Source organism: Triticum urartu, chromosome 2A, assembly GCF_056163025.1.
Source record: "Triticum urartu cultivar PI428250 chromosome 2A, HENAU_Tu73, whole genome shotgun sequence".
NCBI lineage: Eukaryota > Viridiplantae > Streptophyta > Magnoliopsida > Poales > Poaceae > Triticum > Triticum urartu.
The window spans coordinates 78950497-79022585 of record NC_141874.1 but is presented as its reverse complement, the minus strand read 5'-3'; the positions used below and the strand labels follow the sequence as shown (position 1 = coordinate 79022585).

The 72089-nt window shown below is 45.1% G+C and overlaps 1 pseudogene; it reads left to right on the top strand.

Annotated features, from left to right (window-relative positions):
* Positions 1–51350: 51350 nt before the first annotated feature.
* Positions 51351–58170, top strand: LOC147983896 (uncharacterized; annotated as a pseudogene).
* Positions 58171–72089: the final 13919 nt, after the last annotated feature.

The window sequence follows — 72089 nt, the reverse complement described above, 5'->3', positions numbered from 1 at the left end:
CGCCATTAGTGTCTTCCACACTAATGGCGCATCACCAACCGGTGCGCCATTAGTATATAGTAGTGGCGCACTGCTTCCATGGTGCGCCGTTAGTATCAATCCTATCTATAGCCCTTTTCCTAGTAGTGGTTGAATTCAAATATTTGAATAAGAGATCCTGATGTTTGAAACCCATGCATGCATGAATATAACGGAGATCTGTGCGGTGTGGTTTGGAAACGAGCATGTTGTAATGTATACACATTGAACAAGGTCAGACTGATTGGAATTTGAGATATCGATGACAGACATCATTTGGCCACGTCGCATCCGTGCATGGACACACTATTCTAATTGGAGATGATGGGCGGCTTTCACATCACATATCTATATCAATACCCCTATATATATATTATTTTTTATATTTTTTTATATTGTGTGCGGGTAACTTTAACTTTGAAATATGGTCGTCGGATGAGACGAATCCGATGGTCCAAAGATGGCAAATTTGAGCACTACTGGCTGTTGGATATCATCTAGATTCCACCAGATTTTGCCACATGTATAATCTAGAAGACTCCATGGTTGAAATTAAGCATAATGCACAAACATCAAAACACAAGCACTTCTTATTTGTTCTAGAATCTTCCGTATCAGAATTGCCCAAATTTTTTTCTACATGATTTGCCATTATTTGTTTTTACTTTATGTCTTACGATGCACAATTCCATGAATCTTAAAACATATTAGCTTTCTTATAAAAACTAGATGATTTTTAATGAAATGAACTATAAGAATGAAACGAACATCTACATCATGCATATATGACTCAAAGCAATGCACGTGTAACTTACTCTAATCTAAGTGGTGTTTGTGTGTGTGTTGCGCGTGTTGAGGTGCAAATTGTCTTTTTTGGGTACACGTTAAGCTTGTTCTTCCGAAATTTCAAGTCGCGCCTTGTTATGCCGAAAATTCAAGCTAGCGTCTCTATCTATCATGCTGCGAAACTCCCGCCTCTTCAACCCGTGCCTTGTTAGCCCGAAGTATTTAAGATATATCTTTGTCTCGTTGTGCTCCGACAACTCCCTCCATCTCAACCCGCGCCTTGCTATTCCGAAATTACAACGCGCGCGGAAACTCCCACCTCCTGTGAAATCCCGACACGCGAAATGCCCGTGGTACCCCTGAACCGAAAGAACCGCCTCAAATTTCGGACAAGCGCATCTCTAAGCCATGGGTCCCCACTGCCATCCCATCCGCCCACCCATTCATACACCGAGGCCACGAAAACCCGCGACGAAACCCCAAACCCTGCTCCGTCCTCCACCCAGACGGAGCCTCTTCCCTGATGATGTCGTCCACAGCAACACCTCGACATCCCTCATCCACCATACCGGATGAGGATCCGTCGTCGATCTCATCGTCCCGCCGGTTCAGCCACCCCGTCCTCCACCTCCAAGGAGCTGCCCCAATGTTCCCCTCGTCTTTCGCGCCACCTCCATTCCCACACTGCCGTCTTCACCTGCACCACTAGAAGAGCACCATCATCACCGTTTCCTCGGATGAAGCTGCGGCCTAATCGGCGCCACCAAAGAGGTTGTACACTAATCGCCGCATTTTCTTCTTGATTCGATCTCACGGTGCTGCCGGCGCTCGGTCTCGAGCCGACACGGCGTGGCTCCATCCATGGTGGCGTCGCCGGCCACTTCCTCCATGGCGTCCCTCCCTCAGCGGCAACATCCACATCAGTAGGAGCTACTGCTGCTTTAGCTCTCGCTCGCGCTGCTGCTCTGCTCTTGCTCTCGGTCCCCTGCCTGGTTTGCTCTTGCTCTCGGTCCCCTGCCTGGTTTGCTCTTGCTATTGCTCTTGCTTGCGCTGCTGCTCTTGCTCTTGCTCTTGCTTGCGATGCTGCTCCGATTTAGCTACACTTCAGTCGACTGAATCGACTTTTGGGTCAGTCGATTTTCAGGGGGTGGGGGGGGGGGCTCGCTGGGGTGAAGGAAGAACCAGCCGCAGCGGGGAGGGGGGCTCGCCGGAGAGGTACCCCACTATCTATCTTAGGGTTCAGGATGGGGCCGGTGGTCGCCGGCGGTGGCGGGGCGTTGGCGGGGCGGTGGCGTGGGGATCGCCGGAGAAAAAGCTCGGCACAGGGGGGCCTAGAGAGATGGATGGGGAGGCGGTGGACCGGCGGTGGGGAGTGTTTTCGGGGCGGGCGGGGCGGCGCACCGCCGGCGCGGGCGACGGGGGGCTACTATTTGGCTGGTGGTGGTTGGCGGCTCAGGGGGGTGGAGGTTGAAGATGAACTGCAGGCCCTTGATTTCGTATCCAACGGCTGCAAAATCGACTGACCAGAGATGAAAAAGTCAGTCGACCGACGTGTAGCCTCACCTTGCTAGTGCGTTCAGTTTCGACAAAAAAATTCAGTTTCGACAGCAAAATTCAGTTTTGATAGTTAAGTTCAGTTTCGACAGTTAAGTTCAGTTTCGAAAGTTAAATTCAGTTTTGACAGTTAAGTTCAGAGATGAGCGGCTGATGTATTTTACATCTAGCACTTTGTGGTTATGTATTTTACGTAATGTATTGGAGATGCTATTAGAATTCCACTCAGGTTAATGTTGTTCGATGTCTCTCTTGCCCTGGTCCAGCCTCGGCATCGTACAACTCACCGGAGCTGCTCCAACGACGAAACCCTCCATCACAGCGGAGTAGTACCTCAGGCTCCATCTTCAGACGCCTACGATCTTCTTCCCTTCCTTAGACAGCCAAGTGTAACGCCCCGTGACCGATGTGCCAGGTGTCATGCAGTTATTCGCTGTTGTTGCCTTGTCATTGCTTGCCTGTCATGCATTGCATATCATGTCATCATGTGCATTTCATTTGCGTATGTGTTCGTCTCATGCATCCGAGCATTTTTCCCGTTGTCCGTTTTGCAATCCGGCGCTCCGTTCTCCTCAAGTGGTCATTTCTACCTTTCTTTCAAGTGTGGGGATTAAACATTTCCGGATTGGACCGAGATTTGCCAAGCGGCCTTGGTTTACTACCTGTAGACCGCCTGTCAAGTTTCGTACCATTTGGACTTCGTTTGATACTCCAACGGTTAACCGAGGGACCGAAAAGGCCTCGTGTGTGTTGCAGCCCAACACCCCTCCAATTTGGCCCAAAACCCACCTACACTTGCTCCATCGTCTAGAGCGTTCGAGCACGATCGCGTGGCCGAAATCCGCATCTCATTTGGACTCTCCTAGCTCCCTCTACCTATATATATGTGGCTCTCCCCGAAAATTCCGCGCAGATCAAACCCTACCCTAACTTCCCTCCGCGCCGCCGGACGCGTTCACCGGCCAGCTACCTCCGGCCAATGAGAGCGGGCCACGTCACTACCACCGCCACCTTCAGCCACTCAGCCGCTGCCACCTCATCCAGCGCCCGCGCCCTCTCTCCTCCCCCCGCCGCCGGCCCGCGGGGCCCGAGGCCGGCCCGCGGGGGCCCAGATCCGCCGCCGCCTGGTGCCAGTCACCACCAACCGCCCGCGCCCCTACGCCGGGACCGCCCGCCGCCGCCGCCCTTTGAGCGCCGTGCCGCCTGCCGGCTCCCTGCCGTTGCCAACGAAGCTCGCCGGTGCACCGCGCCCTCGCCGCTGGGTCCGACGCCACTGCGTTTGCTCGCCGCCGCCCTTTGAGCGCCGCTGCTGCCGGCCGGGCCGCCGCCCTCGCCGGTCCCGCACGCCGTGCCTCCTGCCTCGCTGCCTCCGGAGTTCGCCGGAGTTCGCGCCTCGTCTCGCCGGAGTTTCGGTCCGGCCAGATCTGGACCAGATCCACCAAACCCGCCATCCAAACGCCTCCCCATGTCCCGGATCTAGCCATCCCGCACCACTTCGTCCCGGTTTGACTTTTTCCGGAGGTATATTTTGAATAAGTCCCGAGAATCCCAGATCCAAGTGCTCATGTTCATCGCATTGTAACTTTGCATCCGTAGCTCCGATTCATGCATATAGCATATCAAAATGTTGTTAGAAGAGGGATCCGTAGCTCCGAGAGTCCATCATTTCATTCCATTGCATCATTTTCATTTGAGTTCATCTTGATGCCCGAAATGCTGTTAGAAGAGGGCTACTTGAGATAATTGTCAGATCTGCTACTCCGTTTAGCTTTTTGTCATTTTTTGCCATGATTATTGTGTGCATGATGTGCCCTGATGCTCTACATATGTTTTGTTAAGGGTTTTGCCATCTTTGCAGAGGTGCAACCCATGTATTTTTGTGATGTGTGTGGTGACTAGCATAAGCTTGCAAAGTGGTGCACTTGTTAATTCTGTTTTCAGGGACTTAGCAATTCCACTAAGTCCTTGATCTGTTTATCTCATGATGCCATATGTTCTTGTTGTTTCCTAGTGATCCGTGCCTCTTTTGAGGATGATCAGTAAGTATGTTTTGTTAATATTGTAGTGATCTATCCATCCATGTCTTTGTTTGTAATTATTGAGAACCCTAGCTTGAGTCAATCGAGCTCTACCTTTGCTACTTTGCGAATCTGGGCAGATTGTCAACTTGTTTGCAATTTTGCCGATGATGTTGTAGTTGATCCGTGCATGCTATACTATTGTTCTTGCCATTTCTAGCTTGAATTTTGTGCCTTCTTGATGGATGTATGCTTGTCTTGACATGACTTGCACCGTAGTGAGTGCATCGAGCTCGTAAACATGCCTACTTGAGTTATATTTCAGCTTGCTCCAGTTTTCACTAAGTCTGAAAACTGATTATGTTTTTGCTAAGTTCACATGCTTGTAATTGTATTTTCTGATCCCTTTTGGCTCAAGGTCACTAAGGGACTTTTGTTAAGATCTTTGAGTAGCTCCATTCCATGTTTTACTTTGCCATGTTCAGATCTTGTAGCATGTAGTTTTGTTGCTCCGAAGAGGGCTACCTGATCTGAAATTCCAGACAAGTGATAATTTCACTAAGTCTGAGATCTGTTTGTCATATGCATTTTTCCCATGCTTGTTTGAACCTGTTAATGGATGAATTGGCCGTAGCTTAGTGCTAGACTTTTGTTAAGCATCTTGAATGCATCCCTGCCATGTATTTTGTTGTCATGTTTGGGTGATGTAGCATGCTCATCTCATTGCATTTAGATGGCTAGTTGCTGTAAATCGCAGACCGGTGCCATATTTGAATCGCTTATCATTTCCAAACCGTAACTCCGATTCCGGCGTTCTTTATATCGTTTTCAAGGGATTTCATCTCATGTTTCCAGTGGCACACTTGGATTCCCATGTTTAGGCCAGGTTCATGCATTCCTTGTCCAATCATGCATATGCATCGCATACCGCATCCCGCATTTCATACCATGTTCATGTGTTGATTGTTTACTATGTTGTGTGCTTCTTTTCCGGTGTTTGTGTCTTCGGGTTGGTTCTGATAACGTCGTGTTTGTGAGGACCCGTTCATCAACGTCCGTTTGTCTTCTTCATGGACTCGTTCTTCTTCCTTGCAGGATTTCAGGCAAGATGATCATACCCTCGAAATCACTACTATCTTTGCTTTACTAGATGCTCACTCTTTTGCTATGCCTATGCTGCGATACCTACCACTTGCTTATCATGCCACCCATATTGTTGAACCAAGCCTCTAACACACCTTGTCCTAGCAAACCGTTGATTGGCTATGTTACCGCTTTGCTCAGCCCCTCTTATAGCGTTGTTAGTTGCAGGTGAAGATTGAAGTTTGTTCCTTGTTGGAACACGGAGATGTTGTTCCTTGTAGGAACACGTTTACTCGTTGGGATATCACAATATATCTTATTTAATTAATGCATCTATATACTTGGTAAAGGGTGGAAGGCTCGGCCCTATGCCTGGTGTTTTGTTCCACTCTTGCCGCCCTAGTTTCCGTCATATCGGTGTTATGTTCCCGGATTTTGCGTTCCTTACGCGGTTGGGCTATAATGGGAACCCCTTGACAGTTCTCCTTAAGTAAAGCTCTTCCAGCAATGCCCAACATTGGTATTACCATTTGCCACCTAGCCTTTTCTTTCCCTTGGGTCGGCCAGCCCAAGGGTCATCTTATTTTACCCCCCGGGCCAGAGCTCCTCTGAGTGTTGGTCCACCTGTCAGCTACCGGTGGCCACCAGGGGCAACTCTGGGCTGGCCTACCCGTACCTAAGACAATCTGAGTGTGCCCTGAGAAAGAGATATGTGCAGCTCCTATCGGGATTTGTCGGCACATTCGGGCGGTGTTGCTGGTTTAGTTTTACCCTGTCGAAATGTCTTGTTGTACCGGGATACCGAGTCTGATCGGAATGTCTCGGGTGGAGGTCTATTCCTTCGTTGACCGTGATAGCTTGTGATGGGCTAAGTTGGGACACCCCTGCAGGGATTTGAACTTTCGAAAGCCGTGCCCGCGGTTATGGGCAGATGGGAATTTGTTAACGTCCGGTTGTAGAAAACCTAAAGTCGACCTTAATGAAAATGAATCAACCGCGTGTGTAACCGTGATGGTCTCTTTCCGGCGGAGTCCGGGAAGCGAACACGGTTGTTGGAGTTATGCTTGACGTAGGTCGCTATAGGATCACTTCGTGATCATACTTTTATTGACTGTGCTTTGCCTTCTCTTCTCACTCTCTTTTGCGTATGTTAGTCACCATATATGCTAGTCGCTTACTGCAGATCCACCTCATACCTTTATCTTACCCATAAGCTTAAATAGTCTTGATCGCGAGGGTGCGAGATTGCTGAGTCCCTGTGGCTCACAGATACTTCCAAAACCAGCTTGCAAGTGCCGTTGAGTCCATGCAGATGATGCAACCAAGTTCAGGAGCAGCTCGATGAAGATCTTGTCCATTGTGTTGTCTTCTTTCTAGTTGATCAGTAGTGGAGCCCAGTTGGGGTCGATCGGGGACCTTTGTCGCATTTGGGGTTCATCTTTTATTTTGGTTCCATAGTCGGACCTTGATTGTATTTGGATGATGTAATGCTTTATTCATGTAATTGTGTGAAGTGGCGATTGTAAGCCAACTATGTATCTCCTTCCCCTATCTTATTACATGGGTTGTGTGAAGATTACCTCACTTGCGACATTGCTTTTAATGCGGTTATGCCTCTAAGTCGTGCTTCGACACATGGGAGATATAGCCGCATCGAGGGCGTAACAAGTTGGTATCAGAGCCTTCCGCGACCTAAGGAGCCCCATTGCTTGATCATTTTTAGCGGCCGAGTTGTGTCTAGAAAAATGTTTTGAGTCTTTTAGGAATTATATATCGGAGAGTTTAGGAATTCTTTTTACTTCCCAGTCTCCTCATCGCTCTGGTAAGGCATCCTGACGTAGAGTTTTGACTCTTCTCTTCTCAAATTTCACTAAAAAAAATTTAGGATCACGCGGGTATCTTGGAATCGTTCCGATGGTTTTATGAGGAGAACATTGTCTTGGTGCCTCCTGTCAGGGATTTTGTGGAAGTGTCCCGAGGAGTTGAGCTCTGAGGTGTTGTCATCATAATTTTATCATTGCAGTTCTGGAATACCTGAGTTTAGTACGCCGACATCGAAAATCTCTTTTATGCAGTTCGTTGGTGAGGTAACCCCGACGCCACCCAGTACTGGGGCGGGAGTTCAGGAGTATCGCCATAACTCGTATACGGATGCTTTTCAAAGGTTGAGGTAGATGATTTCTGAAGGTTTCTTGGTTATGAGTTGAAAGATGGATACAGCTGGATGTAGGATTTGCTAGTTTGGGTGAGATATTATGCTTCCCCTGTATCCCCAACACCTGATTGCATAACCGGAAAGGTTTGGGAGTTCCATAGGTGGGAATTCAAGTAGCTCTTACGACATCTTTCCGACAGATGTATGATATGAAATTGGGGTTCGACGTCTAGTGGTCCGCCTATTCACGGTCAATTTTACAGTGGTCTCGTTGTGTCTTAAAGAGTCCTTGGCTATGCCGACTCGGGGATGCTTCGTATATCATGTGCACTGCCTTGCACATGATGGTGCTGTACGATCGAGCCCGTGTAGGCCCCACCACGAAAACTTTGGACGAAATCTCTATCATAGGTTTGTTCTGGCTTATTCTGCAAGCCAATCCTTTGTTTTGTTTTTGAGTTGTGGTATTCGAGTTGCTTCGAAGTCAAATGTTGATTCCATACCTTCCCCAAATGGTGTTCTCATACTCCATTATGAATACCAATCCTTCTTGATCATCACGATTGTTTTTGTCAATCCTTTTAATCGGTGTGCTTCTCTTCAAGTGGATCCGATCACTTCAACATTCGCAAGATCAACTCAAGTCTTCTCAATGGTGTCGTTTTCTTCCATCCCAAGTTGCCTTTGTTTTTCCCACCCTCCCTCCCTTGTTTCTTCGAGGACTCAGATGTTTTAATCAAGTATCCATTTTATTATGGAAGTCTCTCCATTCTTCTCATGAAGATTCTAACGGAGCTTCAAGTTCGTCACTTTTCACTCGTTTTCTTCTCCGGTGGATTCTATTCAAGCTCTCAGTGTTTGATCATATTCTTTTCTTTTTTTCAAATGTCTTCTCTTGCCGATGCACCTCTCAATCATTAACTTTTCGTTATTCATTTGTTCTGCAGTGCTAAAGATATCTCGAAGATTCGTGTTTTCCACTCTGCATTCGTTCAAGATCTTTCCAGGTTGTTATCTCATTCAAGTCATTTAATTCAACTGGTGCAACCTCTCTTTTAAATCGTTCAACGGTGTTTCTTTTGAGTGGGCCCTAACCCACAGGTCTATTCCCAGGATCTTACCTGACTCTTCTTATTTCCCGGAGATATCCTAAATTCCTTTTAAAGTTTTACGCAAGAGTGAATTATCATCAGTCAAATGTCCTTCTCCAAGATCTTTCAAATTCATTTCATCGTTGATTCAACTTTTATATTCTTCTTTATTCCGGTGCCTCAACAATTCATGGTGGTGTTTCCCGTCGTAATTCTCAGATTTTGGAGACCGAAGAAGATTTTCTCTCAATCTTGCTCCATTCTCTTCAAGATTCGTGATGCTATCTTGTTGCCATCCTCTCGTAATTGTTTTGATCGTGAGAATTATTTTCACCTATCCAGAGCATTTCAAGATGCTTTTCAGTTTGCTTCTCCGGAGTCCATCATCTCAGAGTTTATTCATTCTCAGCTTTCAGCTATCATTCTCAAATTTTACCGGTGCATCAAGCGATCTCTAATCAGCTCATGATCTCTTCGCTCTCATGTATCTAAATTCTCTCAAGCGTATTCATTCATTTGCTTAATTCTTCCCGGTGTTTCTTTAGGTTTTATTCGTTTTTTTTCAATTCTTACGGTGGTTCTCCAAAGATTTCTTTTCCTTCATTATCATATCAATTTATTCGTTGTTTCAATCCTTTCGGTGGTTCGTGGAAGACTTTCTCAAGTTTGCGCTGTATCTATCTTAATCCTTTCTACGAGAATAAGTAATATGTCAAATCCGTTGATTGTCATCAATTTAATTGGCGAAGGATAAGCATAATGTAATTCTTATTCTTGTTTCATCGAGTAAATTCAATTCCTTATTCCAGAGCCTCATCAAAATTCTCGGTCGAACTTGTTTCATCTTTTCTTTTCTGGAGTTCCAAGATTTTCCGCATTATCTCGTCGCGAAGCTCCATCTATAGCATTGCAAGGCTTCACCTTGTGTTTTCAACTACCCTTACTTTCTGTTTGATCATTCTTTTGTTTTACCAGAGTTCTTCATGAAGGTTTTACATGATGGTTCATCAAGGATTTTATCCCTTCTCGAAGTTTTCTCGAGATTCTTTTCCGAGGAGCTCAAGCTTTCTTCATATTGTAATCCGGAGTGCAATTCTTTCTTCCGTATCTTTGGAGGTGGTATTATGTCATTTTGATAATTTGAGTTCATGCTTCATGATTCACACTTTGTTTAGAATGAGGTATTTTAAATCCATCTATCTCTTCATTGGAGTTATCTTGGGGTATATTGCACCTAAAGCCTTCCCTAAGGATTGTTGCTTTAATGGTGCTTATAAAGGACCCAAGTTCTTCATTTATCCTCCCGGTGATATAAGTTTCTCGTCTCCTTGTTCGTATCAATCCAATTCTGCTTCCCGTGAGTGGCAGGTTGTCACCTCATAATTTGAGATGTATTCCATAAGACCATATCAAGCTTATTCCTTTCGTTGTTGGTGTTCCAACAACTCCACTCGACCCGTTTCCTAAGGATGCCTTCTCTAGCTCTTTTGTGGCATAAGATGGCATTTTCTTCTCCATTCTTTTCCAATTATCTATATTCTATTCTTTCGTTACGGAGGCATTGTGATGTTGCTTTCTTCAACCATCATCTTGTTTCATCAAAGATCAAGTTCTTCTTATGATTGTCCATTTAACCGGAGTATCGTGCCCTCTTTTCAAGTTCTCTCATCTTATCAAATTTTGCTTCTCTTTTCTACCGGAGTGCTGTCCGAATTTGTTCTTCCTTGTTCCTCTTTCTTAATGGAGTGCTTTCAACTTTGTTCATCTCTGTTGTTTTTTCTTTCTTTCAAGTTGTTCAACCTTTCAAGGTTCTTTGGTTTCACTCATTTGTCAAAGAAGCAATTTGTTTTACCTCTTATCTTATCTCTTCCGTTGTCCCTTCGGTGCCATTCTAGATCTCGGGACGAGATCCTCTCGTAGTGGTGGAGTGTTGTAACGCCCCGTGACCGATGTGCCAGGTGTCGTGCAGTTATTCGCTGTTGTTGCCTTGTCATTGCTTGCCTGTCATGCATTGCATATCATGTCATCATGTGCATTTCATTTGCGTACATGTTCGTCTCATGCATCCGAGCATTTTTCCCGTTGTCCGTTTTGCAATCCGGCGCTCCGTTCTCCTCCGGTGGTCATTTCTACCTTTCTTTCATGTGTGGGGATTAAACATTTCCGGATTGGACCGAGATTTGCCAAGCGGCCTTGGTTTACTACCGGTAGACCGCCTGTCAAGTTTCGTACCATTTGGACTTCGTTTGATACTCCAACGGTTAACCGAGGGACCGAAAAGGCCTCATGTGTGTTGCAGCCCAACACCCCTCAAATTTGGCCCAAAACCCACCTAAACTTGCTCCACCATCTAGAGCGTTCGATCACGATCGCGTGGCCGAAAACCGCATCTCATTTGGACTCTCCTAGCTCCCTCTACCTATATATATATGGCTCTCCCCGAAAATTCCGCGCACATCAAACCCTACCCTAACTTCCCTCCGCGCAGCCGGACATGTCCGTCCGCGCCGAACGCGTTCACCGGCCAGCTACCTCCGGCAAATGAGAGCGGGCCACGTCACCGCCGCCACAACCTTCAGCCACTCAGCCGCCGCCACCTCATCCAGCGCCCGCGCCCTCTCTCCTCCCGCCGCCGCCGGCCCGCGGGGCCCGAGGCCGGCCCGCGCGGGCCCAGATCCGCCGCCGCCTGGCGCCAGTCGCCAACAACCACCCGCGCCCCCGTGCCGGGACCGCCCGCCGCCGCCGCCCTTTGAGTGCCGCGTCGCCTGCCGGCTCCCCGTCGTCGCCAACGAAGCTCGCCGGTCCCCCCGCGCCCTCGCCGCTCGGTCCGACGCCGCCGCGTTTGCTCGCCGCCGCCCTTTGAGCGCCGCTGCCACCGGCCGGGCCACCGCCCTCGCCGGTCCCGCACGCCGTGCCTCCTGCCTCGCCGCCTCCGGCGACCGGAGCATCGCCGGAGTTCGCGCCTCGTCTCGCCGGATTTTTGGTCCGGCCAGATCTGGACCAGATCCACCAACCCCGCCATCCAAATGCCTCCCCATGTCCCGGATCTAGCCATCCCGCACCACTTCGTCCCGGTTTGACTTTTTCCGAAGGTATATTTTTCACTAAGTCCTGAGAATCCCAGATCCAAGTGCTCATGTTCATCGCATTGTAACTTTGCATCCGTATCTCCGATTCATGCATATAGCATATCAAAATGTTCATCTCAGAGAGTACATCATTTCATTCCATTGCATCATTTTCATTTGAGTTCATCTTGATGCCCGAAATGCTGTTAGAAGAGGGATACTTGAGATAATTGTCAGATCTGCTACTCCGTTTAGCTTTTTGTCATTTTTTGCCATGATTATTGTGTGCATGATGTGCCCTGATGCTCTACATATGTTTTGTTAAGGGTTTTTCCATCTTTCCAGAGGTGCAATCCATGTATTTTTGTGATGTGTGTGGTGACTAGCACAAGCTTGCAAAGTGGTGCACTTGTTAATTCTGTTTTCAGGGACTTAGCAATTCCACTAAGTCCTTGATCTGTTTATCTAATGATGCCATATGTTCTTGTTGTTTCCTAGTGATCCGTGCCTCTTTTGAGGATGATCAGTAAGGATGTTTTGTGAGGGCCCGTTCATCAACGTCCGTTTGTCTTCTTCTTGACTCGTTCTTCTTCCTTGCGGGATTTCAGGCAAGATGATCATACCCTCGAAATCACTACTATCTTTGCTTTGCTAGATGCTCGCTCTTTTGCTATGCCTATGCTGCGATACCTACCACTTTCTTATCATGCCACCCATATTGTTGAACCAAGCCTCTAACACACCTTGTCCTAGCAAACCGTTGATTGGCTATGTTACCACTTTGCTCAGCCCCTCTTATAGCGTTGTTAGTTGCAGGTGAAGATTGAAGTTTGTTCCTTGTTGGAAGATGGAGATGTTGTTCCTTGTTGGAACACATTTACTCGTTGGGATATCACAATATATCTTATTTAATTAATGCATCTATATAGTTGGTAAAGGGTGGAAGGCTCGGCCCTATGCCTGGTGTTTTGTTCCACTCTTGCCGCCCTAGTTTCCGTCATATCGGTGTTATGTTCCCGGATTTTGCGTTCCTTACGCGGTTGGGCTATAATGGGAACCCCTTGACAGTTCGCCTTAAGTAAAGCTCTTCCAGCAATGCCCAACATTGGTATTACCATTTGCCACCTAGCCTTTTCTTTCCCTTGGGTCGGCCAGCCCAAGGGTCATCTTATTTTACCCTCCCCCCCCCCGGGCCAGTGCTCCTCTGAGTGTTGGTCCACCTTTCAGCTACCGGTGGCCACCAGGGGCAACTCTGGGCTGGCCTACCTGTACCTAAGACAATCTGAGTGTGCCCTGAGACAGAGATATGTGCAGCTCCTATCGGGATTTGTCGGCACATTCGGGCGGTGTTGCTGGTTTAGTTTGACCCTGTCGAAATGTCTTGTTTTACCGGGATACCGAGTCTAATCGGAATGTCTCGGGTGGAGGTCTATTCCTTCGTTGACCGTGAGAGCTTGTGATGGGCTAAGTTGGGACACCCCTGCAGCGATTTGAACTTTCAAAAGCCGTGCCCCCGGTTATGGGCAAATGGGAATTTGTTAACGTCCGGTTGTAGAAAACCTAAAGTCGACCTTAATTAAAATGAATCAACCGCGTGTGTAACCGTGATGATCTCTTTCCGGCGGAGTCTGGGAAGCGAACACGGTTGTTGGAGTTATGCTTGACGTAGGTCGCTATAGGATCACTTCGTGATCATACTTTTATCGACCGTGCTTTGCCTTCTCTTCTCGCTCTCTTTTGCGTATGTTAGCCACCATATATTCTAGATGCTTGCTGCAGCTCCACCTCATACCATTACCTTACCCATAAGCTTAAATAGTCTTGATCGCGAGGGTGCGAGATTGCTGAGTCCCTGTGGCTCACAGATACTTCCAAAACTAGCTTGCAGGTGCCGATGAGTCCGTGCAGATGACGCAACCAAGTTCAGGAGGAGCTCGATGAAGATCTTGTCCTTTGTGTTGTCTTCTTTCTAGTTGATCAGTAGTGGAGCCCAGTTGGGGTCGATCGGGGACCTTTGTCGCATTTGGGGTTCTTCTTTTATTTTGGTTCCGTAGTCGGACCTTGATTGTATTTGGATGATGTAATGCTTTATTCATGTAATTGTGTGAAGTGGCGATTGTAAGCCAACTATGTATCTCCTTCCCCTATCTCATTACATGGGTTGTGTGAATATTACCTCACTTGCAACATTGCTTTCAATGCGTTTATGCCTCTAAGTCGTGCTTCGACACGTGGGAGATATAGCCGCATCGAGGGCGTAACACCAAGTCAGCCGGAGTATCCTCACCGGCCAACCCAATCACGCTGAGATCGACATGGCTTCGCCAAAGAGGTTGTACACTTGTTGCATCTATTTTTTACTCTACATGTTATATATATTGTCCACTGAGCACTCGTAGTAACGGGAAATACGATTATTTTATCCTACTATATGACAAGCAGTGAGGTACCAAGCAACTTAGCTATCCGTGATGGACTCTCTTGAACGCCATCATTATTTATCTCTGCGCGTTTGAGCTGTGCATTTGTCGATGGGCCTGAGAGTTGAGCTAGCATGGCAGTGGCCTGGGTCCAAAGTAACAGACGTAGCACAAAAACATTTTTTTAGTGTAGGATTTTCCTTGCTCAAGCCTGCCTACTAGAATCGCCAGTGCTTGCAAGGAAAAGTGAATGAAAAACATCGGAATTGGAAAGTTTCCTATGGTACTTTTCATGAATTTGGTGCAAAGGAATGGAGCAAAGGAAAACTGTAGGATTTGTTCCTTTAGTGTCTCCTTGAAAGAAAAACCGTAGGAATTCTAATTTCCACTTCTCCTCCTTTTCATATTCCTATTCATAAAGCACAAGACTAAGAGATAGTAGCATAATAGCATTATAACCGTACATTTTCTTATGGTTTGAGTTAATCTCACCATGCTTTTTTGCATCTTCTGATCTTCCAATTGTTGTGAATCAAACACCCAGATTGGCAGAAATCCTGTGTTTTTAAATTCTTTGTTTTGCACATGCATTCCTATCCTATTCCTGTCTATTTCCTATCCCTGCATTGTTAGAATCCTCAAATTCAAACAAGCCCTTACTCAATTACTTATGTTACAGATATGTGTCAAAGAAAACCTTGTGTGGTTTGTCCTGCTCCTGTGGCGCTGTGTTCCACCCCAGCTTAGCTGCTCCAACGACAGAAGGGTTCACCACAGCAGGGATCCGCTCTCCAGACTGTCTTTCGCCACCTTAGATCTTCTTCCCTGCTGCCGGCAGCCACGGCAACTGCATTACCATCATTAACTGAGCAGATGACCTTAAGGACTACACGGGTCCGCAAGAGAGGTCGCACTCTTCCGTGTCTGCTTACGTTATGCGTCGCTTAATATGATGACATGCTACATTATCATCGTGTTCACCTATTAGAATTCGAGTCAGGTCCAAACTAATGCTGAAACTTGAGTTTTTAAATGGTTGTGGGGTACATATTGGGGTAGCAATCAGTACTTTCTGTCTACTATTTGGTTAATCTCCGGTGTCTACTATGAGTTTCATGTTGGGTGCAAACAAACATTAAAGGAGCCATTATCTGTATTTTTTTAACTAAAGCTACTATATGCCTGCTATCATTGGTTTTGGGTCTATCCATAGTTTGCTACCATCACTCTGGATTTGTGCATGCACTCCTTACATAATCTCACTATGTTTTATTCCTATGCATGCCAGTTATTGTACACAATGGAACTGATCATGTAGATAAAAAGAGACGAGCCTTGCATGTCAATAAAATTTCATGCAGACGTCGTTCCATGGTGGGCACAAAGGCAGCCCCCCTCCACCCTTTTCGGATCATAATCAAGAGGAAGATAACTGTTCCGAGGGGGGTTCAGAAGGAGAAGACCACTCCTATTTACGCCATGAGGTCTTCGCTCTAACTTGGCATGCTGATGTTGGTAATATCATGCATATAGTGCCTTGCATTGCTTACTGTATACATTAAAGATTTCATCTGCTTACTTTAGACATGCTTTGTGTCAATGCCATCTGTTTAGTTTCTTTATCATATATGTGAATCGTGCAATGCCATCTTGTCTAGCCAGGCATCATATATGTGAATTTTGCAATGCCACTCTGGTTAGCCAATCATCTTATATGTGAATTATATCATGCCATCATTTTTTATTACGTGTTAAATTTGTTAACAATTTTAGTACATTCAATTATTCTTCCTGTGCATCAGCCATTCAGCACGGTCATGGAAAAATCTGGAGTGGAAACAAGGTCTTCAGAGTAGACAATGCTATCTGACGAAGCGCATGTCTTGCTGGTTACCGATAGCTCCTCAGAGGAGGATTCAGAGACAGATGACCAGTCATATTTCTGCCCGAGGTGCATGCCCTAACTTGGCAGGGTTATGTTGCTCATATCGTGTGTATGGTATCTTGCATTGCTATGTCATTTGCTTAGTTTAGACATGTTTTGTGTGAATGCCACCTATTTAGTGTCTAATTATCATATATGTGAATTATGCAATTCCATCTTGTTGCAAGACATTATATATGTGAATTATGCAATGTTATCTTGTTACAAGGCACTCTGTATGTGAATTATGCAATGCCATGTTGTTTAGGCAAGCGTCATATATCTGAATTATATCATGCCGCCCTTTTTTTGTATTTCTCATTGCTTTTGTCGACAATGTTTGTATATTCAACTGCTCTTCCTGTGCATCAGCCATTTGAATTGGTGATGGAGAAATCTGGAGTGAAAACAAGGTCTTCAGAGCAGACAATGCTACCTACTGAAGCAGATATCTTGCTGGTTACAGATAGCTCTTCAGAGGAGGATTGAGAGGCATATGCCCAGTCCTATTACCCCCCTGAGGTGTATTCTCAAACTTGGCAGGGTTATATTACTCATATAATGCATATGTTGTATTGCAATGCTTAGTTTTTACATCATATACACAATATTGAATGCCATCTCCTTAGTTGACACATCATATATGCGATTGCCCTCTGCTCACTTCCTTAGTATATAAATCATATATTTGAATTATGTCATGCCATGATGTTTACATAGACAGCATGTATCTGAATTATGGCATGCCAAGCCATTTTCTAAAGATATAATATAGTTATATCATCTCATCTTGTTTACATAGTCATCATATTTTAAATTATGTCATTCTATCCGTGAATTATATCAAGCCATCATGTTTCCATCGACGGCATGTTTGTGATTTATGGCATGCCAACCACTTTAATAGACACATCGTATAGTTATATCATGTCATCCTGTTTACATAGTCATCATATTTTGAAGTATGTCATTCTATCCTGTTTAGTTAGCCATCATACATGTGAAATTGTGTCATGCTCTCCTGTTTAATTAGCCATCATATATGTGAAATTATGTCCTGCTATTCTGTTTGCTTACACAACATAAATGTGAATTATTCCATGCCTTGTTTTCTTCCCTACTATCCATTGCACCTGTCTATCTTACAATGTCTGTACATTCAATTACTTTTCTAGTTTATCATCCATTTCAATTGGAGGGAGTGATGGCAGTATCTGTGGGAGTAAAAACACGGTCTTCAGAAAAGATCGTGCTACCTGTCGATGCAGATAGAACCACGGTTGTACTTGCCCAAGAACCAGCCCCACCACACATAACCCACACTCATGCAGATTGTACCCCTACCTAGTTGGACAGAGAACCAGCTATCGGCTTCTAACCCCAACCCCAGTAGGTAGACACCCAGTTCTCGTTGACACAGCACCGTCTCCACCACAGAGCGCCCAACCACGAGCAGTTAGTAAGGCAACTGCAGTGCCCAAATCACGAGGAACACCACTCCGAACCCGAAGTCAACGCTTAAAGAAGAAGAAGAATTGTTCTTAGGTCAGGTTCCGTAGCTATGGTTCATACTAATTTGCTCTTGCATCATTGTATTTACTGATACCAACTAATTTCAAATTTGAAGGATGCAATTGAAACTCCAATGGCGCAACAGGTATGTTTTAAACATGTTTCTTCAACATGTTTGGTTGTTTGCTATTGTAACTTGCTCTATGTTGATTTCAGTTTCAATTGAATAAACAGTTATGTTCTCATGCCATGCACATTACAAGTGTTCTTATTGCTGTGTAGTTTCCCACACTTATATTCTGTCTATGTTGCTTTGTCTTAAATAGATATGATTCGAACTGTATCTATCTTGATTTGGCAACATAAACTAGAATGATATAGACCATACAGTGACCATACTACATAGATATATGTTTGTTTCATGCTATTATCATGTCCACCTTACTACTGAACTGGTTTACCAAAATGAGTTTCATATACTACATTGTAAACCTGAGATGTGTTTGTTTGTTTCTCTTTTAGAACGCGGATAAAATATTGGAGAAGAATACCCTGTTACGCAATGGTAAAGGAAGTAATGTAGATAAGGTTCAAGATAGTGAGACATCCCTGTTGGTCTCCAAGAAAGCTGATAAAAACTATATTGAAGACACCGAGACAACCCCAAAGTCCTGTCTTGATGTAGTGTTCGAGTTACTGGCTACCACTGCTGGCACCAGCTCTTCGAACTCGTTGCCTGAATCAGTTTGGCTTCTTGAGTCTCAACTTCAAGTTGAAAGACATCGATCAGATGTTATGCGATAGGAAGCCGAAGGACTGAGGAAGTCGCTGCAGAATTCAGATGCATACTTTCTGGTGCAACAGCAAGCGCTGGAGGACTTAAGCGCCAAACAAGAGAAAGTTAATAAGCTTGCTAAGCATCTTAGCAGCATTATGGGTACCCAGGATATTGTTTCTTGAGCTCTTCTGAAGTGGTTTCAGTTCTGGACTTGTTTTGCTGCGGCGTTTATATGCTGCTGTGTTCCTTATATTTGCACTGGTGGCGAACTTTGTTGCCCAGTGGATGTAATATGTAATAGCCGTGATAGCCTAGTGTAACTTGCTTGCTTATTTATTTCCTTGTTGTCTTGTTCATTTGTTTGCTTGTAGTCAGTGAAGTTCTTTTTTTTGCGGTTTGCTAGTGGCTGCAATAACCTATTTTTTAAAACTAGGCCACAATAACCATGGGCTAATATTTACTGTAGTCACACTAGGCCTTCTACGGGCCGTAGAATCAGTGGGCCTTCTACGGGCCGTAGAAACAGTGGGCCTTCTACGGGCTGTAGAAACAATGGGCCTTCTATGGGCCGTAGAAACAATGGGCCTTCTATGGGCCGTATCATCAATGGGCCTTATATAGGCCGTATGATCGATTGGCCAAACATGGGCCAAACAGCCCGCATTCTGGCCGTAAACGGGCTAGAGTTGGAATCGTCCGTTCATGGGCCGACGATAACGGGCCATCGTTAATAGGCCGTATTTGATGACACTATGAAAACGGCCCACTGTATTAACGGACCACAAACGGGCCGACTTTAACCACGAGCTAAATTTAGCCCACAAGCAGAAAATGACAGTAACGGGCCGTAAGTAAAAGAATGCTGGAAAATAGCCGAAGAATAAATGGGCTCTGAGAAGGCCAAAAGATAACATGGGCTGGAAACAGCCCAACGGAATAACGGGCCGTTAATGTGTATAAAGTGATACACTGTTCTTTACGGGCCAGTTTCACCACGGGTCGTTAATGGGTGTAAAGTGATACACTGTTCATTACGGGCCAGTTTCACCACGAGCCGTTAATAGGCGAAGAGTTACATAGGGCCTCATATGGGCCGAAAGACGTCATGGGCCATACATGGGCCAGAAGTGAAAATGGGCTGTTATCATATTGGATGGCCCAGATGACGCTACTGGGCCTAATTCGAATAGGGCGTAACGGGCCTTGGGTTAGCGGGCTGTAAACGGGCTATATGCGAACCGGCCGTTAACAGGCTTTCCATGGGCCGGCCCACCACCTTTTGACCAAGTCAAATGGGCCGGCCTTTTCACAGGAATGGGCCTCTGTTGGGTCGTGCCACGTGTCGACGTATCATAGGCGCCTTTTGTCCAATGAGTGGATGACATCTGTCCCAGCGATGAGCCGACACGTGTTTCCTCCAGCCAATGATGATTTTACACGTGGAAAATCCCCATTGGTCGGGGCTGTTAACGGGTTATCGGATCCAAAACCCAACCCGATAGCTTAATGGCGTTCCGTTACAGTGGATGCCACGTGTCAGTCACCCTTGACGAAAGCACTTCTATGACGCGCGATTTATCGTCATGGAAGTGGACACTTCCGTGATGATAATTTTGGTAATGTCATGGAACACTTCTACGACAGCACAGGTATGACTATCTTGATTCTGTCATAAATTTGTCATGGATGTACATGCATGACAGAAAACGTGACCTACTATGACAAACACGTATCATCACGGAAGTGTATTTTTTTGTAGTGAGCTCCCTCATATGAAATTGCAATGACGACTATCGGTCTTGTTAACAATTTCCTAGGACAATTTCACACACCGATCCACCATTATTCCACACTCACTATTTATAATATTTAGTAATATATTCTAACTTTATGATAACAACACCTACTTTCATATGTTAGCACTCCGATATCATGCAAAGTTATCCACTTCATACCCACAACATAGTTTTATTTCTCGTTGCTAGTTGGAAGCAAACGTTCGGTGTATGTAGAGTTGTATCAGTGGCACATAGGACATGACAGAATATTGATCTTACCTTTAGCTCCTTGTAGGTTCGACACTCCATACTTATCACTTCCACCATTGGGAATTGCTACGATGATTCCCTGCACTTGGGGATTATCAAGCTCTTTTCTAGCGCCGTTGCCGGGGAGCAATAGTGTGGGGTTGATATTCTCGTGTATGCTTGTTTGCTTTGTTCACTAAGTAGATTTTGTTTTTCCTTTTTGTTTCTGTTTAGTTGTGGGTGAAACATATAATTTTTTAAAGAATGAAAATACCAAAAAAAAATTACTTGCCTCTCATGCCTAAAAAGTTTTTCAAAAAGAGAAGTGATTGGAAAGTTATGCATTGAAGAAGTGAGGGTCGACCTTGAGCACTTGTGTTCATGCTCAGGGAAACAATGTAGAATTTTTCATGGAAGTTTCTCTGTAAATAATTATCCCCTTATATATATCCATTTTATTATAAAAATAATGTGCCAAGCTTTGGTTTTAGGATGATTAGATTGCTTGTTTACTATGTGAAGAACAAAAACAGAAACTTTGGCTGTAGGGCTTGATTTTACATTTTTTAATGGAATGTAAAATGGGTTTGAAACATTTTTCACATTACTTCTCCACAAAATTTTTAAATTGTCAAATTTATTTCATAATTTTTGGAGTTATAGAAGTTTAATAAACCTCCAGAGTACTACAGACTGTCCTGTTTTAGACACATTCTGTTTTTCGTGTGTTGTTTGCTTATTTTGATGGATCTATGGCTAGTATCAGAGGGTATGAACCATAGAGAAGTTGGAATACAGTAGATATAGTTCAAATATGAAATTGGAATGAGTTTGAAACAGTACCTAAAGGTAGTGATTTGCTTTATTATACTAACGGATCTCACAAAGTTTTTGTTAAAGTTTTGTGTGGTTGAAGTGTTCGAAGATCGAGGAGCTATCAATATGAGAAGAATAAAGAGAGGCAATAGTTCAAGCTTGGGGATGCCCAAGGCACCCCAAGTAAATATTTCGGAGGATACTGAAGCATCTAAGCTTGGGGATGCCCCGGTTGGCATCCCATCTTTCTTCTTCAACAAATATCAGTATACCTTGGTTTTTGTTTTGTTCACATGATTTGTGTCCTTTGTGTTTTTCTTTTTCTTTAAGAACCATGCTAGTATGGTAATGTCCCTTCATCAATTTATAGAATACTTCGTGTGCTTCACTTATATCTTTTAAGTATGATCTTATAGAATTGCTCTTTGAGCTTCATTTAAATCTTTTGAGTATGGTTTTATACAATGCTTCGTGTGCTTCACTTATACATTTTGAGCTTGGATATTGGTTAGTTTATATTAATTGTAGAATGCTCCATGAACTTCACTTATATCTTTTGGAGTATGAATAATACTATCATCTAAAGCGGGTTTGGAAGAGTGTCAACTTTAGGAACTAGTGATCCTGCTATTCCGAATGAGAAGAATTTTGCTTATGTGGAGAGTAGAAAATTTTCTATGCTTGTAGATCATGAAAAGAATGCTTTATGTGATGGTTATCTTGTTGAATTCATTCATTATGCTACTGAAAATTATTATGAGGGAGGAATATATGCTTGTAGGAGTTGCAATAATACCAAGTTTCCTCTCTATGTGCTTAAAGTTTTGAAGTTATACTTGGTTTGCCTTCCTGTGCTAGTTGATTGTTGTTCCTATAAATTATGTGCTCACAAAATCCCTAGGCATAGGAAGTGGGTTAGATTTAAATATGCTAGTCATATTCTTCATGACGCTCTCTTTATGTTTCAATTCTTATCTTTTATGTGAGCACCATTGAAATCATCATGCCTAGCTAAAAAGCATTAAAGAAAAGCGCTTGTTGAGAGACAACCCAATATTTAACCTTACTATTTTTATGTGTTCTCATGATTAAGCTACTTTATTAATCATTTATTATAGCTTTTGTTTCAATAAAGTGCCAAGTAAGACCTTTGGGAAGACTTGGGTGAAAGTTAATGTGATCTTGCTGTAAAAAACAGAAACTTTGCGCTCACGAGATTAGCTGCCATTTTTACAGAAGAGTGAGATTGAGTTGATTATTTTTCCAGAACATTAATAGACAAATTCCTCACATCCAGCAATTTATTTCGGAATTTTTAGAGTAGCAGAAGTATGGTTGGTGTTCAGATCATTACAGTATAAATTGTAGAAATGATATGGTACAGTAAGCATTGTGTGAGAACAATTATGAACCTTGTCTTTGACAGTACCAAAGTGAATTGTTTACTCTTTATCATACTAACCTATCTCACGAAGTTTCGTTAAGTTTTGTGTGATTGAAGTTTTCAAGCTTTGGGTAAGATATCGATATGAGAAGAATAAGGAGTGGAAAGACCCTAAGCTTGGGGATGCCCAAGGGACCCCAAGGTAATATTCAAGGAAGACTCAAGTTCCTAAGCTTGGGGATGCCCCGGAAGGCATCCCCTCTTTCGTCTTCAAAACTATCGGTATACCTTACTCGGAATTATATTTTTATTCGTCACATGGTATGTGTTTTGCTTGGAGCGTATTTTCAATTTCATTGATGTTTGAATAAAATCATTGGATACGAATTATTAAATGAAAAAGAATCCTCCCATGGCTAGTTAATTATTTGACTACTCAGTGTCCTTCACTATTATCTTTTGGAGTAGTTTGTCATTTACGCACGTGCTTCACGTATATCCTATGAGTAAATGGTTGAATAATTGAATATCATAAATCTGAATTTATATATGTTTCATATGCTTATACCATGGGGAGTAATGACTTCACATAGAATAAGTATAGGTAGTAAACTTATTGAAAGTTAGCAAACGTAGAATTGGTCACTTGAACAATTCATGAAAGAATATTGAAGGAAGAGAGATTTCACATATAAATATACTATCTTGGACATATTTTGTAATTGTGAGCACTCATTAAAATATGACATGCTAAAAGGTTGATGTCGGACAAGGAAGACAACGTAATGGGTTATGTTTTCTTATATCCGAAATAAAGTATATTGTCTTGGATCATCCAACATGTTGAGCTTGCTTTCCCCCCTCGTGCTAGCCAAATTGTTTGCACCAAGTAGAGATACTACTTGTGCTTCCAAACATTCCTTAAACCAGTTTTGCCATGAGAGTCCACCATACCTAGCTATGGATTGAGTAAGATCCTTCAAGTAAGTTGTCATCGGTGCATGCAATAAAAATTTCCCTCTAAATATGTATGATCTATTAATGTGGAGAAAATAAGCTTTATACGATCTTGTGATGTGGAAGAAATAAAAGCGATGGACTACATAATAAAGGTCCATATCACAAGTGGAAATATAAAGTGACGTTCTTTTGCATTAAGATTTTGTGCATTCAACCCTAAAAGCGCATGACAACCTCTGCTCCCCTCTGCGAAGGGCCTATCTTTTACTTTTATCTTCCACCCTTATGCAAGAGTCATGGTGATCTTCACCTTTCCTTTTTAAATTTTATCCTTTGGCAAACACATTGTGTTAGAAAGATCCTGATATATATATATCCAATTGGATGCAAGTTATCATGAACTATTATTGTTGACATTACCCTTGAGGTAAAAGGTTGGGAGGCGAATCTATAAGCCCCTATCTTTCTCTGTGTCCGATTAAAACTTTGAACCCATAAATATCACGTGAGTGTTAGCAATTGTGAAAGATTAAATGATAGTTGAGTATGCGGAGCTTGCTAAATCTAAGCTCTGACATAGACCCTTCCTGAAAATAAGATGAATTGCAATTGTTTGATGACTGAGAATATAGTTCGTTAGATTCGAGAAAGTTTATGATCTATACTTTAACATGCGAATAGCTTGTTACTTGATCATGAAAAGTTTTATGAGATGAGCTATTGTTATGACATATAATGATGCTAGAAAAGGTGATTGAAATTATCATTGATCAAACTTATGAACCTGCTAGCATTCACACTTCATAAATTATTTCTTTTATCATTTACCTACTCGAGGACGAGCAGGAATTAAGATTGGGGATGCTGATACGTCTCCAACATATCTATAATTTATGAAGTATTCATGCCATGTTTATAATATTTTTATATGATTTTGGTATGATTTTATTAGAACTAACCCGGACTGACGCTGTTTTCAGTAGAACTACCGTGGTGTTGTTTTTGTGCAGAAATAAAAGTTGTTGGAATGCAATGAAAATCAACGGAGATTTTTCTAGAAAATATGAAAAATACTGGAACGAAAATCTACCGGAGGGGAGTCATGGGGGCCCCACAAGGGTGGGGGGCGCACCCCTGCCTCATGAACTCCCTGAGGGCCCCCTGACGTGAAATCAACGCCAACTTCTCCTATAAAGACAGAAACCTCCAAAAATTAACCTAGATCGGAAGTTCCACCGCCGCAAGCCTCTATAGCCACGAGAAATCAATCTAAGCCCTCTCTGGCACCCTGCCGGAGGGGGCCATCATGATCGGAGGGCATGGCGGAGGATCCTGGAGGGGCCATCATCACCATGAAGGCCAAGGACCAGAGGGGAAACCTCTCCCCATCCAGGGGGAGACCATGGAGGAGGAAGCACAAGGGGGAGAACCTCTCCTCCTCTCTCATGGTGGCACCAGAGTGCCATCTAGAGGGGAATCATCGCCGCGGTGATCGTCTTCATCAACATCACCATCATCATCACCATCCTCATCTCTTTTACGTGGTCCACTCTTCGCACCCCGCTGTAATCCCTACTTGAACATGGTGCTTTATGCCACATATTATGATCCAATGATGTGTTGCCATCCTATGATGTTTTCAGTAGATATCTTTTGTCTTTTGGTTGATTGATGATCTAGATTGGTACGAGTTGTATGTTTTATTTTGGTGCTGTCCTATTGTGCCCTCCGTGTCATGCAAGCGTGAGGGATTCCCGTTGTAGGGTGTTGCAATACGTTCATGATTCGCTTATAGTGGGTTGCGTGAGTGACAGAAGCATAAACCCGAGTAAGGGGATTGTTGCGTATGGGATAAAGGGGACCTGATGCTTTAATGCTATGGTTGGGTTTTACCTTATTGATCTTTAGTAGTTGCGGATGCTTGCTAGAGTTCCAATCATAAGTGCATATGATCCAAGAAGAAAAAGTGTGTTAGCTTATGCCTCTCCCTCATATGAAATTGCAATGACGACTATCGGTCTTGTTAACAATTGCCTAGGACAATTCTGCACACCGATCCACCATTATTCCACACTCGCTATTTATAATATTTAGTAATATATTCTAACTTTATGATAACAGCACCTACTTTCATATTTTAGCTCTCCGATATCATGCAAAGTTATCCACTTCATACCCACAACATAGTTTTATTTCTCGTTGCTAGTTGGAAGCAAACATTCGGTGTAGATAGAGTCGTATCAGTGGCAAATAGGACTTGAGAGAATATTGATCTTACCTTTAGCTCCTTGTAGGTTCGACACTCCATACTTATCAATTCCACCATTGGGAATTGCTACGATGATTCCCTGCACTTGGGGATTATCAACGCCGAACTTGATAGTTTATCGATCTTCGAATTCAGCGCCGCAGACATCTTCCAGCACTCGCCTTTGGGCGACGTGCTAATCTCATTAAAGAACCTGTCCTTGGTGGGGGACTCACAGCCGAACTATATCTAGTTTGAACTAGTAGCAAATGACAGGGAATTTCGCTCCCCACCCGCCACCCACTTCATAGCCACGGTCGAGGATTTAACCGACACGCTTGAATATGACTCCGAAGACATCAACGGTATGGACGACGATGCTGATGAGGAGCAAAACCAAAATCCGCCATTCACCGGACACTGGACGACCACTTCCTCGTACGATGTATACATGGTGGATGCACCTAAGGAGGACAGCGGCGATGACAAAGAAGATCCAGTTGAGGATAAACCTCCTGAGATACAATCGGAACGCCGGTGTCAGCGGCGCCGCTCTAAGTCACGCTGCAGTAAAGATAGCAACACTGGCATAGGAGAAGATAACACCCCGGAAGGTGCCGAAGACAATGAAGACCCTGTTGACGCAGCTACCGAACAAGATGGACGGGAAGATGGGAAGGTTTAGCCTAACAGGCCACGCACGAGGACTCGGAGGACAGTAATTATCTTCCGCTCTCCGAGGATGAGGCGAGCCTCGGCACCGAGGATTTCATCGTGCCGGAGGAACCTCTGGAACAGGAGCGCTTCAAGCGCCAGCTAATAGCCACTGAAAGGAGCATGAAAAAGAAGTAGCGGCAGCTTCAAGCTGACCAAGATCTGCTGAACGATAAATGGACTGACATCCTAGCATCCTAAGAATACGGCCTCAAGCGCCCGGCCAAAAGCTACCCGAAGCGCAGATTACTACCTCAGTTCGACGACGAGGTGCCGGAACACATACCACCATCGCGCAATGCGGCTGACCGACAACCACGTGGTTGGGACAAATCGGCAACTCAAGCCGAACACCAGCCCGCCCCACCTCATCGCAAAGGCAGAGGTAAATCAGCTCACGGTCATACATATGACCTTCGACATGACCTGAACAATAAAGAAGGACATACCAAATCAATCTACGGATCGCGAGGACATGCCCCGACACGTGAAGACGGCCATCTGTTCGGACGTGACAAACCTAGTCATGCGCGGACTAAAAGCCGCAGACAGACCCCATTAGAGCTACGTCGCGATACGCCCTGATATAGAGGCACCGCACACCCTCATTGCTTCACTGACGAAGTCATGGAACATGAATTCCCAGAAGGGTTCAAACCCATGAATATAGAATCATATGATGGCACCACAGACACCGCGGTATGGATCGAAGACTTCATTCTCCACATTCATATGGCCCGCGGCGATGACCTTAATGCCATTAAATACCTCCCCCTGAAACTCAAAGGACCAGCACGGCATTGGTTGAATAGCCTGCCCGAATACTCCATGGGGAGCTGGGAGGACTTGGAAGAAGCCTTCCTTGATAACTTCCAAGGTACATACGTTCGACCTTCGAACCCCAATGACTTAAGCCGTATAGTTCACCATCCCGGAGAGTCCGCCAAGAAATTTTGGACTAGGTTCCTAACTAAAAAGAACCAGATAGTCGACTATCCGGATGCCGAAGCCCTAGCGGCCTTTAAACACAGCATCCGCGACGAATGGCTCGCCTGCCACCTTGGCCAAGAGAAGCCAAAGTCCATGTGGGCCCTCATGGCACTCATGACCCGCTTTTGCGCGTGCGAGGATAGTTGGCTGGCCTGTAGCAAAAACAATGCAAACAACGCCGGCACCCCTGAAGCTAAAATAGCAACGACAAGCCTCGACACAACATGTACAAACATCGAAATAACAATGACAACACCGAGGATACAACGGTCAATGCCGGATTCAGTGGCTCTAAGCCTATTTAGCGGAAGAAGCCGTTCAAAAAGAACAATTCGGGCCCATCTAGCCTGGACCGCATACTCGATCGTCCGTGCCAGATTCATGGCACCCCAGACAAACCACCCAATCACCAATAGAGATTGTTGGGTTTTTAAACAGGCTGGCAAGTTAAATGCCGAAAACAAGGATAAGGGATCGCAAAGCGAAGACAACGGCGAGGAGCCTCGGCCGCGGAACACAGGGGGGACAGAAGAAGTTCCCTCCTCAAGTCAAAATGGTAAACATGATATACGCCACCCACATCCCCAAGAGGGAGCGCAAACGCGCGCTCAGGGACGTCTACTGGTACGTCCATTTTGCATCATGCTTTTATATAGATATTTATTGCATTATGGGCTGTTATTACACATTATGTCACAATACTTATGCCTATTCTCTCTTATTGTACAAGGTTTACATAAAGAGGGAGAATGCCGGCAGCTGGGATTCTGGGCTGGAAAAGGAGCAAATATTAGAGACCTACTCTGCACAGCTCCAAAAGTCCTAAAACTTCGCGGAAGTCAATTTTAGAATATATAAAAAATACTGAGTGCAAGAAGTTCACCAGGGGGGCCACACCCTGCCCACGAGGGTGGGGGCGCGCCCTACCCCCCTGGGCGCACCCCCTACCTCGTGGGCCCCCTAGTGGCCCTCTGATGGCCATCTTCTGCTATATGGAATCTTTCAGTGAGGAAAAAAATCATAAGCCATCTTCTCGGATGAAACTCCGCCGCCACAAGGCGGAACCTTGGCGGAACCAATCTAGGGCTCTGGTGGAGCTGTTCTATCGGGGAAACATCCCTCTGGGAGGGGGAAATCATCGCCATCGTCATCACCAATGCTCCTCTCATCGGGAGAGGGCAATCTCCATCAGCATCTTCACCAGCACCATCTCCTCTCAAAACCCTAGTTCATCTCTTGTATCCAATTCTTGTCTCTAAGCCCGGGATTGGTACCTGTGGGTTGCTAGTAGTGTTAATTACTCCTAGTAGTTGATGCTAGTTGGTTTATTTGGTGGAAGATCATATGTTCAGATCCTATATGCATATTAATACCCCTCTAATTATGCACATGAATATGCTTTGTGAGTAGTTACGTTTGTTCCTGAGGACATGGGAGAAGTCTTGCTATTAGTAGTCATGTGAATTTGGTATTCGTTCGATATTTTGATGAGATGTATGTTGTCTCTCCTCTAGTGGTGTTATGTGAACGTCGACTACATAACACTTCACCATTATTTGTGCCTAGAGGAAGGCATTGGGAAGTAATAAGTTGATGATGGGTTGCTAGAGTGACAGAAGCTTAAACCCTAGTTTATGCGTTGCTTTGTAAGGGGATGATTTGGATCCATATGTTTCATGCTATGGTTAGGTTTACCTTAATACTTTTGTTGTAGCTGCGGATGATTGCAATAGAGGTTAATCATAAGTGGGATGCTTGTCCATGTAAAGACAGTACCCAAGCACCGGTCCACCCACATACCAAATTATCAAAGTACCGAACGCGAATCATATGAACGTGATGAAATCTAGCTTGACGATATTCCCATGTGTCCTCGAGAGCGCTTTTCTCTATATAAGAGTTTGTCTAGGCTTGTCCTTTGCTACAAAAAGGATTGGTCCACCTTGCTGCACTTTGTTTACTTCTGTTACTTGTTGCTTGTTACAAATTATCCTATCACAAAACTATCTGTTACCACTTATTTCAGTAATTGCAGAGAATACCTTGCTGGAAACCGCTTATCATTTCCTTCTGCTCCTCGTTGGGTTCGACACTCTTACTTATCGAAAGGATTACGATAGATCCCCTATACTTGTGGGTCATCAAGACTCTTTTCCGGCGCCGTTGCCGGGGAGTGAAGCACCTTTGGTAGGTGGAATTTGGTATGGAAAATTTATATAGCATGCTGAAATTTACTGTCACTTGTTACTATGGAAAGTAATCCTCTGAGGGGCTTGTTCGGGGTATCATCACCCCGACCAGTAGAGCAAAGATTTGCTCCTCAACCTACTGAACCTACTAAAAATGAAAATGAAAATGAAAATGTCTGCTTTGAAATTCCTTCGGGTATGATAGAAAAACTGCTAGCTAATCCTTTTGCAGGAGATGGAACAATGCATCCTGATGAGCACCTAATATATGTTGATGAAGTTTGTGGATTATTTAAGCTTGCAGGTGTACCCAGAGATGTTGTTAAGAAGAAGGTCTTCCCTTTACCTTTGAAGGAAGATGCATTGACATGGTATAGGATATGTGATGATACGGGGTCATGGAACTACAAATGATTGAAATTGGAATTTCATCAGAAGTTTTATCCTATGCATCTTGTTCATCGTGATCGCAATTATATATATAATTTTTGGCCTCGCGAAGGAGAAAGCATTGCTCAAGCTTGGGGGAGGCTTAAATCAATGTTATATTCATGCCCCAATCATGAGCTCTCAAGAGAAATGATTATTCCAAATTTATATGCTCGGCTTTCTGATAACAATCGCACCATGCTCGATACTTCTTGTGCTGGCTCTTTTATGACGAAGACTATTGAATTCAAATGGGATTTATTGGAAAGAATTAAACGCAACTCTGAAGATTGGGACCTTGACAAAGGTAAGGAGTCAGGTATGACACCTAAGTTTGATTGTGTTAAATCTTTTATGGATACTGATGTTTTTCATAAATTTAGCACTAAATATGGACTTGACTGTGAGATAGTAGCTTCTTTCTGTGAATCTTTTGCTACTTATGTTGATCTCCCCAAGGAGAAGTGGTTTAAATATCATCCTCCCATAGAAGTAAAAGTAGCTGCACCTATTAAAGTTGAAGAAAAGACTATCACTTATAATGATCCTATCGTTCCTACTGCTTATGTTGAGAAACCACCTTTCCCTGTTAGGATAAAGGATCATGCTAAAGCTTTAACTGTGGTTTGTAAAAGCAATATTAAAAGTTATACACCTCCTGAGCAAATTAAAGTTGAACTTGATATTGCTATTGTCAAAGATCTCTTGTCTGATAATATTGATGGGCATGTTATTCATTTCCTTGATGATACTGCTAGAATTGCTAAACCTTGTGCTAAAGATAAAAACAGACCTGTGGTAGGCATGCCTGTTATTTCTATTAAAATAGGAGATCATTGTTATCATGGCTTATGTGATATGGGTGCTAGTGCAAGTGCAATACCTTACGACTTATACAAAGAAATTATGCATGATATTGCACCTGCTGAGATAGAAGATATTGATGTCACAATTAAACTTGCCAATAGAGATACTATTTCACCAATGGGAATTGTTAGAGATGTTGAAGTCTTGTATGGGAAAACTAAATATCCTACTGATTTTCTTGTTCTTGGTTCCCCACAAGATAGCTTTTGTCCCATTATATTTGGTAGACCCTTCTTAAACACTGTTAATGCTAAGATAAGGATGTTGTTATTATCGGTTTAGATGATATGTCTCATGAATTTAATTTCTCTAAATTTAGTAGATAACACCGTGAAGAAGAATTACCTAGTAAGGATGAAATTATTGGTCTTGCTTCTATTGCTGTACCTCCTAGTGATCCTTTGGAACATTATTTGCTAGACCATGAAAATGATATGTTTATGAATGAAAGAAGGGAAATAGATGAAGTATTCTTTAAACAGGAACCTATTCTGAAACACAATTTGCCTGTTGAAATCCTAGGGGATCCTCCTCCACCCAAGGGTGATCCCGTTCTTGAGCTTAAACCGTTGCCTGATACTCTTAAATATGCTTATCTTGATGAGAAAAAGATATATCCTGTTATTATTAGTGCTAACCTTTCAGAGCATGAGGAAGAGAGACTATTGAAAACTCTGAAGAAGCACCATGCTGCTATTGGATATACTCTTGATGATCTTAAGGGCATTAGTTCCACTCTATGTCAACATAAAATAAATTTGGAAGAAGATTCTAAACTAGTTTGTGATCATGAACGACGGTTGAGTCCTAAAATGAAAGAAGTGGTAAGAAAGAAAATACTAAAGCGCCTTGAGGCAGGTATAATATATCCCGTTGCTGATAGTCGGTGGGTAAGTCCTGTCCATTGTGTCCCTAAGAAGGGGGGTATTATTGTCGTTCCTAATGATAAAGATGAATTGATTCCTCAAAGAATTATTACAGGTTATAGGATGGTAATTGATTTCCGCAAATTAAATAAGGCCACTAAAAAGGATCATTACCCCTTACCTTTTATCGATCAAATGCTAGAAAGATTATCCAAACATACACATTTTTTTCTTTCTAGATTCGTATTCTGGTTTCTCTCAAATACCTGTATCAGCCAAGGATCAATCAACGACTACTTTTACTTGCCCTTTTGGTACTTTTGCTTATAGACGTATGCCTTTTGGTTTATGTAATGCACCTGCTACCTTTCAAAGATGCATGATGGCTATATTCTCTGACTTTTGTGAAAAGATTTGTGAGGTTTTCATGGACGATTTTTCCGTCTATGGATCTTCTTTTGATGATTGCTTGAGCAACCTTGATCGAGATTTGCAGAGATGTGAAGAAACTAATCTTGTCTTGAATTGGGTAAAGTGCCACTTTTTGGTTAATGATGGCATTGTCTTGGGGCATAAAGTTTCTGAAAGAGGTATTGAAGTTGATAAAGCCAAGGTTGATGATATTGAAAAGATTCCATGCCCCAAGGACATCAAAGGTATAAGAAGTTTCCTTGGTCACGTCGGATTTTATAGGAGGTTCATTAAGGACTTCTCAAAAATTTCTTGGCCTCTGACTAATTTATTACAAAAAAATATACCATTTGTCTTTGATGATGATTGTGTAGAAGCATTGGAAATACTTAAGAAAGCATTGATCTCTGCACCTATTGTTCAGCCACCTGATTGGAATTTACCCTTTGAAATTATGTGTGATGCTAGTGATTATGCTATAGGTGCTGTTCTAGGGAAAAGAGTTGATAAGAAATTAAACGTTATTCAATATGCTAGTAAAACCCTAGACAATGCTCAAAGAAATTATGCTACTACTGAAAAAGAATTCTTAGCAATTGTATTTGCTTGTGATAAGTTCAGACCTTATATTGTTGATTCTAAAGTAACTATTCACACTGATCACACTGATTCTAAACCTAGACATATTAGATGGGTTCTCTTGCTGCAAGAATTTGATTTACATATTGTTGATAGAAAGGGAGCTGAGAACCCCATTGCAGACAACTTGTCTAGGTTAGAAAATGTGCTTGATGACCCACTACCTATTGATGATAGCTTTCCTGATGAGGAATTAAGTGTCATAAATGCTTCTCATACTGCTCCATGGTATGCTGATTATGCTAATTACATTGTTGCCAAATTCATACCACCTAGTTTCACATACCAGCAAAAGAAAAAGTTCTTCTATGATTTGAGACATTACTTTTGGGATGACCCACATCTTTATAAAGGAGTAGATGGTGTTATTAGAAGTTGTGTACCTAATCATGAACAGGAACAGATCCTTCGCAAGTGTCACTCCAAAGCTTATGGAGGACACCATGTTGGAGATAGAACTGCACATAAGGTATTGCAATCTGGTTTTTATTGGCCTACTCTCTTCAAGGATGCCCGTAAGTTTGTCTTATCTTGTGATGAATTTCAAAGAATTGGTAATATTAGTAGACGTCAAGAAATGCCTATGAACTATTCACTCATTATTGAACCATTTGATGTTTGGGGCTTTGACTATACGGGACCTTTTCCTGCCTCTAATGGATATACACATATTTTAGTTGCTGTTGATTACATTACTAAGTGGGTAGAAGCTATTCCAACATGTAGTGCGGATCATAACACTTCTATTAAAATGCTTAAAGAAGTTATTTTTCCGAGGTTTGGAGTCCCTAGATATTCAATGACTGATGGTGGTTCACATTTTATTCATGGTGCTTTCCGTAAACTGCTTGCTAAGTATGATGTTAATCATAGAATTGCATCCCCTTATCACCCTCAGTCTAGTGGTCAAGTAGAATTGAGTAATAGAGAGATCAAATTAATTTTGCAAAAGACTGTCAATAGGTCTAGAAAGAACTGCTCCAAGAAACTTGATGATGCATTATGGGCCTATAGAACTGCATATAAAAATCCTATGGGTATGTCTCCGTATAAAATGGTTTATGGGAAAGCATGTCACTTACCTCTCGAACTAGAACATAAGGCATATTGGGCTATTAAAGAGATCAATTATGATTTCAAACTTGCCGGTGAGAAGAGGTCATTTGATATTAGCTCACTTGATAAATGGAGAACCCAAGCCTACGAGAATGCCAAATTATTTAAAGAAAAAATTAAAAGATGGCATGACAAAAGAATACAAAGGCGCGAGTTTAATGTAGGTGATTATGTATTGCTATACAACTCTCGTTTAAGATTTTTTGCAGGAAAACTTCTCTCCAAATGGGAAGGTCCTTACGTTATCGAGGAGGTCTATCGTTCCGGTGCCATAAAAATCAACAACTTCAAAGGCACAAATCCGAAGGTGGTGAATGGTCAAAGAATCAAACATTATATCTCAGGTAATCCCATAAATGTTGAAACCAATGTTATTGAAACCGTAACCCCGGAGGAATACATAAGGGACACTTTCCGGAACGTTCCAGACTCCGAAAAGGAATAGGTATGTGGTACGGTAAGTAAACCGACTCCAAATTAGTTTTAAGACAATATTTCTCCGTTTTGGAATATTTAGAAAAATAGAAAAATAAGAAGCAGTCCGGGAAGGACGCGGGGCCTCCACGAGGGTGGAGGGCGCGCCCTACCCTACTGGGCGCGCCCCTACATCGTGGGCACCTCGTAAGCTTTCCAGACTCCGTTTTCTTACACGACACATATTTTGGTCGGTAAAAATTCATTATATAATATCCCGGGGGTTTTGACTCCCGTATCAAGCAGTTATCCTCTGTTTGCGTTTCGAGCTGTTTTTCTGACAGATCCAGGACGTTATGTTATCTTCAAGTGCCCCCAAAGACCAGTTCTTCGAGAAGGTCATCAACCCCTACCTCGCGGAGGTGCTGCAACACCCTCAAACCATTGATATGCGTGAGGGGTTGTTGCACACCCGCGATATTGAGGGACCAAGGAAGACTGGAAGCACGGATGCAAGGTTCGAGGCATTGGAGAAAGACATTTTCAGGTGTCAGGAGATGGTGGAGCGTGGACTCGATTCCAATCACATTATGATCACGGAGTTCACCAACAACCACAAGCTGGACGTCAAGGACATTGGGGAGGCCATCTTCAAGCTTCATGAGAAAATCGAGCACCTCCAAGCCTAGATCTATGACCTGCAAAATCAAAACTGTGAGTATGAATATAGATTCAAGAGGACGAGTTTGGCTGCAGATTTGAGGTTTCAGGAGACTCGATCATCCTGCTATGATGGTGAGCCTATGCCTTGGAAGAAGGACAACAAGCCTACGCCATCAACAAAACCATCACCTTCTCCACCAACAAAGAAGAATTGAGTATACGGTATGGGCACTCCCCTTGGCAACTGCCAAGCTTGGGGGAGTGCCCCGGTATCGTATCACCATCACTTTTATCTTTACCGTTTTTCTTAGTTCGATCCTTTTGGTAATATCTCGATCTAGTAGAATAAAAAATTTAGTATGATCTAGTGGTGAGAGTTTTGCTTTATGATCCCTCTATGTAACCGAGTCCGTGAGCTATATATAATAAAGATTAGTGTTGAGTCAAGGGCTTGATTATTTTGCCATGATCCTAAGTGAATAAAAGAAAAGAGAAATAAATAAAAGAGGAAACAAAGAGATCATATGGATCTTATGGAGAGTAATGAGCTCACATAGAAGAAGTATGATGAATAAAAGTTGTTGAGAGTTGACAAACATAGTATTGGTCATCGTTGCAATTAATAGGAAGTAATAAAGAAAGAGAGGTCTTCACATATAAATATAGTATCTTGGACATCTTTTATGATTGTGAGTGATGTCTACTACGCAACCTACTTCTTGTAGACGTTGTTGGGCCTGCAAGTGCACAGGTTTGTAGGACAGTAGCAAATTTCCATCAAGTGGATGACCTAAGGTTTATAAATCCGTAGGAGGCGTAGGATGAAGACGGTCTCTCTCAAGCAACCCTGCAACCAAATAACAAAGAGTCTCTTGTGTCCCCAACACACCCAATACAATGGTAAATTGTATAGGTGCACTAGTTCGGCGAAGAGATGGTGATACAAGTGCAAAATAGATAGTAGATATAGGTTTTTGTAAACTGAAAATATAAAAACAGCAAGGTAGCGAGTTGTAAAAGTGAGCGTAAACGGTATTGCAATGATAGGAAACAAGGCCTATGGTTCATACTTTCACTAGTGCAAGTTCTCTCAACAATAATAACATAGATAGATCATATAACGAGCCCTCAACATGCAACAAAGAGTCACTCCGAAGCCACTAATAGCGGAGAACAAACATTGAGATTATGGTAGGGTACGAAACCACCTCAAAGTTATTCTTTCAAATCAATCCGTTGGGCTATTCCTATAAGTGTCACAAACAACCCTGGAGTTTTTACTAGAATAACACCTTAAGAAACAAATCAACCAAAACCCTAATGTCACCTAGATACTCCATTGTCACCTCAAGTATCCGTGGGCATGATTATGCGATATGCATCACACAATCTCAAATTTATCCAACCAACATAAAAGTACTTCAAATAGTGCCCCAAAGATTCTACCGGAGAATCAAGAACGTGTGCCAACCCCTATGCATAGGTTCATGGGAGGAACTCGCAAGTTGGTCACCAAAACATACATCAAGTGGCACGTGATATCCCATTGTCACCACAGATAAGCACGGCAAGACATACATCAAGTGTTCATAAAAGACTTAATCCGATAAGATAACTTCAAAGGGGAAACTCAATTCATCACAAGAGAGTAGAGGGGGAGAAGAAACATAAGATCCAACTACAATAGCAAAGCTCGGGATACATCAAGATCCTGCCATAGATGGAACACGAGAGAGAACACGAGAGAGAGAGAGAGAGAGATCAAACACATAGCTACTGGTACATACCCTCAGCCCCGAGGGTGAACTACTCCCTCCTCATCATGGATAGCGCCGGGATGATGAAGATGGCCACCGAAGATGGATCCCCCCTCCGACAGGGTACCGGAAAGGGGTTCCGATTGGTTTTTCGTGGTTCTGGAGGCTTGCGGTGGCGGAACTCCCGATCTATCTTCTGTTTTGGAAGTTTTAGGGTACGACGATATATATGGGTGAAAGGAGTACGTCGGTGGAGCTATGGGGGCCCCACGAGGCAGGGGGGCGCGCCCAGGGGGGAGGGCGCGCCCCCCACCCTCGTGAGCACCTCCCGTATCTTCTGACGTGGGGTCCAAGTCCATCAGGTGGGTTTCCTTCCAAAAATAACTTCTCAAGTTGATTTCGTTCCATTTTGACTCCGTCTGATATTCCTTTTCCTTGAAACACTGAAATAGGCATAAAACAGCAAATCTGGGCTAGGCCTCCGGTTAATAGGTTAGTCCCAAAAATAATATAAAAGTGGAAAATAAAGCCCAATATTGCCTAAAATAGTAGATAATATAGCATGGAGCAATCAAAAATTATAGATACGTTGGAGACGTATCAAGCATCCCCAAGCTTAATTCCTGCTCGTCCTCGAGTAGGTAAATGATAAAAAAGATAATTTTTGATGTGGATTGCTAGTTGGCATAATTTCATTGTAATTCTTCTTACTTGTGATATGAATATTCAGATCCGAAAGATTCAAGACAGAAGTTCATATTGACATAAAAGTAAAAATACTTCAAGCATACTAACAAAGCAATCATGTCTTCTCAAAATAGCATGGCCAAAGAAAGTTATCCCAACAAAATCATATAGTCTGGCTATGCTCCATCTTCCCCACACAAAATATTTAAATCATGCACAACCCCGATGACAAGCCAAGCAATTGTTTCATACTTTAACATTTTCAAAACTTTTTCAATCTTCACGCAATACATGAGCGTGAGCCATGGATATAACACTATATGTGGAATAGAATGGTGGTTGTGGAGAAGACAAAAAGAGGGAAGATAGTCTCACATCAACTAGGCGTATCAACGGGCTATTAAGATACCCATCAATAGATATCAATGTGAGTGAGTAGGGATTTCCATGCAACGGATGCACTAGAGCTATAAGTATGTGAAAGCTCAACAAAAGAAACTAATTGGGTGTGCATCCAACTCGCTTGCTCAAGAAGACCTAGGGAATTTTGAGGAAGCCCATCATTGGAATATACAAGCCAAGTTCTATAATAAAAAATTCCCACTAGTATATGAAAGTGACAAAATGAGAGACTCTCTATCATGAAGATCATGGTGCTACTTTGAAGCACAAGTGTGGTAAAAGGATAGTCGCATTGTCCCTTCTCTCTTTTTCTCTCATTTTTTTTGTTTGGGCCTTTTCTCTCTTTTTTATGGCCTCTTTTTTTCTCTTTTTTTTATTTTTCGTCCGGAGTCTCATCGCGACTTGTGGGGGAATCATAGTCTCCATCATCCTTTCCTCACTTGGGACAATGCTCTAATAATGATGATCATCACACTTTTATTTTTCTTACAACTCAACAATTACAACTCGATACTTAGAACAAAATATGACTCTATATGAATGCCTCCAGCGGTGTACCGGGATATGCAATGACTCATGAGTGACATGTATGAAAGAATTATGAACGGTGGCTTTGCCACAAATACGATGTCAACTACATGATCATGCTAGCAATATGACAATGATGGAGCGTGTCATAATAAACGGAACGGTGCAAAGTTGCATGGCAATATATCTCGGAATGGCTATGGAAATGCCATAATAGGTAGGTATGGTGGCTGTTTTGAGGAAGGTATATGGTGGGTGTATGATACCGGCGAAAGGTGCACGGTATTAGAGAGGCTAGCAATAGTGGAAGGATGGGAAAAAGTGCGTATAATCCATGGACTCAACATTAGTCATACAGAACTCATATACTTATTGCAAAAATCTACAAGTTATCAAAGCAAAGTATTACGCGCATGCTCCTAGGGGGATAGATTGGTAGGAAAAGACCATCGCTCGTCCCCGACCGCCACTCATAAGGAAGACAATCAATAAATAAATCATGCTCCGAGTTCATCACATAACGGTTCACGATACGTGCATGCTACGGGAATCACAAACTTCAACACAAGTATTCTTTAAATTCACAACTACTCAACTAGCATGACTCTAATATTATCACCTCCATATCTCAAAACAATTATCAAGCATCAAACTTATCTTAGTATTCAACGCACTCATAAGAGAATTTTATTATTCTTGAATACCTAGCATATTAGGATTTTAGGAAAATTACCATGCTATTTAAGACTCTCAAAATAATCTAAGTGAAGCATGAGAGTTCATCTATTGCTTCAAAATAAAACTACCACCACGCTCTTAAATATATAAGTGAAGCACTAGAGCAAATGGCAAACTACTCCGAAAGATATAAGTGAAGATCAATGAGTAGTCGACTAATTATGTAACTATGTGAAGACTCTCCCATTTAATAATTTCAGATCTTGGTATTGTATCCAAACAGCAAGCAAAACAAAATAAAATGACATGACGCTCCAAGAAAAACACATATCATGTGGTGAATAAAAATATAGCTCCAAGTAAAGTTACCGATGAACAAAGACGAAAGAGGGGATGCCTTCCGGGGCATCCCCAAGCTTAGGCTCTTTCCACTCCTTATTCCATAGTCCATCGAATCTTTACCCAAAACTTGAAAACTTCACAACACAAAACTTAACAGAAAACTCTTAAGCTCCGTTAGTATAAGAAAATAAATCACCACTTCAAGGTACTGTAATGAACTCATTCTTTATTTATATTGGTGTTAGACCTACTGTATTCCAACTTCTCTATGGTTTATAAACTATTTTACTAGCCATAGATTCATCAAAATAAGTAAACAACACATGAAAAACAGAATCTGTCAAAAACAGAACAGTCTGTAGTAATCTGGATCAAACGTATACTTATGGAACTCATAAAATTATCAAATAAATTGCTGGACCTGAGGAATTTATCTATTAATCATATTCAAAAAGAATTAACTACATAGCACTCTCCAAATAAAAATGGCAGCAATTCTCATGAGCGCTAAAGTTTCTGTTTTTTACAGCATGATCAACAAGACTTTCCCAAAGTCTTCTCAACGGTTCTACTTGGCACAAACACTAATTAAAACATAAAAACTCAATCATAACAGAGGCTATATAAATTATTTATTACTAAACAGGAGCAAAAATCAAGGAACTAAAATAAAATTGGGTTGCCTCCCAACAAGCGTTAACGTTTAATGCCCCTAGCTAGGCATGATGATTTCAATGATGCTCATATAAAGGATAAGAATTGAAACATAAAGAGAGCATCATGAAGAATATTGCTAATACATTTAAGTCTAACGCACTTCCTATGCATAGGGTTTTTGTGAGCAAACAACTTATGGGAACAATAATCAACTAGCATAGGAAGGCAAAACAAGCATAACTTTAAAACTTTAAGCACATAGAGAGGGAAATTGATATTATTGCAATTCCTACAAGCATATATTCCTCCCTCATAATAATTTTCAGTAGAATCATGAATGAATTCAACAATATAACCAGCACCTGAAGCATTCTTTTCATGATTTACAAGCATAGCAATTTTATTACTCTCCACACAAGCAAAATTCCTCTCATGAATAATAGTGGGAGCAAACTCAACAAAATAATTATCATGTGAGGCATAACCCAATTCAAAACTAAAATCATGATGACAAGTTTCATGGATATCATTATTCTTTATAGCATACAAGTCATCACAATAATCATCATAGATAGCGACTTTGTTCTCATAATCAATTGGAACCTCTTCCGGAATAGTGGATTCATCACAAAATAAAGTCATGACCTCTCCAAATCCACTTTCATCAATATAATCATCATAAATAGGAGGCATGCTTTCATCATAATAAATTTGCTCATCATAACTTGGGGGACAAAAAATATCATCTTCATCAAACAGAGCTTCCCCAAGCTTGTGGCTTTGCATATCATTAGCATCATGGATATTCAAGGAATTCATACTAACAACATTGCAATCATGCTCATCATTCAAAGATTTAGTGCCAAACATTTTATAGATTTCTTCTTCTAGCACTTGAGCACAATTATCCTTTCCATCATACTCACGAAAGATATTAAAAAGGTGAAGCGTATGAGACAAACTCAATTCCATTTTTTGGTAGTTTTATTTTATAATCTTGACTAGTGCTAAAACAAGAAACAAAAAGATTCAATTGCAAGATCTAAAGATATACCTTCACTTACCTAGCCTCCCCGGCAACGGCGCCAGAAAAGAGCATGATGTCTACTACACAACCTTCTTCTTGTAGATGTTGTTGGGCCTGCAAGTGCACAGGTTTGTAGGACAGTAGCAAATTTCCCTCAAGTGGATGACCTAAGGTTTATCAATCCGTAGGAGGCGTAGGATGAAGATGGTCTCTCTCAAGCAACCCTGCAACCAAATAACAAAGAGTCTCCTGTGTCCCCAACACACCCAATACAATGGTAAATTGTATAGGTGCACTAGTTCGGCGAAGAGATGGTGATACAAGTGCAAAATAGATAGTAGATATAGGTTTTTGTAAACTGAAAATATAAAAACAGCAAGGTAGCGAGTGGTAAAAGTGAGCATAAACGGTATTGCAATGATAGGAAACAAGGCCTAGGGTTCATACTTTCACTAGTGCAAGTTCTCTCAACAATAATAACATAGATAGATCATATAACGAGCCCTCAACATTCAACAAAGAGTCACTCCGAAGCCACTAATAGCGGAGAACAAACGTAGAGATTATGGTAGGGTACGAAACCACCTCAAAGTTATTCTTTCAAATCAATCCGTTGGGCTATTCCTATAAGTGTCACAAACAACCCTGGAGTTTTTACTAGAATAACACCTTAAGATACAAATCAACCAAAACCCTAATGTCACCTAGATACTCCATTGTCACCTCAAGTATCCGTGGGCATGATTATACGATATGCATCACACAATCTCAGATTTATCCAACCAACATAAAAGTACTTCAAATAGTGCCCCAAAGTTTCTACCGGAGAATCAAGAACGTGTGCCAACCCCTATGCATAGGTTCATGAGAGGAACCCGAAAGTTGGTCACCAAAACATACATCAAGTGGCACATGATATCCCATTGTCACCACAGATAAGCATGGCAAGACATACATCAAGTGTTCATAAAAGACTCAATCCGATAAGATAACTTCAAAGGGGAAACTCAATTCATCACAAGAGAGAAGAGGGGGAGAAGAAACATAAGATCCAACTACAATAGCAAAGCTCGGGATACATCAAGATCGTGCCATAGATGGAACACGAGAGAGAACACGAGAGAGTGAGATCAAACACATAGCTACTGGTACATACCCTCAGCCCCGAGGGTGAACTACTCCCTCCTCGTCATGGATAGCGCCGGGATGATGAAGATGGCCACCGGAGATGGATCCCCCCTCCGACAGGGTACCGGAAAGGGGTTCCGATTGGTTTTTCATGGTTCTGGAGGCTTGCGGCGGCGAAACTCCGTTCTATCTTCTGTTTTGGAAGTTTTAGGGTACGACGGTATATATGGGTGAAAGGAGTACGTCGGTGGAGCTAATGGGGCCCCATGAGGCAAGGGGGCGCGCCCCCCACCCTCGTGAGCACCTCCCGTATCTTCTGACGTGGGGTCCAAGTCCATCAGGTGGGATTCCTTCCAAAAATAACTTCTCCAGTTGATTTCGTTCCGTTTTGACTCCGTCTGATATTCCTTTTCCTCGAAACACTGAAATAGGCATAAAATAGCAAATTTGGGCTGGGCCTTCGGTTAATAGGTTAGTCCCAAAAATAATATAAAAGTGGAAAATAAAGCCCAATATTGCCTAAAATAATAGATAATATAGCATGGAGTAATTAAAATTATAGATACGTTGGAGACGTATCAGTGAGCACTCATTAAAATATGACATGCTAAAAAGTTGATGTTGGACAAGGAAGACAACGTAATGGGTTATGTTTTCTTACATCTGAGATAAATTATATTGTCATGGATCATCCAACATGGTTGAGCTCGCCTTTCCCCCTCATGCTAGCCAAATTCATCGCACCAAGTAGAGATACTACTTGTGCTTCCAAATACCCTTAAACCAGTTTTGCCATGAGAGTCCACCATACCTACCTATGGATTGAGTAAGATCCTCCAAGTAAGTTGTCATCGGTGCAAGCAACAAAAATTGCTCTCTAAATATGTATGACTTATTAGTGTGGGAAAAAATCTTTATACGATCATGTGATATGGAAGAAATAAAAGCAATGGACTGCATGATAAAGGTCCATATCACAAGTGGCAATATAAAGTGACTCTCTTTCGCATTAAGATTTTGTGCATCCAACCATAAAAGCGCATGACAACCTCTGCTTCCCTCTGCGAAGGGCCTATATTTTACTTTTATCTCCTACCTTGCATAAGAGTCATGGTGATCTTCACCCTTCCTTTTACATTTTATCCTTTGGCAAGCACAGTATGTTGGAAAGATCCTGGTATATATGGCTAATTGGATGTGAGTTTTCTTGAACTATTATTTTTGACATTACCCTTGAGCTAAAACATTGGGAGGCAAAACTATAAGCCCCTATCTTTCTCTGTGTCCGATTAAAACTCCATACCCATAAGTATTGCGTGAGTGTCAGCAATTGTGAAAGACTATATGATAGTTGAGTATGTGGACTTGCTGAAAAGCTCTTATATATTGACTCTTCCCTATGTTATAATAAATTGCAATTGCTCCAATGACTGAGATTATAGTTTGTTAGTTGTCAATGAAGTTTACGATTCATACTTGAAATTGTGATTGAACTATTACTCTAGCATAAGAGATCATATGACAAGAATTATATAAGTTGTTGTTCTAAGAATGATCATGATACCCTCATGTCCGTATTTTATTTTTATAGACACCTCTATCTCTAAACATGTGGACATATTTTTCGATTTCGGCTTTCGCTTGAGGACAAGCGAGGTCTAAGCTTGGGGGAGTTGATACTTCCATTTTGCATCATGCTTTTATATCGATATTTATTGCATTATGGGCTGTTATTACATATTATGTCACAATACTTATGCCTATTCTCTCTTATTTTACAAGGTTTACATAAAGAAGAAGAATGCCGGCAGCTGGGATTCTGGGCTGGAAAAGGAGCAAATATTATAGACCTATTCTGCACAGCTCCAAAAGTCCTGAAACTTCACGGAAGTCAATTTCAGAATATATAAAAAATACTGAGCGCAAGAAGTTCACCATGGGGGGCCACACCCTGCCCACAAGGGTGGGGGGCGAGCCCTACCCCCCTGGGCGCGCCCCCTACCTCGTGGGCCCCCTGGTGGCCCTCCGATGGCCATCTTCTACTATATGGAGTCTTTCGATGAGGAAAAAATCATAAGCCATCTTCTCGGATGAAACTTCGCCGCCATGAAGCGGAACCTTGGTGGAACCAATCTAGGGCTCCGGCGGAGCTGTTCTGCCGGGGAAACTTCCCTCTGGGAGGGGGAAATCATCGCCATCGTCATCACCAACGCTCCTCTCATCAGGAGAGGGCAATCTCCATCAACATCTTCACCAGCACCATCTCCTCTCAAAACCCTAGTTCATCTCTTGTATCCAATTCTTGTCTCTAATACCGGGATTGGTCCCTGTGGGTTGCTATTAGTGTTAATTACTCCTAGTAGGTGATGCTAGTTGGTTTATTTGGTGGAAGATCATATGTTCAGATCCTATATGCATGTTAATACCCCTCTGATTATGAACATGAATATGCTTTGTGAGTAGTTACGTTTGTTCCTGAGGACATGGGAGAAGTCTTGCTATTAGTAGTCACGTGAATTTGGTAATCGTTCGATATTTTGATGAGATGTATGTTGTCTCTCCTCTAGTGGTGTTATGTGAGCATCGACTACATAACACTTCACCATTATTTGGGCCTAGAGGAAGTCATTGGGAACTAATAAGTAGATGATGGGTTGCTAGAGTGACAGAAGCTTAAACCCTAGTTTATGCGTTGCTTCGTAAGGGGCTAATTTGGATCCACATGTTTCATGCTATGGTTAGGTTTACCTTAATACTTTTGTTGTAGTTGCGGATGCTTGCAATAGAGGTTAATCATAAGTGGGATGCTTGTCCTAGTAAGGACAGTACACAAGCACCAGTCCACCCACATACCTAATTATCAAAGTACCGAACACGAATCATATGAACGTGATGAAATCTAGCTTGACGATATTCCCATGTGTCCTCGGGAGCGCTTTTCTCTATATAAGAGTTTATCCAGGCTTGTCCTTTGCTACAAAAAGGATTGGGCCACCTTGTTGCACTTTATTTACTTTTGTTACTTGTTGCTCGTTACAAATTATCCTCTCACAAAACTATTTGTTACCACTTATTTCAGTACTTGCAGAGAATACCTTGCTGGAAACCGCTTATCATTTCCTTCTGCTCCTCGTTGGGTTCGACACTCTTACTTATCGAAAGGATTACGATAGATCCCCTATACTTGTGGGTCATCATCTACGCGATAGAACCAGTCGCCCCAGAATTTAATCCATGGTCATCATGCCCGATCACTTTTGATCGCCGGGATCATCCGACCAGTATCCGTCATTGCAGTTCAGCCGCACTGGTCCTGGACCCAATAATTGATGGGTTCCACCTGACGCGAGTCCTGATGGACGGTGGCAGTAGCCTCAACTTGCTCTATCAGAATACCATGTGCAAAATGGGCATTAACCCATCGCGGATAAAGCCCACAAAGACTACCTTTAAAGGAGTCATACCGGGCATCGAGGCCCGCTGCATGGGCTCAATCACACTAGAGGTTGTCTTCGGATCTCCGGACAACTTCTGAAGTGAGTAGTTAATCTTCGATATCATCCCCTTCCGCAGCGGCTACCACGCACTGCTCGGACGAACCGCATTTGCTCGGTTCAATGCGGTGCCACACTATGCTTATCTCAAGCTCAAGATGTCCGGACCGCGCAGCATCATAACAGTCAATGGAAATACGAAACGCTCCCTCCGCACCGAGGATGACACCGCTGCCTTAGCGGCAGAGGTACAGGGCGGCCTTGTCAAGCAGAACCTCAATTCGGTGGTCGATCCCTCAGACACTGTCAAGAGAGTCTGAACCATTCCACAGAAGGACATCTCGGCTCGTTAGGAGCTCGACTAGCAATTCGGCCTCCGTCCCCGTCCTGACCAAGTGGCGGCCATCGTACCGCGCATACATAATTACGCACTAAAAATACCATGGACCCGGATGGAGGCATAATCAGCTTGTGATCCGCAATACGGCTCGACCGCCCCGGACACTCATACTTTCACTATTTCCCTTTTTTCTTTTCTTTTTCTTTTTTATAGGCCTTTCCTGGCGGCTTGACCATCGATTCTTTACGAAGGATAAAAACACCAAGACAACAAGAAGCATGGATGTACTGGGAAACTCTCGGGTTGTCTCTTTAACGATCCCTTTACCTGTCTCCCGGACCCACACGCAGCTCTCTTTTGGTGAAGGCATAGTAAATAGCCTTTCCGCTTATTGCATTACTTGTATAAATGCACTTTAACGCACCAATGAAATTATAATAGAAACAATTTGCGGCCCAAATTTTCACGGCTCTAGCTTACCACTGGTTCTTCCTTTTTCTTTCTTTTTGCATTTTCCTTTCTGGTAATTCTATCAGATACCACCTGTACACTCGGGTGCGTTTCAATTTGCCAGGCGCTTCATAGCGCCCCACAACATGGCAACAAAAGTTCGAACACTTTTACAGTATAGTTCGGCACCCCGAATTTAGCACTATATGCATTCGATGCGAATCATGTCTTTGGTCAATAGTTGGGTTGCCCGGCTCCTGTGCTTGCTACCTTACATTCCGTTATATCGGCTAGGGTAGTAAAGGGAGAACTACTGCGATTGTGTCTTGGTTTACCCAAGGAGCACCTCAGTAGAGAACGCCGAAAATTGACTGTCATGATGCGGCGAGAGCCGGTCAGCTCTTTGGAGGTCTCAAATCCTTAGAGATTTTTTTCCGCATTATGCGAGGGATTGGTACTTACCCGATCAACTGTTTACAGCATCCTAGTCCGGATGCTAGGGGCTGCGCATATATTTTTATTGTCGAACTCCTATGGCTAAGTGAGAGTGCTAAAGCCGCATAGTCCAATCTCCTGGTTCGTCGTGCTAAACACCTCCTTCAAGGACCAAACAATTGCATTAAGAATGTTTAGATTACATCCCGAACACCCCCGTATTTCCTACGTGGGGGCAGAAGCCGACGACTGTCCAACTCTCAGATTTCACATAACACGGCCACACAGGAGGATAATTTTTTAGAAGCATTATATTACATAAAAGTTTTGTTCCATCATATAAGTCAAAGACAACATGAATGTATTCATTCCAAAATAATGTCTTGCCCACACTGCGTTGCTACAATGCGAGACCCCTCTAGGACATCTGCAAAATAGTGCTCGGGTGTGCGGTTTTCTTTGCCCTATGGCGGCCCCTTGGTCAGCTCGACGACATCCATCTTAGCCCACCACATCTTGCAGCGGGCGAATGACATGCGTGCACCTTCAATGCAGGTTGATCGCTTGACGACGTCCAGCCGAGGACATGTATTCACCAGCCGCGTCATGAGTCTGACGTAGCTGTCGGGCATAGCTTTGGTTGGCCACAGCCGAATTATCAAATCCTTCATGGCTAGTTCGGCCACCCTATGCAGCTCCACCAGTTGTTTCAGCTGATCGATGAAGGGCATGGGACGCTTTGGCGCAAGCTACTGTGACCAGAACAATTTCTCCATGGAGCTCCCTTCTTCGGCTCGGAAGAACTCTGCGGCGTCGGACACACTGCGCGGCATATCTGCGATGGCTCCTGGAGAACTCCGAATCCGGGTTAGGAAGAAATACTTCTTCTTCATATATTTGCTTTGCATACTAAATGCCTTACCCGCTGCGATCTTCCTGGCCTCTTGGATCTCCTGGAGGGCACCCTGGGCTTCAACCCGGGCCGCTTCCACGCTTTGACGAGCCTTGGAGAGTTCGGTCTATCAAGCCGAAACATCGCCCTCCAGGGTCTCGTACTTCCTCACCACGTCCTGGAGCTCTTGCTGGACCTTGTTCAGCCGGGCCTTCAGCTTCTTGCGAGCGGCCTGCTCCTTGACAACTTTCCCCTTGGCTTCGGCCAGGGCCTTTTTCAGGGCCTTGACCTCGGTCATCGTCCCTACACATATAATGACAGTATAGTTAGTATACATCATTTACTCTTTCCGCATATATAGTGAGCCATTGCATACCTTGCTGGTCTTCTAGCTGCTTCCTCGCCTAGCCGATCTCTTCTTCGACCCGCTCCAATTTCTGCTTTAGTCCGGAGACTTCGGCAGTGTGGGAAGTCGCGGCTAGCAGACGCCTGCTTATTCACATCAGACACAGTTTGGTTAGTTTCCTACAAAATTTAAATGATCCTCTGTCTGGCTTTTCTTCCCGAACACCAGACAATGTCTCAGGGGCTACTCTCTATGTGGGGATTTTCTCGGTTAAATGCCGCTTACCTCAAAACCAGTCAGCAGGCTATTGCGGGCTTCGTTCACTCCGCTTTTAACGGACTGAACCTTCTCAATCACCGTACCCATAAGGATACGATGTTCTTCCACAATGGAAGCGCCTCGTAGCGCTTCCAATAGATTATCCGACGCCTCTGGTTGGACAGAGGTCGCCGACGGGATGGGCACGCCTCCTTCTCTTTAAGGAAGCTTCTTGTCGGACTCCGGGGCCATATGGATCTCCGGATCCGTGCTCATATGGTGGCCGAATTGAGAACGGCCCCCATCATCAGTCTCCATGGGGGCCTGCTCCCCCATGTGTTCGGCGGCCGAGGTATCGCCCTCCGGTGCCGCCTTGACGGCCTCCTGAACCTCCCCCTGGCCTGGGAAGGTCCTTTGCGAGAGCACCTCGTCGTCTCCCTTGGCGTTCGGAGAGTAAGCGGCCGGCGGTGTCTTGCTGGCCATCTCCTTTGAGTCCAACGAGCCTCTTGATGAGGATTGCTGGGAGTTGTCGTGGGCCGGACTGCAATAGCATAATTAATAGTGTCAATACAACAAAGAGGAGAGGTTAGATTTATGGGCATGTATCAGTCTTAGCGCTTACGATGTAGCCCGAGGGTTAGAGCGGGGGGTCGCTCCGGACTACTGTCGACGTCCCATGCGGAGCTGCCCACGAGCAGGCCTTTCCCCTTCTTGGGCGCCTCCGCCTCCAGAATTGTGGAGGCCACACTCTTCTTCCTGCCCCCATTAGGGGGAGAATCGCTATCCTCCTCCTCCTCATCGTCATCATCTTCGACGACGGAGGAGCGGGTCTTGTCTTCGGACGTTGCGTCCGAAGCGCCCTTGCGGCGGGGGCCACTCCGGACCCCCTTGTCCTTCCCCGTGGCCTTCTTCGCCGGCGCCGTATAGGACGCCAGCACTAGCATCTTCGCTAAACGCGGGATGACTTGTTCTTCAGGCAGCGGAGCCAGACACTGGATCCGCTTCGCCCTCTCCATCCAGTCCTGAAGAAGCAATGATTATAAAAGCTTAGATATCATCCTTGAAACAAGCAAGTATGGGATGCGTTCAAAATAACATACCTCGTTGGCGAGGTGGTTAATGTCGTGCCCGTGGTCCGAATCTGTGGCCGGCGGTGTCTCGTTGCCCTTGAAGAGCAACTTACAGGCGTCTTCGTGAGTGGTTTTAAGGAGCCTCTTCAGGGTATGGTGCTTCTTCGGATTGAACTCCCGTAGAGGGAGGCTTCGGCTTTGGCACCACTACTAGGAAAATGGCAATAGATGGAATTGACACTAATGGCGCACTAGACATGTGGTGCGCCATTACTATATACTAATGGCGCACCATGTGTTGGTGCGCCATTAGTGTGGAAGACACTAATGGCGCACCAGGCACACGGTGCGCCACTAGTAACAAAATGTTTTTTTCATTTTTTCAAACATACTAATGGCGCATCCGGGCAGAGTGCGCCACTAATGTATTTTTTTACTTTTTTGCAAAACTACTAATGGCGCACCGTTGCATAGTGCGCCATTACTAATTTAAACTAGTAATGGCGCACTGTGCCACGGTGCGCCATTAGTATAAAAATTATTTTTTTACTTTTTTGCAAAACTACTAATGGCGCATGTCTGTGTGGTAGGCCATTAGTATGTTGGGTAACTAATGGTGCATGTCTGTGTGGTGCGCCATTAGTAACCTGGGACCAGCTAGATATTTTTGGACAGCCACACCTACACACTCACTTTCCCCACTTCATTCCCCCCACCTCCTTCTCTAAGCTTGTCGGCTGCCTCCTCCTCCTCACCTCATTTGCACCATAGATTCATCAAAATTAAGTGTTGAAATTACCTTTTTTCATAGGTAAGTAAGGGGAAAGCTATCTTCATATTGTAGATCTACTTTTTTTCTCCCTAGCTCGCTGCAACAACGTGCACATGCAGTTTTTGTGGCCTAGCTAGATCTATGTATGTTTGTGTTGTTGCATATGTTTGTGGTGTTGCATATATGTTTGTGTTTGCAGGTACCGGTATTTGAAATGCGATAGTTGCCAATATTTGGCACTATGCATTCTTTTTGGTCCTATTTTTAGGGAAAGTCATGCCAAATTTTTTCTTGGTTCTAAAATATCGTTTTGCTCTACCCCACAGGCGACCATGGTCCGCACGATGACCGAAGGCATCGTGAATAGGTTTTTGAGCTGTGCGAAGGCCGAGATGCTTCAAAAGAACGAGACGGAGATAAGATGTCCGTGTCGAAGATGCAAGCTGAAGAGCCTTATTGCGGACCCGGATTCCGGGCAGGTGTGGGACCACCCGCTCTTGCGTGGTTTCATGGATGGCTATCGGTGGCAAGGTGATGAAGATGACTATGAAGTCGTCCATGGGGGCCGGGCAAGAAATGAGGAAGGGAAGAAAGACAACCACCGCGGCTCGGGCGGGCGAGAAGATGAAGAATCTCCAGGACATGATCACGACGGTGATGCTGTACACAGTCATCATGTAGAAGATGTCGGACATGATGATGAGGAAGATGCCGGAGCAGACGAAGGGCATGATCATGAAGATCTAGATGCCGGAGGAGCAGACGACGATGGACCATCGATGGGCTGGGTGCAGGACCCTCATATTCAAGAGCTGCTTCTCAAGCAGACAGATAACGCAAGAGCTTCCACCTAAGAGAAAGCCAAGCTGGATCAACTGGAGATAGACGCGGTTACTCCATTGTATGAAGGATGCAGACCCGAGGATACCCGCCTGAAAGTAACGCTCATGGCTTTGGAGATGAAGGTAAAACACAAAATGACCGACGCACGCTTCGACGAGAACATGTCATTCTGGCACGAATGTCTTCCCAAGGGGAACAAGTGCCCGACCAGTTTCGAGGAGGCGAAGAAAGTCGTGTGTCCTCTGGATTTACCGCACATGAAATGCCATGTGTGCATGAACAATTGCATCATTTATCGGGACGAGCATGCGGAGTCTACCATATGTCCGGTGTGCGGCGTCACTCGATACAAGAAGAGTAAGAAAGCTCCTCGAAAAGTGGTGTGGTACTTTCTGATCACTCCTCGTCAGCAGCGGTATTTCGCAGACCCTAAGGTAGCAAAGCTCCTGTGTTGGCACGCGGATAGGGAGGAGAAGAAGCGAGAAGATGACGCAAATGATCCGGAGATAAATAAAAAAGACAAGATGCTGAGTCACCCTAAGGATGGGAGCCAGTGGCAAGCGTTGAACTTCGAACACCCAGAATTTGGGAAGGATCCAAGGAACATCGTGCTGGGCGCGAGCACCGATGGAGTCAATCCGTTTGGCAGCCAGAGAAGCACAGATAGCACCTGGCCCGTGTTTGTGTGGATGTACAACCTTCCCCCCTGGTTGTGCATGAAGAGGAAGTACATTCACATGAGTATGCTAATTGAAGGGCCGAAACAACCAGGGAACGACATCAATCTGTATCTGGGGCTGCTGAAAGAGGAGCTAGACACGCTGTGGAAAATGCTAGCCAATATGTGGGACGCCACAGAGAAAGAATATTTTCCTATGAGAGCCGCACTACTCACGACGGTACACAACTATCTCGGTTACGGATATCTCGCGGGGCAGGTGGTCCACGGATTTTCTGGATGCATCAGGTGCATGGATGACACAACGTATCGCTAGCTAGATAGAGATCCCGGTTCTTCGAAAACCGTGTTCATGGGACATCGAAGGTGGCTTCGCGACGATGACCCGTGGAGGAAACGCAAGGATCTGTTCGATGGTGAAACCGAACTCCGAAGACGCCCGCGTACGAGGAGCGGCGAGGAAATAGACGAGCTGTTGAAAAATTGGAAAGATTGTCCACTACCGGGAAAGAAGCAAAAGGCGCCAGAGCCGGGAAAGAAGCAAAAGGCACCAGAGCCGCTGCTGAAGGTATGGAAAACGAGGTCTGTTTTCTTGGACTTGCCATACTGGAAGATCCACCGTGTGCCTCATAGCCTTGATGCCATGCATATCACGAAGAACGTGTGCGAGAGTCTGCTTGGTACCCTGCTCAACATGCCAGAGAGGACCAAAGATGGGCCGAAAGCAAGGGCAGACTTGAAATCAATGGGCATCAGGAAGGAGCTTCATGCTAATGATGATGATGATGATGAGGCAAAGCAGGACACAGAAAGTCGTCGCAATGGAAAAAAGACCAAGAAGACCGGAAATGACTACCCTCCCGCGTGCTTCACTCTAAGTCAGGAGGAGATCGAGCAGTTTTTCACCTGCCTCGTAGGAGTAAAACTTCCTTACGGTTACGCGGGGAAGATAAGCAGATACCTAGACCCAGCGAAGCAGATGTTCAGCGGGATGAAGTCTCACGACTGTCACGTGCTGATGACACAGATACTTCCAGTTGCAATCGGTCGGATCATGGACGCGCACGTCCGTGAAACGCTATTTGGCCTATGCAACTTTTTCGACGTCATCTCTCAGAAGTCGGTTGGCGTGAGGCAACTCAGAAGGCTACAGGAAGAGATCATGGTGATACTATGCGAGCTTGAGATGTACTTCCCGCCCGCATTCTTCGACGTTATGGTGCATCTGCTGGTCCATATCATGGAGGATATCATCCATCTCGGGCCGACGTTCCTGCACAGCATGATGCCGTTCGAAAGGATGAATGGTGTCATCAAAGGATACGTTCGCAACATGTCACGTCCAGAGGGAAGTATAGCCAGGGGCTTTCTGACCGAAGAGTGCATCTCCTACTACACGAATTATCTAGGCATCGAGTGATGGGGAACGTAGCAGAAATTCAAAATTTTCCTACGTGCCACCAAGATCTATCTATGGAGAGACCAGCAACGAGGGGAAGGAGAGTGCATCTACATACCCTTGTAGATCGCTAAGCGGAAGCGTGCAAGTGAACGGGGTTGATGGAGTCGTACTCGTCGTGATTCAAATCACCGATGACCAAGTGCCGAACGCACGGCACCTCCGCGTTCAACACACGTACAGCCCGGTGACGTCTCCCACGCCTTGATCCAGCAAGGAGAGAGGGAGAGGTTGAGGAAGACTCCATCCAGCAGCAGCACAATGGCGTGGTGGTGGTGGAGGAGCGTGGCAATCCTGCAGGGCTTCGCCAAGCACCACGGGAGAGGAGAAGTACTTGGGAGAGGGGAGAGGGCTGCACCAAAGGCATAAGGGGTGTTCCAAGAGGCCCTCCTACCCTCACTATATATAGGGAGCCCAAGGGGGGGGGTGCTCCAGCCCTAGGAGATCCAATCTCCTAGGGGGCGGCGGCCAGGGAAGGAGTCCTTCCCCCCCAAGGCACCTAGGAGGTGCCTTCCCCTGCTGGGACTCTTGCTTTAGGGTTTCCCTAGGCGCATGGGCCTCTTGGGGCTGGTTCCCTTGGCCCATGTAGGCCAAGGCGCACCCCCTACAGCCCATGTGGCCCCCCGGGGCAGGTGGCCCCACCCGGTGGGCCCCCGGGACCCTTCCGGTGGTCCCGGTACAATACCGATGACCCCGAAACTTGTCCCGATGGCCGAAACAGGACTTCCTATATATAAATCTTTACCTCCGGACCATTCCGGAACTCCTCGTGACGTCCGGGATCTCATCCGGGACTCCGAACAACATTCGGTAACCACATACAAGCTTCCTTTATAACCCTAGCGTCATCGAACCTTAAGTGTGTAGACCCTACGGGTTCGGAAGACATGTAGACATGACCGAGACGTTCTCCGGTCAATAACCAACAGCGGGATCTAGATACCCATGTTGGCTCCCACATGTTCCACGATGATCTCATCGGATGAACCACGATGTCAAGGACTTAATCAATCCCGTATACAATTCCCTTTGTCTAGCGGTATTGTACTTGCCCGAGATTCGATCGTCGGTATCCCTATACCTTGTTCAATCTCGTTACCGGCAAGTCTCTTTACTCGTTCCGTAACACATCATCCCGTGATCAACTCCTTGGTCACTTTGTGCACATTATGATGATGTCCTACCGAGTGGCCCCAGAGATACCTCTCCGCTTACACAGAGTGACAAATCCCAGTCTCGATTCGTGCCAACCCAACAGACACTTTCGGAGATACCTGTAGTGCACCTTTATAATCACCCAGTTACGTTGTGACGTTTGGTACACCCAAAGCACTCCTACGGTATCCGGGAGTTGCACAATCTCATGGTCTAAGGAAATGATACTTGACATTAGAAAAGCTTTAGCATACGAACTACACGATCTTTGCGCTAGGCTTAGGATTGGGTCTTGTCCATCACATCATTCTCCTAATGATGTGATCCCGTTATCAATGACATCCAATGTCCATGGTCAGGAAACCGTAACCATCTATTGATCAACGAGCTAGTCAACTAGAGGCTCACTAGGGACATGGTGTTGTCTATGTATCCACACATGTATCTGAGTTTCCTATCAATACAATTCTAGCATGGATAATAAACGATTATCATGAACAAGGAAATATAATAATAACTAATTTATTATTGCCTCTCGGGCATATTTCCAACATTGAGAACCCCGTTGGTCTTCCCGTCAACAGGCACCTCGGCAGGCTCGCTGGATGGGGTCACCGTGAGGGTCGCCGCGAAATGCATGTCGACTTCGAGGGTCGACTCGCCGACTTTGAAAGAGCAAACCTAGTCGCACTACAACACATAGACGTGGTCGATCCTTGGGTGGTAGAGCACAAAACCTTTATTGAGAAGACGTACAATGACCGAGGCCAACAGAGGACGAACGGAGATATAATCAAAGAGCACAACTCATGTTTCACGCGTTGGTTCAAGCAGAAGCTTCTGTCGTACCCTTTACATGAGGATTCTTCTGCGGAAGAACAACTCATATTCGCCTTGTCATAGGGCGCCGAGCACAACCTGATGACCTATGAGGCGTACGATATCAACCGCTACACATTCTACCCCGAGGACAAGGACATGAAGAGCGATGGTTATCAGAACTCCAGGGTAACGATGGAATCCTACACCGGTAACGACAAGGACAGATACTACGGAAGGATCGAGGAGATCTGGGAGCTGAGCTACGCTGGAGAGAAGGTCCCGATGTTCCATGTCAGATGGGCCAAGAGCGTCCTAAAAGAAGACCGGTATTTCACCACCATGGTTATACCCGAAGCCAAATCCAAGACCGCGGGCGCAAACGTCACCGCGAAAAATGAGCCATGGGTACTGGCTTCCCAAGTGGACCAATGCTTCTTCATTACCGACCCGTCAAAGCCCAGTCGTGTTGTCATGAGGAGAGGCAAAAGGAAGATCATCGGAATGGATGGAGTAGCCAATGAGCAAGACTTCGACAAGTACGGCGACCCGAAGATCGAACATGACGACGACGATGAAGTAGCAGCATATACCACAAGAAGAAGCAGGACCACCCTACCTAAAGGACGTCCGTTCCACAGAAGAACTCCATGTGCGAAAAAGAAGGGCAAGAAGATTATGAATAGATATCTAGCTAAGATCGACTGTATTTAAATCGTAGTCTTCATTTCTCGGTTGTATTTCATGGGCACTTTTTGATATCATGAATATTTTTAAATTTCATGGGCACCTTTTGAATTCATGAATATTTTTCAAATTTGATGATATTTTTTCATATTCAATATGATAAAATATTGAATATTCATGAGGACACTCGATCTCGATCCCCCTCCATCTCGATCTCGATTCCCCCTCCATCTCGATCTCGATGCCCCTTTATCTCGATCGCTATCCCCTATCTTGATCTCGATCCTACCCGCACCCTCCCCCGCCAGCTCCACCGCCGCCGACGACCCACCGCACCCTCCCCCGCTCCACCGCCGCCGACGAGCCCCCCCCCCCCCCCGCACCCTCCACCGCTCCACCACCGCTGACGAGCACCCCCCGCACCCTCCCCCGCTGCACCACCGCTGACGAGCACCCCCCGCACCCTCCCCCGCTGCACCACCGCCGACGAGCACCCCCGCACCCTCCCCCGCTCCCCGGTGAGCTCCGCCTCCTCTCCCCTCTTCATTTTTTAAAAAATAAAGAAAAGTGTAGACTACAATTGTTGTTAAACAACAATTATTACTGTTTTTATAAAAAAATATTACTGTTTCATATTCATATTCATTTTCTAAAAAATTATTACATGCAACAAAAAATAAAAATAAATTACTTATGGCGCACCTCTGGCTGGTGCGCCATTGCTATATATAAAAAAAAGATTACTAATGGCGCACCTCTGCCTGGTGCGCCATTGCTATATATATAAAAAAAGATTACTAATGGCGCACCTCTGCCTGGTGCGCCATTGCTATGTAAAAAAAGATTACTAATGGCGCACCGATCGCGGGTGCGCCATTAGTAAGATTCCCCCCTAGCTAATTCCCTCCCTCTCGCCAGATCCCCTTTGTCCCTCTCCCTCGCCAGATCCACTTCCTCCCGCTGCCCCGACCCACGCCGCCGCCGCTCCCGCGCCTCCATCTCCGTCGCCGCCCCCAGTCAGCCCCTGCCCTACCCCCCATCGCCGTCCGCTCCCAATCCACCCCCTCCCTCGCCGTCACCGCACCCACCCACCCCCTCCCTCGCCTTCCCAGCCCTCGAAACCCTTGAAACCCGTGACGCTCCACCGTGCCTTCTCCGCTCGAGCTCCATCGTGTAAGGCGACAGGCAAGGCGGCGGGCAGAATCTATTTCAACACCGAGCCGGCGAGCCGCGGAACCAGGGCGCGACGGCGCTCGACCCCTCCACCCCCCTCCACCTCTTCTTCGGGTCGCCGCTGTCTTCCTCAACGCCGGCCACCTCTGTTGCTACTAAGCTGTCGCAGGGCCTCCTTGCGCCTCCACGATCAGCTCCGCCTCCTCTCCCCTATGTAGTCTGTAGGTTGTTCTACTTTTAGGTACCATGGGTTGTGAAGTGAACTTGCCAGGTTTAACCATCTGACCTCTTATGTATATATTAGTATCTAAGATCAGCAGACATTAGTCAATTTGTGCGCCTGGTTAGTGACTTGTGGTGTTGGCCCGGTTAATGCTTTGCTTTGTGATGCAAGATGTTAGGCTCTGGCACTTTACAGAGTTTCTTTGTGAAATCCCTAACTGTGAGTCTTTCTAGTGATCTAATTGTGGTAATCCTGCTCACATCCCCACTTGCAGCAGAGGCAGGCAATGCCTCTATATGCTCTGTTTTACTGCCTAGCTAGAGCACACACCTAGCCCCAGTTGTGTATTCCCAATTGCTAGTGGTCTAACTGATGTTTCCCTAGTTGGGTGAGACTGACTTGGCTCTTTCTTGGAGGAGACAGATCAAACAAGTGTTGTCAGTTTTTGTTTGAACTTCAAAGAGTGTTGTGACTTGGCTCTTAATCAAAAGAGTGTTGTCAGTTTTTGTTTGAACTTTGTTTGACTGGAGGAAATTACTCTTAAATGCTAGTCCTATTCTGGTGGAGATTTTTCTTGTCCTGAGTTACACTGAAGATATTTTTCTGATAATATTATAAAAACTGCCTGGTGTGTGTTCAACTTGTATCTTCTAGCTTAAGTTTAACTTGTCCTGAGTTACACTCAAGTTATAATGTGTTTAACTTGTAGCTTCTAGCTTAAGTGAGTAGCCAGTACTATAGTCAGTAGCTTAACTTGTTTAAGTACTGCTAGTTAGTTGTACTGATATTAAATGATGCCTGAAATGATGTATCATGTATCTTTAGCATGATCTGTTTCAGATAATAAATGATGCTTGAAATGAATTCTTGTGTAAGTGAAGGCTTGCTATGTTGTTGCAGCCAGCTATTTTCTGTTTCCTCATTTGGATTACTCAGCTATTTAGTTTATTATTACTTGGGAAAAGTACTGTGAGAAAAAAATGATTATCTGCGTTGCATTGTTAAATGTTGTACTTGGGCACAATACCTTTTCATCCATCATTTACACTGTGAATCCAATACCAGTTGCCCATGCTGATTATTTCACTTCAAACAGGCCACCTAGTGGCACAAAGATCCATCAGAAACAGAATCAAAGATGGACATGCCATGCTTGGCAGTAGCAGAAGTGACATGGAGCAGTGTAGTGGCATGGCCATTGACCTGTGGCTGGCATCTAGACACCACACACATACATACAGAGGCACATTGACTATTACTATGGCAAGTACTGTGTCAAGTACTCCATGTGTTTTTGTGGGCAGTTTATCATGAAATTGCAGGTACCCCAAGAGGCCCTTGAGTTTGCCGGAATGTCGATTAACTTCCGTTCCGGCAAATTCGGGTACTCCATATGTCCTATTTTAACCAAAGGTCATGCTGAAATTTTCTGTGAATTTTAGCATGACTTTGCTAAAAATAGGACATATGGGGTACTTGCGACTAATGCATGGGCTGGGGTATCTTAGTACTTAGTTAAGTAGGATCAACTGCCCCGCCATTCTTGCTGCATTAAACCATAGGTGGCAATAGAGCCAAGTGATTAGGCCCAACTTAGAATTCTCCTTAGCATCGATAAACCCTAGATGATAAACCCAACATAGGTGGCAATAGAGCCAAGTGATTAGTTCCAAGTGATTAGGCCCAACCTAGGGTGCCTTGGCTTAGGCTTTTAGGGTGCCTCGGCGTCGACAAACCCTAAATGATAAAAGCTTAGCTTTTAGGATGCCTCGGTGTCGACAAACCCTAAATGATGAGACCATGATCTTGTTCCTTGATAATAACCAACTTTTTGACCAAACTTTTTTCCTATTTAGAGCGAAATATGGCCCACAACGATGAGGCCAGCGGTTCGAGCAGCAAGCAATTCTGGGAGCTGTCCCAGGAGTTGGAGGAAGAACCTCACCGCTATGAGGATGTCGCGGAAGACACCGATCCTGACTACACAACCCCTAGTGGCGTTGGGGATGACACCACTGATGATGGCACCGCGGATGCCACCACTTATGATGGCGGCGCACGCACAAATGGCAGCCAACCAAAGAGGCAATGGAAGGACCGGCACCCAAACGTGCTCGGCACCGTCAGGGAGGAATTTACTGAAGTGAACTCCGACGGGCATCCAACGGCGCCCAAACACGTAGTCAAGGGGTACTCGGTTCAGCTCGGGTGCATTATCCGGAGCACCGCCTCGATCAACACCGAGAACCTAAGGCATAAGGACCGAGGGAATTTGCACAGCCTCCTCTTCACGAAGCTGCACGAACGATACAAGTTCCCCGCTGAGTTCGCAAACACACGCCTCTCAGGGAATAAAGTGAACGGTGCCGCCCTCACGAGGATGAGCACGGCCCTGTCTACTTGGAAAAGCACGGTGAAGGCAATGATTGACAAAGGTGATAGTTATGAGAAGATCAAGGCGAAGTGTCCTTTGATTAGCGAAGATGACTACAAGGAGTTCAAGATCAAGTGCAAGAGCCTCGCAACCTCCGAATCAAGTCAGTGGGGGAAAGAAATGCGGCAGTTGAACATAGGGGTCCACCAACTCGGTCCCGGCGGTTACAGAGTGGCGGAGCCTATATGGGACAAGGAGGACGCGGAGCGTGTCGAGCAAGCCTACCGCCCCACTTTGAGAAATACAGTGACAAGCAGACAAGGAACTTTCTCAGGGCCCGGTACAAGGAGGACCCGGTAACAAAGGAGCTTACCACGGATCCGAAGACCAAGGCGCTTGAGCTTGTTCTGGTAAGGAATACACCCCCGCGTAATTAGGTCCATATGGTTGCATTCTAATTAATCCCCAATATTTCTAAATGGTTCACGTTCCTTCCGCGGGACAAAGAAAGTAGTAGCGCGGGGTCGTCTTAGAGCTCCCCTTTCGACACCCCTTTGAATAGGGCGTTGAACGTAATGAAAAACAAGGATAAGCTCAGTAAGCCAACGTCAGCTGGTCGTGTGGCCGGCAAAGGCTTGTCCACAAAATGGTCGTCATACTATACCGCTAGTGGGCGAATGGAGCAAAAGACCAGCTCGGAAAGCCAGTCGCGCGAGGTTGAAGCACTCAAGGCGCAAGTGGCGCGGATTCTGGAGATGGTCCAAGAACAAGTGCAACAACAACTGGGATCGACGCTCACCGGCATTATGCCTACCTTGATTCATGGGATGACGACGTGGATTGCGGGTGGCCAACAAGGGCCGCCCCCGATTCCCAGCTTCACAGCCAGCAACTCGCACAACGCGCAGGTGGCGCCATTGGTGTCTCCTGCGGCGGGGGTATTGGTGTCTATGGCGGCGGCGCCACTGGTGTCTCCGGCGGCGGCGGCATTGGTGTCTCCGATGCTGGCATTGGAGCTTAATGCACCCGGGTGCACGCCCGCCGTTGGCGGTGCCTCGACATTAGCCGAGCTCGACGGCATCACGGTAACTAAGCCTCTCGGCTGAGGACTTCATCTCCTTGCCTTTGACTGGGCATCCCTGATGCCCTACATGTTTTTGCAGGGCGCCGCTGACGTTCCTTGCACTCTCCTGCACTTCGTGGGCGGCGAGTTGGTCGATGTCGCCAAGGGCAGAATCGTTCAACCGGGCAACCCCGTGTTCCATGGTAATCTGATGCCACCCACAATGTATAGGGTTGAAGTGGGTCGGGTGCTGCCAGGCTGCGACGAGTTGTTACCTCCGATTCGACCTGCTGGGGCCGACGAAGAAGATGAGATGACCCTCAGCGCCTGCGTAAGCTAGCCCCTGCTTTGGCCGAAGAGCCAGATTCATTTGGGGGCGGGGGACACCACCCCACAGACAAGACCGCCAGTCGTGCCGGCGCCAAGCCATGGCAAGAACGCCGCAACGCTACCGGACATGCCGGACATCCCTATGGCACAGGATCCGGACATGCATATGGCACAGGATCCGGACGACGACGACAACGATGATGGTACATTTACCAATGTCGATAAGTACTTTGCCGAACATAGGTACGGTGACGAGTTCTGCAGGCTTCCTTCTCAAGAACCCAAACAAGACGACTGCGATCTAGCTGGTACGGCGGAGAAACCCAATTGCAACAGGCGTCATCTGGCGTTCAGTTCTCAGGAGATGCCTCCAGCTGCCGCCTTCACCGAGCCTCAGATAGCAGAGGTGCCAAATATTATCAGCCCCAACACGCTCAAGAAGGCGGTCTGTGAGCAGAACTCGGTCCCATTACAGAAGATCAAGAAGAAGGGCCGGTAACGGCAAACTAAAAAGGGAACCGGTGCGAGCCAGCCGGCACCGAGTACGATCCATGCTCAGGACGGGCCACCTTCACCTAAGGATATCTCGAGGAGGGTGCATGTGGTGGGTAGGGAGATGCTACTGACAAATATGCTCAATGTTGCAACCGGTGGTATGCGGAGTCTGCACGACAGTGTTCTTTCTTTGGAGAAGCGGCGTCTCAGAGAGAATGATGTGGCATACCCGGTTTTTGTGGCCAAGGTGCCAGAGGGCAAGGGCTTTGTGGATGGCGACATCGGGGGTATGATCGTCCTGCGGTTTGATGACATCTTTGCTATGTTTAACCTTCATCCGCTGCACTACACCTTCGTTCGGCTGTTTTCCCTGAGTATGGAGATGCGGATCATTAGAGACTAGACCCCGGACATCGTGATCGTCGACCTCTTCTACATGCGTGCCAAGCTCTTGAGCAGCGCTGGGGACCACCAAGTCGCGAGTTCACACCTCGAAGACGTCATTCTGGCAAACCCAGATAAGGATAACTTCCTTGTGGCTTACTTTCCCGAGTAAGTCATCCCTTAACTGCCCCGTAACATATGATTTCTTAGATTTTGATCGTTTTTTTTTTCTAACGTTCCGTGTTCTGTGCAGTGACACACATTGCACACTCATCCTCTTAAGCCCGAAATATTCCATGGCCACGTATTTCGACACGAACTGTAACTCCAAGATAGACTACACAAATATCAAGAAAGTTCTGGATGATGTTCTCCCCGGCTACGCCAAATCTGGAGGCACCTTCACCAGGGCAGTTCGTAAGTACGGCAAGCACGTGTTCGCCCACAATACGATGTTCTGCTGCGTCAAGCAGCCGCCTGGCGGTCAGAAGGATGCCTACTACGCCCTCCATCACATGCGGGCGATCGTAAGGGACCACCATCACCTTCTGCTACCAAATAATCTCAAAGATTGGGCCGCGAGCTTGTTGGCAATCCAGGACGCGGACATCAGACAAGAATTCTTTCGCATCCAGTTGGAGTTTGCGGACATCATCCATCAAGATGTCCGTCATACCTCGGGGCAGTTCTACCTCAGATATCAACCTTCCAACAGGGAGATAGACGGAACGCTACAAATGCAGGCTGACAACGCCCGCGATTTCATGACCATCACGACAGACGGCGGCTTCATCCACGCTCCGGTCCCATGAGTCGAGTCGACAGTAGTGATGCAATGTGTAGTTCTGAAACATTGATTGGCTCATGTTGTAATTAAACTTTAATGAACTTGTATGTCTCTTCGGTTTGGACAGTCGTTCAACTTAGATGTAATCGATGCTATTTATTAGTAGGACCATGAATCGTGCTATTAATGTCATGTCTTGCTTTTCTCTTCCGATCCTTTTGTTGCATACTTATATATTGCTTATGTATGTATTGTCTGTTGTTTGGCTTGTGCATAGAGATGCCGTCGTATGTCGTGTACAAGGGTAAGGTTCCCGGAGTCTACGACGACTGGGAGGACTGTCGGAGACAGGTTCACCGTTTCAGCGGTAACAGTTACAAAGTGTACACCAGTAGGGCGGAGGCAGAATCTAGGTACGCCCGCTATCTAGCGGGAGAGAGGAGGGAGCGTTGGAGGAACCGGATGAAGACCAGTTTCATCGCGATGATGCTCATCGTGATGACCGTAGCTCTCTTCTATGTGATGGTAGTTTAGATGATCGATATCGACTTGTAATGTGAAGACAAACTCGATACTCGCGGTCTCGAGACTTGTAATGTTTTATCTTTGTTCGGTCTTTTGACTTCGGAGACTAATATGATGAATTGTATTCGGAGACTAATCTTCTATTGTATTCGATGAATCTGTTGTTGCTGTGTGCTACAGTCTATATTCTGTCGAATAATATATTTTGTAACCTGTGCAAAAATTAGAAAAGTAAAAAAAATAAAACCTAATATTCATACTAATGGCGCATCACTACAGAGTGCGCCATTAGTATGCCAAAGTATACTAATAGTGCATCCATCCGCAGTGCGCCATTAGTGTGCCAAAGCACATGGTTAAATATGGCCCCTGGGAGGCATACTAATGGCGCATGGTGTTATATACTAATGGCGCACTGGGTGGTGCGCCATTAGTATACCAGATACTAATGGCACACCAGTGGTGCGCCATTAGTAATAAATAGTAGTGGCGTGATACTAATGGCGCACCAGTGATACGCCATTAGTAGGCAAAACTGGTGCGCCATTAGTAGGCCTTTTCCTAGTAGTGCACGGGAGAATCCGGCGAACTAGCATCACCTGGATTATGTCGACAAGTTTGACATCCTTGTCCACCATGCTTTGAACGCGAGTCTACAGCGCTATTAGCTCATCTGGCGATCACCAGTTCAGGCTCTTCTTGACCCAGGAGGTGAGTCGCATGGGAGCGCCGGAGTTGAATTTGGCAACTGCGGCCCAGGTGGCGTTGCGGGGTTCTGTGATGTAGAACCAATGTTTCTACCACTCCTTTACAGTCTCCACGAAAGTGCCTTTCGGCTAGGAGACATTGGTTAGCTTACTCACCATGGCTCCTCCGCACTCCGCGTGCTGGCCATCCACCACCTTCGGCTTCACGTTGAATACCTTGAGCCACAACCTGAAGTGGGGTTAGATGCGAAGGAAGGCCTCACACACGACGATGAACACCGAGATGTGGAGGAAAGAGTTCGGGGATAGATCATGGAAGTTTATCCCGTAATAGTACATCAGCCTGCGGACGAAAGGTTGGAGTGGAAACCCTAGCCCGCGGAGGAGATGAGGGATGAATACCACCCTCTCATTGGGCTTCGGCATGGGGACGACTTGCCCCTAGGCTGGAAGACGGTGGGCGATTTCCTTCGCCAAGTACCCGGCCGCCCGAAGCTCAGTGATGTCCTTCTCCTTGACGGAGGAGACCATCCACTTGCCTTGGCCTCTGGATCCGGACATGGTTGAGTGCTAGCTTGAGTGGGAAGAATATGAGAACATGGGCGCTGGAGCTCAAGAGTGGAAGGGCGGAGGAATAGAGAAGGCATGGGAGAAGAAGGGGGAATCCTTATCCCCATAAAGGCAGTGAATATCGAACGCCTCCCCACTCACCCTAAAACTCGCCTATTCCCAAGGGCTGTGTAAGTGACACGGTTGGGTTACCTACGCCTGCATTGATGAAAATCCCGCAATAAGGGGACACGATCTCTGCTTTGACAAGACGTGCCAATGGAAACCGCATCTCAAAACGCGGAACGACGGATAAAAACGGTTCGATATAGTGACAGAACAGATGTGATGTCATCTTGCAAAAAGTTGTCAGCAGATGGGACTCGTGAAATACTATATTCCTTGCGGTTGTGTGTGGTACTTGTGTTGCAGATCTGGACACCTTCGTTTCATCCGAAGACTATCCTGGAGTATTCGGAAAGTAGAACCCGCGTTGCAATGCCGAAGGCAATCTGCGCGCCTGACACATCGTCATTGAAGCCTGGTTCAGGGGCTACCGAGGGAATCCTGGACTAAGGGCTCCTCGGGTGTCTGATCTATTGGATATGGGCCGGACTGATGGGCTGTAAGGGATACAAAGACCGAAGACTCCACCCGTGTCCGGATAGGACTCTCCTTGGCGTGGAAGGCAAGCTTGGCGACCAACTATGAAGATTCCTTTCTTTGTAACCGACCTTATGTAACCCTACATCCCTCCTGTGTCTATATAAACCGGAGGGCTAGGTCCGTCGATAGGCCGAATCCTCATAATCATAGCCAGACTAGACCTTTAGGGTTTAGTCATTACGATCTCATGGTAGATCAACTCTTGTAATACTCATATTCTTCAAGATCAATCAAGAAGGACGTACGGTATTACCTCTATAGAGAGGGCCCAAACCTGGGTAAAACATTGTGTCCCCCGTCTCTTGTTATCATCGATCCTAGACGCATAGTTCGGGACGCCCTACCCGAGATCCTCCGGTTTTGACACCGACACATGGCCTCATTTTTTTGTCTTAGTTACAAGTCTAATATTGACACACAACTAGGGTAGATACCCCTTTTGTCCTAGTTGCAAGTTCACCTCCAACACGCAACTAGGGAGGGACTTTTTCTCGTAATTGCAAGTCCACCACGACATGCAACTGGGCAGCTCGGCCCATTTTTCGTCCCTGTTGCAAGTCCACCCCCGACACGCAACTAGGAAGGGGAGCTTTTTCTCGTAGTTGCAAGTCCACCCAGTGTTTGCAACTGGGGTGCCCGGCCCATTTTTCGTCCCAGTTGCAAGTCCACCCTCGAAACACAACTAGGAAGGGGTTTTTTCTCGTAGTTGCAAGTCCACCCACGGTTTGCAACTGGGGTGCCCGACCCATTTTTCGTCCTGGTTGCAAGTCCACCCCTAACATGCAATTGGGAGGGCTCAATTTTTTTCTTGTCCTATTTGCAAGTCCACCCTCAACACGCAATTATGGCCCAACCATTTTTTGTCCGAGTTGCAAGTCCAACAACACTCCTCACATGCATTTGGGGGCCCACATTTTTATCCCAATTGCAAATCCACCCTTGATATGCAATTGGGGCCCGCCAAAGTATAAATATGGGATATTTAATTAAGAAAAACCACAACAATATGGTGAGACATTGGTGGTTTTGATTGATCGCGAAGCAGCTCCATTTCAAAACGAAAGTTTCAAAGGTACCACTTCCTGGGTAGATATGCGAAAGAACTAACCAGCACTCGATGCGGGAGGAGGAAGACGAGTGTTTCTGGTTTCAATGGGAAACCGAACGGCCAGAGCTAAGCTGCGAACGACCGCGGGTTGCCTGAAAAAACGAAATCACTTGTTGTGCTGCAAACGCTTCCGACCCGACCGAGCCATGTCAACAAACGTTGACGGCCGTTAGCGGTGCACCGTCCCCCGCTGTCGGCCAGAACACGATCTGCCACGTCAAAACCGTATCATTTTTGCCTTCAGCGTTTTTTGCCAATGTCAATTCTTCGCCACGGTGCAAAGTGTCATGTTTTGTAAAGTGATAGTTTTCTGAGAGCTATGACGCTAATGTGGTGGTTCTGTGCATTTTACTCTCGACACGCTACGGCATCCTGGCTTTCCATTGTTCAGGCTTTGTTCATGAGCTGATGTCTTATCACATGACCGTGGTCCATTGGAGCTCATGGTTCATGGGACCGAAGAATGTGTCACATAGCGGGAGATTTAAATTTGGATGAAAGTTTTGTCAAATTTTGCAATATTTATGAATATGGACAGTGAGAGAAATATTACAGTATCGGCACAAATTTTCATCGACTTTCAATAAATTGTGAGTTATGTTTGAGTACAACTTGAAGCTACAAATATACTTTGATTTGTATAAACACTTAATGTACACATTGACCTGTTGGTAAAATTATTTTTGCCAAATTGTTTTAAAAGCTATATTTTAATTTGACAACATTTTGTCAAACACATTGTTTCAGCTGACGGATCCGACAAACCGACCAACCACAAAAGGCGTCAGTCGCACACTCATCCGACAAACAACAACCACACTAGGAACGCCACTATTGATTTGACCACATCACCTCATCCACTTTTTATTTCCTCCCAAACACCGTCAACCATTCGTTTTCCCCCGATCCACCCCCTTATTGTCGCTCTCTATCTAAGCCATGGCTAACAGTACCCGATTTAGTTTGCTACTTCCTCTGCTTTGCGGAAAGCGAAACCTGTTGGGGAACGTAGTAATTTCAAAATTTCCTACGCACACGCAAGATCGTGGTGATGCATAGAAACGAGAGGGGAGAGTGTTGTCTATGTACCCTCGTAGACCATTCGCGGAAGCGTTATATCAACGAGGTTGATGTAGTCGTACGTCTTCACGATCCGACCGATCCAAGTACCGAAATCACGGCACCTCCGAGTTATGCACACGTTCGGCTCGGTGACGTCCTCGCCTTCTCGATATAGCAAGAGGGGCGAAGTAGTAGATGATTTCTGGCAGCATGACGGCGTGGTGACGGTGTTGGTGAAGAACAATCTCCGCAGGGCTTCGCCTAAGCACTACGAAAACTATGACGGAGGATAAACTAGAGGGGCACTAGTGCAGAACCGGGCAATAGCACCGGTTCATAAGGCCCTTTAGTGCCGGTTCCATAACCGGCACTAAAGTGTGGTCACTAAAGGCCCCCCCTTTAGTACCGGTTCAGCACGAACCGGTGCTAAAGGGCAACCATGTGGCATGAGTCAGCTCCGGGGGCCGGGAGCCCTTTAGTACCGGTTGGTAACACCAACCGGTACTAAAATGTTTGGGGGGTTTTTGGTTTTATGATTTCTTTTTCATTTAATTTTGTGTTTTCCATTTTAATTATTTTTCGTTTGCTGGTATTTTACGATACTACACATTGTACACGTTATGCATATATATATATATATATATATATAAATAGAATTTCTAGTAGAACCAATCATATATATATCATCAATGTCTCACAAACCACCATATTAATTCACACATACACACATGTATAGCTATATACAATTTCTCCTACATATGCATGTTGCCTTCGGAGCCAGTGGCATTAGCCTAATTGGTGCCCTCGGAGCTCGATGATAATTGGAAGTGGTTCATGACCTGGTCGATGGGGGCGGTAGCGGGTAATAGTATTCTCCCTTCGGATTTATGACCTGGTCGAGCAAAAATCCCGCTATTTCCTCTTGAAGTGCTTCTACGCGCTCCGCTTCAAGGAGCTTGTCCCGCACCTCTTTGAACTGTTAAGAAGGAGATCAATATGCATGTGTATTATTTGTGTGACTAGATATCGATAATGGTGTAAAAATTGTGAATAGTGTTCTGACAAGCGTACCCATTCCTGTCTTTGAGATCTGCTCCTTTCGGACGCCATCATGCGAATGTTCTCGCAAACGCAGAATGCACACAAATCAGTCCCCTGCGCCTGCTTCAGGGCCTTTATTACGAGAATGGAATTTAATTTGATCAGATAATAATTAATCAAGCATGATAATTAAAGAGATGGCAGCTAGCTAGCTAGCTAGCTAGTACTACTTAATTACTTACCTTGGGTCGAAACCATTTCAGCTGTCGTTTCCATTCGCCTTCCATGACGCTGATGAACCTTGCCCAAGCCTTGCCCGCCGACAAAGAAAATGAATAAAGGGGTTATTAAATAGTTCATATCATGAAATGACGAACTAAATAGGCCGAGATATATAGTTAATAATGATTGAAATTACCTGTTGACTATCCCAAACAAGATGTTATAGTCACTATTTGCTTTGAGTAGTGAGTCCAGTATTTGAACTGTTCCGGCGTCAACTTTAATGATACACAAGATCCAGTGAAATCTGCATGCACACACGTTTGCATGTCTTAATTAAGCGGGCATATGTAAGAAAAAACATGTAGCTAGCTAGTAGGCAAAAACAGAGAATTTGTAGTACAAGAAAGTGTGACTCACTCGAAGTTGTAAGGAAGTAGTATATCTTCATTGTATTTGAGGCGCTTCAAGAACTCTATCATGCTGTCCTCTACCTGCTTTTCATGATGCTTGTTTATTTTCCATGTGTATTCATTAACGGTGTTTGGGTCAATGAACCCAATGCCATAGCGTCCAGCTTTTCTCATTTCATACATCTTCATCCTGCATGATACCACAGAAAAGAATATAGTGAGGATAATTACAGGTAATGATTGATCAAAAGGATCACTACAGCTAGCTTGAGACTTAAATTACAGAAAGAAATCACTTACAGACAATAGCAACTGACGATAGATTTGTCGAGTGCGTCTTGATTGTATAACTGAAACAGTTCAGAATACTCAACGGTCACAGGTTTCTCATGGTAGTAATGATCCTTCTTGACTTGCACCATGAGGGACTCTCGATCGGATCTCTTGGTAATGTCCATGTACCATTGATGCAATTCATACATTCTCGTTGGGAGCTTCTTGACCTCTTCTAGCTTGATCAAAGGTTGGCCCCGGGCATATTTCCATTTTATTTCCTCCTCTGTAAGCACAGGCATGTCCTCGATCTCAAGGAGTTGTCCAACAGTGATGTTGAGAGTTTCAGCCTGCATTATATGCTCCTGGGTTATTACCACATCGCCCACCTCGGGAACGTAAACTGTTTTCCCACAATAATATTGGGCGCGCGTACTGTCACGTGTTGTTGGCGACACAACAAGCGGGGGGATCGATTGCGCCGCCTGTTCTCCTAGTTGGGCAACGGTTTTCCCGCATTTTTTGGCAGCTGCTTGTTGTTTGCTCGAGCTCGAGCTCGCCTCCTTTTGTAGACGTTGTCGATGTAACTTCTTGATGTGGCGCTCATAGTCTGTGTCAACAGGCTTAGGAGCTGGTGGTTGAGCCATACGAATGAAGTGGTCAACTACTTCCACAGGCACTTTCTCCCTTGGCGACGGTGGCGGTTTCGGTCCAAAATGGGCGTCGACTTCTGCCCGCACTATGGCATTGGTTTGCTCCTCGGTCCTGTCGTAAGCCATCTCAGGAAGAGGAGTAGTGAGGTTTGGACCATATTTATATCGCTTGCCTCCGCCTGTACTTCCTGTACTATGACCTTGACTCGTACCGCTACGCACCATAGCTGCGGGGTGTCTCTTCTACGATTGCTGAGACGGCTGACGGGGCTGAGTTGGACGAGGAGGAGTGGCCTGAAGCTGTGCCGGACTTGGAGGAGGAGTGGCCTGAGGTTGTGCCGGACTTGGAGGAGGAGTGGACGTCTGACGTTGTGTCGGACGTGGAGGAGGAGTGTCCTGACACTTTGCCGGACTTGGAGGAGGAGGAGGAGTGGCCTCACGCGTTGGTGGACTTGGAGGAGCGGGAGTCTGCTGACTCGGTGTCGGACTTCGATGAGGAGTCGGGTGACGCGGTGTCGGTGGCCTTCGAAAGATGATGCAATCCTTTCTCCATAGGATGATATGATGTTTGGCATCTCCGAGTGTGTGCTCCTCGTCACCTCCAGGAATGTCAAGCTCTAGCCCCGAATATTGGTCCACCACCCCATCAACCACGACACGAGCATAGCCTGCTGGAATCGGGTTGCAATGGAAGGTTGCATCGGGGGAATTTGTATAAGCAACGCCGTCCGCCACCTTCAAGGATATGTTCTTAATTTTGAAGTGTAGCTTGCAGTTAGTGTTCTCCGCGATGTCATCCACGGGGTATCTATCCAGCATTGCGTCAAACGGGGCGGAACCCACGCTGCTTCTCGGCATGGATGGGGCGGTGGTATCCAATGCTGGATCATCCGCTAGCTGCTGCAGCTGCTGAGACCCCCTTTGCTGGCTAAGTGAGTCGATCTGCTCCTGCTGCCGCTGGAATTTGACTACCAAGTCCGCATGCGCTGATTCTAGGCCTTGAAGGCGTTCATAGTCCAGCTTCCTCTTCTCCTTCTCCATCTTCCTCTGCTTCTCCTCCGCAATCTTCCTTCTCGCACGGGTTCTGTAGTCGGCGTTCCAGTCCAAAAACCCCTCATACCACGGAATAGCGCCCTTGCCTCGTGTTCTTCCCGGGTGTTCAGGATTTCCCAGGGCACGTGTAAGCTCGTCGTTCTCTCTGTTGGGCTGGAACACCCCCGTTCGAGCCTCTTCTATTGCAACAAGTATATTATCGTCGGCTCCGTTCAGACATGCCTTCGTCGAAACTTTGCCTGTCTTCGGGTCCAACTCCCCCCGCCCATGCGCATAGAACGAAGTCCTGCACCTGGGGGGCCAGCTCTTAGTAACCGGAGTCACACCTGCATCCTCCATCTCTTTCTCGTACTTATCCCACTTAGGCATTGCCACCGCGTAGCCACCTGGCCCCAGCTTATGGAACTTATCCTTTTTTGGCATTCTTCTTGTTTATTCTCGATCGTTCCTTAGCTAATTCTGAATCCTTGAATTTCACGAAATCGTCCCAATGAGCACTTTGATTCTCTAGTGTTCCCTCGAATACTGGAGTCTTCCTTCCTCCCTTGACGTACTTGTCCCATTCACGATTCTTGTGGTTCTTGAATGCAACCGCCATCTTCCTAAGAGCAGCGTCCTTGACTTTCTGCACATCTGCTTCTGTGAAATGATCTGGTAGGGTGAAATGTTCCATGAGAGTATCCCAAAGCAGACTTTTTTGTCTGTCGTCGACAAAAGTAAGATCTGGACGTGGCTTTGCTGGCTCTCTCCATTCTTGAAGGGAGATCGGGAGTTGGTCCTTCACAAGAACTCCGCACTGACGAATGAACTTTACGCCCTCCTTCAACTTTTTGTTCGGGCCTCGTTTCGTCTTGTTGCCTGAAGATTTGCTTGATCCGAATGGCTGAAAGAAGAAAGATTGATTCGTTAATATATCTTCAACTCATTTAAAACATGTGATGAT